A 72,089-nucleotide genomic window follows, 5' to 3' on the forward strand; every position below is an offset into this window, starting at 1 on the left:
ATTAGTGGAATTTTAAAGACCAGAGAGTCACTGATCTTGGCCAGTCAGGATGGCCAGAGCCAGGGTTCTGGTTACAATATAATAAAATGTGTTTGTAAGGTGGCTCAGTGTGCTGGCAGTGGTGGCACACACCTTTAATCACAGAGGCAGGCAGATCTCTGAGTTTAAGACCTGCCTGGTCTATAGTGTGAGTTTTGGACCAGCCTAAGCCATACATTAAGACCCTGTCTCTCTGTGTCTCTGTCTCTTTTTCCCTTGGCTTAGTAGGTAGAGATGCCCACCATCAAGACTGACAACCACACACACACACACACACACACACACACACACACACACACACTCAATAAACAAAACAAAAGTTCTTAGGCTGGAGATGTGGATCAGCAATATCATGGACAACAGGAACTCAGTGTTGTCAGCACCGCAACCCCATGCTCCCCATAGGAAGGAATTTCTGGGTAAGTCAGAGAAAAGCCAGGTTAGTGAGTTTATTAATTAGATGGGAAGACAAGACACACTTGAGAGGCAGGTGCAGGCGTTAGGGAGGATGCACCTAGGAGCTTTGGCAGTCAGAAATGGGAAGGCACTTAATGTGCATCTCAGTTCAGATATATGAGGGAAATATGTTTCAGTATATAGTTATCCACAGAATTATCCTTTAAGACAGAATTTTCTTTCGTATGTACACTGTATAGGCTTGCTAGAGCTAGTGGGGATAAAATATTAAAAATAAGTGATCCTCACTGTCCTGCCGGGAATGACAGTGACAAACTGAAGGGACAATGGTGAATACATTTACTAGACTAAAATAATATAACAATTATTTAATCAAAAATTTTAAATGTTTATTTATTTCGAGTTTCTGAGGCAGGGTCTCCCTACATAGCTTTGGCTGTTCCTGGAATTCTCTATGTAGAACAGGGTGGCTTCAAATTCACAGAGATCCCCCGACTCTGCCTCCTTAGTGCTATGATTAAGCATATGTTTAATGGAGTTTTTGATTTTATTATTTTAAATGTGGAGGGGTGTTTTGCCTGCATGAGTGTCTGTGCACCACTTTTGTGTCTGGTACTCACAGAGGTCAGAAGATGGTGCCATATCCCTTGGAAAGGGAATTATGAGCAGTTGTGAGAAGCCATGTGGATGCTGGGAATTGAACCTAGGTCCTCTGGAAGAGCAGTCAGTGCTCTTAAATGCTGAGCCATCACTAGAAAATAGTAAATAAGAAAAAAATAAAAGAAAATATGTTAGCAGAGACGGATGCAGCAGGCAGATTCTCTCAAAGAACTGCTTACCCAGACTCCAGTTAAAGTTACCTTACATGCAAGTGTCAGATGCAGATAGATGAGCAGGCTCCTCTCTGTCCTGTAGGGTATTAACCTTTAGAGTACCAGTTGCCTTTCCTGGGACTGGCTCTTTGGGATTAAAGGCTGCCATGTGTCATTAGGAGTTAAGCTCTAACTGTATAAGACGTCACCGGAGTCAGGCTTTAAGCATTCAGCATAGTTCACAAGGAGACTGGATTCAGGACATTGTCCGTTAGCCATTTGGTCATCTTGAGCTATCTTGCTTGTAATACTTCCCAGAAATGGGAATATGATTCCTTTGGGATGCGGTTCCTGATTCTCAAAACCTCAAAGAGAACCACAGATTTCTTTCCTTCCCCTCCCCTCCTCCTTTGAGGATAGAGTTCCATGTGTCCCTAATGTCTAATTTATGTCTGCTGGGGACTGCAGCTGGGAGATCATGAATGTAGGTAAGTGCTCTGCACTCGAGCCATGTTTCCAGCCTTGACATGGAGATGTTTGTAATAAATGATACACATAGATGATTTCGCAGTCCTATTGAGAAGTGAACACAGGATCAATAATCCCACAAATTTTTAAAAAGTCATTAAACACAAACCCAGAAAATTATTCGGCAGTTTAGTAAAATAAAGATCATAAAATTATAGTTGAAAGAACCAGTAACATAAGTGATCATTCAAATAAAGGTAGCAGGTGCAAATAGAAAATTAAATAAAGAGAAACATAAAATGACACAAATTCCTAAAATCAATGCAAGAATGAGAAAATTGTGTAATGTGAAAGAAAATGAAGTTGCACTAACTAGATATGAGATGTCAGTTTAATTTAAGATTATATTTAAATTGAGCCACCTGTGGTAATGCACACCTATATTCAGGCAGCCTTGACTATAGAAAAAAATTGAAGCCAGCATGAGTTATATGAGATTTGGTCTCAAACAATATCAATAGCAAATCTGAAAACACACAAACAAACCCAACCACCAACAACAGAAAAACACGTCTCTGCAAATGTCAGAACAATTACAGATCATTACATAGTATGTGCCTAGAACAATCTTGTACCAAAATCAAATAGGCCCAGTAAAGCTAAATAAAGACAAACTAAAGAAAACTGAGCCCAGGACAGAGATTTGCATGGTTAATATGGAAATCTGTTACTTGAAGTTTACTTGCTCTGAAATCATGCTTGCCTGTTGTACGCACATGTGAGAGCGCACACACACACACACATGCACATGCGCTCACACACACGCTTACACTTAATGCCTGCAAATGTGTGCTCAGTACACAGTTCTGCCATGTTCAAATACGATAAGAAAATTGTAAGTATATCTTTATCAGTGGCCCATAATGCTAGCCCTTCAGAAATAGAAATGTTTTTTCCAATCCCTTTTCCCTAAAAGTGATTACAACACCACAACCAAGTGTGAGGCCAACGACAACAGAAGATGAGCCAGACTTCTGCCCCTGTTGTTCCAACACAATAAACCAGCTCTGAGCTGTGCACTTGGAGGCAGCTGAAAAATCCATCTTCAAGTCGATTAGTAGCTGTGTAGGTAATTTCTGAAATACAGAAAACACCTGACTTTAGAGGCTGTAAAACCTTTCAGGCTGAACTCAGTCTCTCAGTGTGTTTGATGCCCCCTCTTTCTGCCAGGCTCTGCGTGAGACCCACTCTGTGGTCATATGTGCCACCTGGGAACTCTAGATGCTGCCCTGCATGGAAAGGTCTCTCCCAGTAGGCTGTTCTTGGCAAGTGTCCAGGGGAAAAGGGCTAAGCAGTACCTCTGGTTCTAGGACTGGAAAGAGAGACTGGGAGACTCCTGATAACCAAATCTCAGACTCAGGTTTGGGCTCCTCCAGTGAACCAGTGAACAGTTCCCCACAATGAGGCAGCACCTAATTCCTTTCCATCCTTTTAAGAAACAACCTTAATTTTTAGCCAGGTGGTAGCCAGAGGATACCAGGATATCGGGAGGTGGAGACAGGCAGATCTGAGGCCAGCCTGGTCTACGAGAGCTAGTTCCAGGACAGGCTCCAAAACCCTGTCTCAAAATTCTAAAAAAAAAAAAAAAAAAAGCAAGTTTTGCCAACACAAGTCCTAACTCCTGACTGCTAAGGGGATATCATTTCCAATTCCTTTGTGTTTTGGGCAGTTTTGTTTAGTTGTTGTTGTTTGGGTGGGACTCTTTCAGTGTTTCTCAAGGAATTCCCTTATTCTGGCCAAGGGAGCTATGCTGAGCTGCCCCCACTCCCCTACCCTCCACCTCCCATGACTTCAAGCAATACATGGAGCTGTTGCTTTGTGAAACAGACTGCTTCCATCTCTTTTCCTGCGTCAGAATTCTACATAGAGCAAATCATGTTTGTAACCTACTTTAATCCCGACTAGGCACTCTCATTCCCCATCAGCAAGGATCCAGAAGGTGTCTGTGTGCTTCAGTTTGCTACGGAATGCTGTGCCCTCTTTCCTCTGCGCTCACCCTCTCCACTCCAGCCTGTCCTCCCCGCACACCATTTTCCTCATTACAGCAAAGCTCCGTTAAAGGATGCACTATGTTAATTGACCTACTTTCCCCCTCCTGTTCTCAAGGGAACCTAATCCAGTGTTTCTCCCTAGCCTTCACTTAACTGCCTTTAAAGTATCCAGGTAACCAAACTCAATGACCAATTCTTAGCTGACTCACAGTTAATAATGTAGTTAATCCCTACTTCCTATTCTAAACTCACCCCTCCCCTCAGTCTCAGTGCATGCTAGGTTCTAATACTGAACACTACTGGCTATATGTGTGTGTGTGTGTGTGTGTGTGTGTGTGTGTGTGTGTGTATATATATATATATATATATATATATATATATATATATATATATATATATTTCCTAATGATATTCTGTCTTCTGCTAGTCTCATAGATGGGTATGTAGCCCGCTAGTCATCAGAGAGGCTTCATCCAGCAACTGATAAAAACAGATGCAGACCTACAACCAAACATTAGGTAGAGCTCAGGGAAGCCTGAAGAAGAAGGGGAGAAAGGATTGTGGGAGCCAGAGGGTCAAGGACATGACAAGAAAACTCACAAAAATAAGCAGCCTGGGCTCATAAGAACTCACAGAAACTGAACCGACAACCAGAAAGCCTGCATGGGACTGACCTAGGCTTGGTCTTCTTCTGGAACTCCAAACAGTGGAAACGGGGGCTGTTTTAACTCTTTCACTGGCTTTTGGGATGCTACTCATCACCCTGGGTCAACTTTCCAAGTCTTAATAGGTGGGAGGTGTTTAGTCTTACTGCAACGTGATAGGCCATGTTTTGTTGATACCCATGGGAGATCTGCCCTTTCATAAGCAGAAATGGAGGAGTGGATTAGGGGTGGGAACAGAGAGGGGCTGAGTAGGGAGGGACTCGGAGAAGAGGAAGGAGAAACTGTTGCCAGGATGTAAAATTTAATTAATTAATTAATTGGAGTTTTAATTTAATTCTTCTGTTAACTGTAAATCTTACATTTGTGTTCATGAAGTTTTTATTTAAGAAGGTTTAGTTTTATTTGGGAAAAAAACTAAGTTCCTGTTTTCATTCCTATTTAATCAATGACAATTCAATTTTCCTACTTTTTCCAGGAGAAAATACCTTGGAGTCATCCTTTAACGTCACAATCACATCCAGCCAATCGGTAAATCCGTGATGGCTTTACCTCTTTAGGACTGGTCTAACCCATCAAGTCTTCTCACCTCCTTGTGACTGGAGCTTTCTCTCCCACCAGTTTCTAAATGAACACTCAGGGGCTTAATATTAATATTAATTACAAACAGTTTGGCCTCTTAGTTCAGGCTTCTTACTGGCAAGCTCTACAGATAAACTAACCCATTTCTAGTAATCTGTGTCTCGCCACGAACCCAGTGGATTGCTCTGGCATCTTACTCCTCCGGTGGCTGCTTGTATCTCCCAGACTCTGCGTCCTTTCCCCCTTTATCTTTATCTTGGATTTCCAGCCTGATTCTATTCTATTGGCCAAATCAGCTTCTTTATTAACTGGTAATAAAATACATTCACAGCTTCACAGCGCACAGAAGGGCAATCCCACAGCATCTGTAACTGGAAGTTTCTCTCCCATCTGACAGTTCCCAAATAACCACTCAGAGGCTTAATATTAATTACAAACTATTTTGCCTGTCAGCTCAGACTGATTATTACCTAGCTTTTAAAACTTAAATAAACTCATTTCTATTAATCTATGCATTGCCACGTGGCCATAGCATTACCTCACAACTTGCTTCTCTGGTGCCTGCTGATATCTCTCTGATTCTGCCTTTCTTTTCCCTTATCTCTCCTTGGATTTCCTGCCTGGCTCTATTCTGCCTGGTTATTGCCCAAATCAGCTTCATCATTAACCAATGGTAATAAAACACATTCACAGCATACAGACACACCCACATCACCTCATTGCCAAAAAAAAAATCTTGTTTTCTTCTCATTTTGACTCTGGCATTTTAGATTATGTTAATATACATCTCAGATCATGTCATTCATTGGATCAAACACCCCAACGCCTTCCCAGCCTAGAGCAAAAATTAAAGCCCTTCCTTTGATCTCCCGATGCCACATGATTTAGGCTATGCATTAGCCTCTCTGATCTACCAGCCTCCAGTTTCCTAAGTTCCTCGTGCCTCTCTGGCTTTCTCTAGCTCATCAAAGTGTTCCTGCCACAGAGCCTTTGCTCTTGCAGTCCTGTCCAAGGTGGTTTTACATTATGCATTAAAACGACTCACTTTTTACTTAAATTGATCACATATTGTAAGGACATGGAAAATTTTAAGGAACTTTGTGCTTGCAAAGGAGTTGGTTAGGGCACTGGGATCAAATGCAAGGCATCTAGGACTAGTTGAAAACAGGATGTCTACCTAGGACACTGAGCTCAAAGCGCAGACCACAAAGTGTTCCTGGCAGTGGGCCACCTGTTAACACCTAGCTCTGGACTATCAGGGAGCAGGAAAATCTACCGCTTTGGGGAGGGCTTTGGGGAGGGGGTCCTGCTAGACATAACTACTTTGGGGAGGGAGCCTGCTAGACATAACCACTTTGGGGAGGAGGCATGTTAGAGATAAGGCACACCTGTTGTTATGCAAGACCAACTCCCTTGACCCAGAATGAACCTGGCTTGCGGTTTTTGCCTATATAATGTCAACCCCAAATGATGAGGGGGCTCTCTTCCCCACTGTGCTGCATCGTGAGTAGTGAATGAGTCCCCAGCCTGGCTGAATAGCGCATGTGCACTGAATAAACCCTGCTTTTGCATTCTAGACTTGACTGGATCCTAGTGGTCTCTCTGGGGGTCGCGACTTGGGTACAGTAATATCATCACCCTTGTGAGAGACCCTACTTGACACCCCCTGCCTAAAACACTGTCTGATTTTGACATCATTCCTCTCTTCTCTTCACCCCTCCACTCTTCCCACACTTTCTGCTCTGTCTTTCCCTAACGTACCCATTACCTGGTAACACAGTATAAATATTAATGTTGTTCCTCTCTGTTGTGTTTTGCTGTGCTAGAAGGTAAAAACAGAAGCACAGATTTTTGTTGGCTTTCCCCCACGCTGTTGCATTACCAACATTCTTAACAGAGCTTAAAATAGTAGGCTCATCTTAAACTTTGCTAAGAGCACCAGGCGTTATTTTGATGATACATGAATGGACATTCAAAACATTTGAAACTGTCTGGCAAGCGCTAGACTCTTATTATGTAGTTGATCCAGCATACAAAGAGCAATGGAATAAAATAATCCAGAAACAAATAGAGTTGGTAATTTAGAATACAAGTGTATAATAAATACTATTTTTTCAAAATTAGGAAAGAATCCAGTGTTAGAGTAATCTGCTCATAATTTGAAGCTAAAAAAGTCAAATTCACCCACTTTGATAACTTATATTTAAATTCACTCTTTAAAGATCAAAGATTCAAATGAAAAGTTATAGAAGTATTAGAAGAAAATGGGCTATAGTTGTAAATGAAGAAGGTGACAGAAAAGGTAAAGTCCATGAGCTGACTGGATTTCCCAAGGAGAGTCTGTGCTGACACACTCCAGGGAAAGCACAGGGGAAAGAAGGTGGTCTTCAAAGCACGACTAGAGAAGAGATTTCTTTTTTGTTTGTTTGTTTGTTTTTCTAAGTGCAAGTCTTCAGTAAAGGAAATAAATTTGCGGGGGAAAAATCATTAATCTCAGTTCTTCATCCAGCATCAGACCGCCAACTGTTTAGTGGAAAAAAACCAAAGGAAAGTGTAACACGAGCCACAGTTAGGGTGCAAGACGACCTGGAAATACAGTCTGACCCAGAAGAAGTCAGTAATGGGAGCAATGGCCAACTCTGGGGGAAGTTAGCCTGCTGGTGGTTTGAGCCCACATGGTATCCTGTTCTCTTGCACGTAAAGAGGCATTTTCACCTTCTTTGGAGCTGGAAGAAGGATAAATTGTGCTGACAGAGTATGAAACAGTGCGTCCCTTTGCCCACGAGGTCCTACACCCACAGGCTGAGAGAAGGGCAGTGACCACAAGTGTCTGGGCACCTGGGCTCAGCCTGCCTCACTTGGGGACAGGAAGCTTCAGACCGCAGGGCTCAGGAGAGGCTCGCGGTGCAGTGCTGTGGCTGCTGGCTGACAGTGACTGGCTCCGAGAAGAGACCAGTCCAGTAAGGTACCGGCATCTCCTAGAGGCCCTTGATGCACGGCTGGTGTCCAAGGGAGGGCGTGTGTGGCAAGCATTTGGCATGTGCCGGTCAGGACACCCGGTACTGGCTTGTGGTCACCGGTGCGGGCAGAGCCACCATGGCAGAATAGGGCCCGACCTGGACAAGGCTATGCGATAGTGCCAAGCTCTGGGAACAAAACTTGGTGCCAGTGGCTTCTGGAACAGATAAGGGCAAAGCCTGGTTTGGCCTGAGGAACTTCCAAGTGGTCCCCAGATGCGTATTCTCTGGGCTGTCCTCTGAGACTCAGCAGAGTCCAGGCCTCTCTGCACCGTGGACTCTGGCAATACCCTGCTTCAAAGGCTGCCCGGCCTCTGCTGGGGGTTTCCACAGAGACTGGCTGAGGACTCCCCTTGGGGCTCTCCTTCAGGTTCCCTTGAAGTTTTGCTTCATGCCTGCTCTTCTCCCTGGAAAGCTTGCCAGAGTGCCCTCTAAGCTTTCCTGGCTCCCAAAGCTGCCCTGTGACCCGGCAGCACTTCCTCACTGTTTTTGCTTTGTTTAATGCTTGGTTGTTTTTAGATTTTCCTGTGACTTCCCAAACGTTTACCCATTCCCAGCTCTGCCTTGATGTAGGTGTTTTTACTAATGCTAGCAATTTAGCATTTGTGCAGAAAGGCTGCTGGTGGTGATGGTGGTGGTGGTGGTGGTGGTGGTGGTGGTGGTGGTGGTGGTGGTGATTTCAATACGGAGGAGTGATTGTGTGTGTGTGTGTGTGTGTGTGTGTGTGTGTGTGTGTGTGTGTAGGGAGAGAGAGAGAGAGAGAGAGAGAGAGAGAGAGAGAGAGAGAGAGAGAGGGAGAATAAAAGGATGATGCATTTGAAACATCATTTTTCATTGATTTAATAATAGGCATATAATGTTTATGTTAATTAAATTATTTTTAAACTAAACAAAATGGAACATCAACCATTTTAATTAGAAAACTTTGTAGAGTCAGGCACCACTGTGGGCTCAGATTTTACCCACACCCTGGAAATAGCGGCATGCAGAATCTGCTGAATGAGTTCTGTCCAGCCTGAACTCATGAGGTTTTGATGCATTTGCCCAGAATGAGCACCATTAAGACATCAACAGGCCCTAAAAACAATAAGATTTGTATTCTGGCAACCCAACAGTTCTGGCAATCTGGGTTGATCTCCAACAGTAGCAAACAAATGAAAGATGGAGTTGGAGACAAGGAATTGATCCCCTCTGTGAAGAAATTCCTCCTCTGCTACGCAGGACAGCACTGGGGTCATTTCTCAGTAGCTGGGCGGTTGTGGAAGGTCTCGGGTTATGGTCCACTGTAGTAAAAACAGTATTTGACTGGACCTTGACCAGATCAAATGTATATGGTTCCTGAGAACCCAGCTATGTAGGCAGCAATTGCTATTGAGTTCTTCTTGCAGCCAGCAGCCTTGGCTTCAAGACGCTGTCTGGATTCCAGCTAATGCAAAGCCCAGGAACAAATTTTGCCTTTGCATTAGGGCATCCTCTCCCTTCTTCAAGGAAGGCCTCTTTTAGCTGCTTCTCTCCTCTACCCCTATTTATCACCTCCTTATTCTGTCCTGTTTAGCATGTGGACCTTCCTGGGGAGACCTGAATGTATTCTGTGTCTGCTTTCTGCCTTAACCGTGATGGCTCCGTCCAGCCATAAGCAGTTACCCAGGTACGTATATTTCAGACCACTGCAGAGGTCCCATGTAAGGTATACCTATGGTCCACAAGGGAAAAGCTTTTAAAAACTCTTTGTGTACGGATGTGCACACAAGCATATGATAGATATGTGCATGTTTGTGTGCATGTGACATGGTGCATGTGTGGAGGTCAGAGGACATCTTTAGATGTCAGTCTTTGATTTCCACCTCATTTGAGACAGGGGCTCCCTTGTTCTCTACCGCTTCCATGGATTCTCCTGTCTCTGCCTCCCATTCCCATATAAGGGTGCTGGGATTAGATACATACACTATTACGTTTGACATGCGTGGCCTTTACCTGGATGCTGGGAATCTGTAAGCACTTTCCACATTGAACCACACCCGTAGCTCCTTTCTCTTCCTTTTCCTCCCTCCCTCTCCTTGTTTTCCTCTCCTCTCTGCTCTTTCTTTGGAAACAGAACAGGCTTTATATCCCAGACTGACTTTGAACTTCAGTTTTCCTGGGCCTTTTGGCTCAGCAACCTGTGATCTAGATTTGAACACCTTCTTGTCCTTGCAGGCTTAATCAAACTCACCTGACCCCCTTGTTGCTGCGGATTCGAAGGGTAGGTCTGAAAGTTGAGGGATCACAATTCACACTGGAAGGTTCTCCATTCCGGATCCTATCTGGCACTATGGACTACTTCCGGATACCTAGGCAGAACTGGAGACTCAGCTTGAAGAAGATGAAAATTTGTGGCTTCAATACCCTTACCACGTGAGTTGCTGCTCCTGGATTCTTGTTTAAGAATTTGCTCAAATGAATTCTAAGACTTCACTTGATCAGTCATTTTAAAATTAGTATTAAGAAGGATAATTATTAGTTAGGGTTTCCTAAAGGGACACATACATACATATGAGCTAAATAGAGTGCGTTACTGTAATCTGAGTAGGATGTGTCCTGTTGGAAAGGCCGAGGATCTGATAATTGTTCAGTCTATGAAGCTCGATGCCTTAGCAGCCCCAATCTGGTGCTCGAGTCCCACGGAAGTTCTCAAGAGTTGCTGCTCTTCAGTCTGCATTGGAATCCCATAGAAGCTGGTTCTAATACCAGCAAAGATAAACTTGCCAGCAATAGGGCAAGAAGGCAAAAATCAAATGCTTCCTTCTTCCATGTCATCTTTTGTGGGCTGTCCTGATTTTAGGGTGGGTCTTTTGTCCTCAGATGACCTACATTTGAGGCATCTCTTCCCACCCCAAATGATCCAATTAAGAGAATCCCCCACAAGCATGACCAGATGCTTGAGGAGGTGTGGTCTTGTTGGATGAAGCATGTCACTGTAGAGGCTGGTTTTAAGGTCTCATATACATTTAAGCCACACCCAGTGTCTAAGACCACTTCCTATTACCTATGCAAGATATATAACTCTCAGCTACTACCTCTCCAGCACCATGTCTACCTGCTTGCGTGCTTCCCACGATGATGATAAGGGACTAAACCTCTGAAATGTAAGCCAGACCCTTTATGTTTTCCTTTATAAGAGGTGCTGTATCATGGTGTATCTTCACAGCAATAGAAACTCTAACCTGAAACAAACAAAATTTGTCATCATGATCTGGAGAGATGACTCAAAGGTTAAGAGCACTGGCTGCTCTTCCAGAGGACCTTATTTCGATTCCCAGCAACCACATGATGGCTCACAATCATCTATAATGAGATCTGGTATTCTCTTCTGGCATACAGTCATATATTCAGGCAGAACACTCCATACATAATAAATAAATCTTTAAAAAAAGATTAGTCATCATATCAAGCTTGTGGAATAGGCCTAGAATCTCTATATTTAGGAGAAAAAGCCAGGAGAATTATTTAAGACTAGTTCCAGTTACATAGAAAATTGAAACTAGCCTAGGCTGCATAAGATTTGTCAAGAAAACAAAACAACAAACACAACCAATCAATCAACAATCAAAAACCACCACCAAAATAGCAACTAACCAGAAAGGTGTGCAGTATGTTTTAGATATCTTGGGTACCTATTTGCTACCATGACACAGATTTGAAAGACTTATCTCCATGTCAAGTAGAGAGCAGGCTGGAAGCAGACTTCTTTCACGCTGGCTACGATTCAGGGAAATGGTCTCCTTAGGGCCTTTGCTGAGAAAATCCTCTGGGTGCCTGTCAAATGGTCACTGTCTCCCTCCCCAGAAGGAGCAGAAAAGAACACTCCTCAGCTCTCTACAGTGAGAATTTATGTTCCAGGAGGTAAACTTCATGAAAATGTGGGAACCGCACCCCACAAGCCTTTCCCGATTGCAGTGCTTTTAAACTGCCAAGATTACCTGCACTGAATCTCAGTTCATGAGCTGCAGTTTGAGCTTCCTTAAGCAATGTGGGCTCCAGCAAAGGCTTCTCTTTGTGAGGACCAGCTCCTGGTAGGCTGTGGTTCTCAGAATCCTCTGTGGTAGTCAAGTTTCTCCTGGAAAGCACAATCAGCAGGTGTCTTAGGTTTCTATTGCTGTGATGAAACACCAGGACCAAAAAGGAAGTTGGGAACAAGAGGGTTTATTAGGCTTACACTTCAGCATTGCTGTTCATTACTCAAGGAAGTCAGGATAGGAAGTCAAAGAGGGCAGGATTCTGGAAGCAGGAGCTGATGCAGAGGCCATGGAGGGGAGCTGCTTACTGGCTTGTTACTGTTTGAGGGATTCAGTCCATTAACATCATGCCAGGGAGCATGGCGGTGTGCAGGCTGACATGGTGCTAGAGCTGAGAGTGGTACATCTTGCAGGCAACAGGAAGTCAACTGACTGTCTCACTGAGGGAAACCTGAGAAAAAGACCTCACAGCCCAGCCCCACGGTGACAAACTTCCTCCAACAAGACCACGCCTTCCAATAGTGATATTCCCTCTGGGGGCCATTTTCTTTCAAATCACCATAGCAGGTAAAGGGTGGTTATAAGGAATTGCTCGCACAGTTGTGGGGGATGGGAATTCTTCATGGCTGCTGTTAGGAGGATGGAAACTCTAGACAGGAGAGAATAAACTTGCTTTGGGGTCTTGAGGCTTAAGGAATAAACTCGCTTTGAAGTCTTGAGGCTTACGAGCAAGATGTCTGATGATGAAAGTTCCAGTTCAAAAGCAGACAGAGTCTAAACCCAAAACCATGGGCTATGAGCAGCAACACACACCTGTGAGCCTAACACATAGGAGGTCGATCAGGAGGATGACAAGCATGACATCAGTCTGGGATACATAGTGAGATCCTGCCACAGAACAAAACTCAAGAACAAAGCTGAAAGATTGCTTTCGAGACTCACCCACATGGCTACATATACTGCTTTTTTTTCATTAACAAAACCACATGGAATTATAAGGATAATCACACTACAATGTTTTTATCATATATATTTATATATAATATGTTTTTATCATATATATAAAATCTTGTGTATACATCTTATTTATATTTTATCTTGTGTATATATACATATATAAAATATATATTCAGTATATAATATTATATATGCATTTATATGAAATGTGTGTGTATATATGAAATATTGTAGATAAAAAGAAATAGAACGCATATGACAAAAAGATGTTAAAGTAACCCACAGAACAGCATGAAAAATTGCCTACCAGACTTGGGATCTGCAGTAAACAGACCTGCAGAGGTCAGAAGAGGACTCCAGGAACCGAGGTTATGGATGGTTGAGGATACTGGAAGTCAAACCTGGGTCCTCTGCAAGAGCACAAGTACTTAACCGCTGAGCCATCTCCTCTATTGAGATTCTTGAGGTAGACTCTATATATAGCTGTTTTGATTTTTTTATCAAATTTGGAGAAGTTTGTTTGGTTTGGTTTGGTTTGGTTTGGTTTAGTTTGGTTTGGTTTTTGAGAGGGTTTCTCTGTAGCTTTGGGGCCTGTCCCAGAACTAGCTCTTGTAGACCAGGCTAGCCTCAAACTCAAAAGATTAGCCTCCCTCTGCTTCCCATGTGCTTGAATTAAAGGCATGCACCACCACCGCCTTGCAGAGAAGTATGACTTTTTTCCACATATTTTTCTACTACATTCCTTGCTGTAGGGCTCCAGTGACCTGTATGTTAGATTCTTGACCAGAACTCACATTCCATTAAAGCACTGTTTATTCAATCTTCTTTTTTATCCTATTATACTTTTCAATAGTATATTTCAATATTCAATATACAATATTCAATAGTATATTTCATTTATTATAACTTTCTTTCTTTTTTAGGGGGTTGGAGGGAGTTTTTTGAGATAGGATATTTCATTTCTTTTTCTTTATTGTACTCAGAACATCTTCCATTACTCCCTCTCTCTCTCTCTCTCTCTCTCTCTCTCTCACACACACACACACACACACACACACACACACTCCACTGAACTAGGTGCACAGCCCTTTTTACTTTTCACTTTGAGACAGGGTCTTGCTAAATTGCTGAAGTTACCCTTGAACTCTCTACCAGAACTAGTCATTGAACTTTGCATCCCAGTGCCGTATCACCCGTATCTGGAATTAAGGACATGACATGTGTCACCAGAACTGGTATTTTTTGTTTTTTTGTTTTTGTCTTGTTTTGTTTTGTTTTTGGCAGATTCTCACTATGTAGCCTAGGCTACCCTCAAACTTGTGAGCCTCTCCATTCAGCCCCCAAAGTGATGGTATTATAGGCATGTACCACAACACCCAACAGTTTTTGTTTGTTTTTAAGGTTGCTTTTCAACACAGCGCTTGCTATATAGACAACCGGTTTTTAACTTGTGATCCTCCTGCTTCAGGATCCTCAGTGCTTGGAATGCAGGTGCCACACTGGAGGCATCAGTGTGGAAACATTCAGCTTTCTCCAAGTGAAAGATGCTTGCTTCTAGGTTAAAAGTAGAGCAGTCGGTACTGAAGAAGTTCATGATGGGAGAGCTTCTTATGTTCCTCTTTTTCCACATGACAGGCATGTTCCTTGGAACCTCCACGAGCCAACAGTGGGCCAGTTTCACTTCACTGAAAACTTGGACCTCATGTATGTGTTCATATTTTAATTACTTGATTCTGAGATTCAGATAGGGATGTGCCTGGGGAACTGGGAGAAGGGATGGCTGTATAGCTCTGCTTCTTAGTTGTTTTTGTTGTTGTTGTTGTTGTTTTGAGGCAGGGTCTGTCAGACCATGTAACTCCACCTAGCCTGGAATTCTCTATGTAGATCAGGCTGGTTGCACATTCACAGAGGACTCCTTGCCTCTGCTTCCTTACTGCTAGAATTAAAGGTGTGTGTCATCAACCCTTGGCCTATAGTTCTGTTTTAATAACAGCCAAAAGCTCTAATAACTTTTTGCCTGCCTTGAAGCCTCCTTGAGTCATTGGTCTATGGCTTGTATAGGCCATAGCCTACTGTTACAGTATGGTGTGCATCTTGGTTTAGCCAGCTTTCTACAGAATGCATCACGAAGAACCTGCTTTCTTAGTTATAGTTTCAGATTTCTGAGCTACAGTTTATAGTGTAGAGAGAAAGGCAAATACAACACATTGAGGCTATACAACCTATTCCAGACCCAGCTAGGGTCAAGTCAGGAAAGACAGTGGTGATGACAAAGTTGAGTCAAGTTTTGAAGTTGCTCAGAAGTAAATGGGAAGGGGCTGTGTGCAGCAGAGGCAATGTCAGAGATGTGGAAAAGCAGTGCATGTCACTCAAGGTGATGTAAGAAGCTGTAACGTGTAAGCCTCATGTCCCTGTAAAAGTAGAAGTCTGTTTTCATTTAAATAGGATTTTCCTGACTGGAATATATTTCTCTTCTAATAAACAATACTGAAAGGAATTCAGGGTACTTTTGTCTTAAATCTTCAACACTGTTGTCTAAGTCATGGTCCATTTAGGTACTGAGCCCACAAGAAGAAAGAGCAGAAAAGAAGGAGGGAAGGAAAGAAGGGAGGGAGGGAGGGAGAGAGGGAGGGAGGGAGGGAGGCAGGCAGGCAGGCAGGGAGGGAGGGAGGGAGGGAGGGAGGGAGGGAGGGAGGGAGGGAAGGAGGGAGGAAGGAAGGAAACAAGGAAAGAAGGAAAGAAACAAGGAAAGAAGGAAGGAAGAAAGAAAAGAAAGAACAGAGGAAGGAAGGAGGGAAGGAAGGGAGGGAGGGAGGGAGGGAGGGAGGGAGGGAGGGAGGGATGGAGGGGGGAGGGAGGGAAGAAGGAAAGAAAGAAGGAAGGAAGGAAGGAAGGAAGGAAGGAAGGAAGGAAGGAAAGAAGAGAGCTGCTGTGCCAAGCCATTACTTTGAGAGAAATGTCACTGAGACTGCTTTCTTTCCAGAGCTTTTGTCACCATGGCTTCAGATGAGGGGCTCTGGGTCATTCTGTGTCCAGGTCCCTACATTGGCAGTGACCTGGACCTTGGAGGCTTGCCCGGGTGAGTTGTGGTCTGAAGGTCCCTGGGTGGGAAACATTCACAGGGATTTATTTCTGGATGTATTTAGAAAACCTACACCATTTTGTTTCCTGATGTCAGGTACGATTTTTAGTCTGGCTGTTTTCTCTTAGTTAACATTTTCAAAGTTTCTGCATGTGGTAGCAGGACCGTTTATCTGTGCTCTTTTCTTTTTCTAGCTGAGTATTTTCCGGGATGGTCAGGTTCTCCATCCCTCACACACACAGAGCAAGAACCTCCAAACAGCCTTATGACTGTCTCATTCTAGAATACAAGCTGATAATTTTTTTCCTGAAAAAGGACAGATAGTAATCCCAGTTGAGATGCAAGGATTGTCACAAATTTGGGGCCATGCTGGGCTGCATAATGATGTAGGCTGCTAGGAGAGTCAGTGCTATGCAGTATGATTTTGATACAAAATCCTAATAGCAAATATTATACGTTTTCCAAGGCATATGCAGTCTCTGTAATTAGCCTGAAAACTGAAGTAAAATATGTGAACAACTGGGTACAATTGTACTGACAAATCTACTTAATAAACAGAGAGCAGGTTAGACTTGGCTTTTAGACTGTACTTTAGTAAACTCTGTCTTGAATCACAGTTACAAATTTCCCCTACCCTACTCCCATCTTTGAGGAAAGGCGATGTTTCTCTGAGACTGCTCTTTCTTGAAGCTGGACCACATCCCCACATCTCACCATCTCTATGGCCTTGCAAATAGGGGCCCTGTGTTAGATCTCCTTTGCTGTAGCTTTCCTATCACCGATTCCCATCCTGAGTCTGAATCTCACCTTTTCATTCACAGCTGGTTACTCAAGGATCCCAAAATGAAGCTGCGGACAACTTACAAGGGATTCACCAGAGCAATGAATGAGTATTTCAATCATCTGGTTCCCAAGATATCAATGTTCCAGGTAAAATCCAGTCCTCATCTCTGCCAGTAATAGAAGTGATTGCCAGCTTGATTTCCTGGCTAGTTGCTGCTTGCTGCTTTCTGTGCTCTGAGAAGCAGGGAGCATATGCTAGCAACTGTGTGTGTTTGCAGCCAGGATTTCCAGGTTCTATCTAAGAAAGCTTCTGCCTTTAGACTCTTATTGGGCCTGATGGCGCATGCTATAATCCCAGTCCTTGACAGCTAAAGTGACAGGATCCAGCCTGAGCTATCTATTGAGACCTTCCCTCAAAGCAGGGATAGGATCTGGATTTAATTATTCTCCTTTTGCCTTCCCACACCAGCTGCTCAACTCTGATATATCTATCTATCTATCATCTATCTATCTATCATATATCTAATGATCTACTGTGTGAGATGGAACTCAGGTCATCAGGTTTTGTGGTAAGTTCTTTTGCCTTAAGAACCATCTTACCTTCCCAGTTTGACTTTTCAATATTTATTTTTACCTTACCTATAATTGTGGGGGGGTGGGGGTTGTATGTATGTACTGTGTCATGCTTGGTGCATAAGGAACCAGAAAAGAGTGTTGGATCCCCTAGAACTAGAATTACAAAGATTCATGAGCTACCATGGGTTTCTGGGAATTGAACCCCAGTCCTCCAGAAGAGCATTAAGTGTTCTTAGTTACTGAGCCATCTCTCCTGTCTCTTCTTGCCACTCTGAGTTTGACTTTTGAATTTGAGTCTTAGATATTTTCCTGATCTAACACTTAGTGTTGTGATGTTTTCTTGCATTATTAGGCAGTGATAATGGGCCCACAACTCCTGGTCAGCCATGCTCTCCCAAGGTAAATAATGTGTTCTCCAGTGATTTGGGGTTCTTAGCTGTGGTCCTCAGTGTTTATTGCCTTTTTACCAAACAATATTTTCTTGTATTTTTTATAAAAAGGTTTTATTTGTTCACATGTGTGAGCCTGGATGTATGTCTGTGCACCACATGTGTGCATTGACCAAGGAGGCCCTTGGGACTGAGCTGCAGATAGTTGTGAGCCACAGTGTAGGTGTTGGGAGTTGAACCCAGGTCCCCATGAACAGTAGCCAGTAATCTTAATCTCTGGCCCATCTCTACAGCCCCAAAACAATATTTTCAATTTAGGTTGGCTTCAGTTGAGACAGAACTGCACATTAGGCTGAAGAATGTCTATACTATGTAGAAAATGAGTAGAGAGCAATAAATTTTAGTTACTTTGGTCTTAGTTAGGATTTCTATGGCTGTGAAGAGATAGCATGAGCACAGCAACCCTTAGAAAGGAAAAGTGTAATTACGACTGGCTTACAGTTGAGAGGTTTAGTTCATTATCATCATGGCAAGAAGTCTGGTGGCATGAAGGCAGATATGGTACTGGAGAGGTAGCTGAGAGTTGTGCATCTTGATCTGCAGGCATCAGGAAGTAACAGTGACACACTGGCTAGGCTTGAGCTTCTGAGACCTCAAAGCCCACTCTCCTAGTGACACATCTCTTGCAAAAAAGCCACACCTACTCCATCAAGGCCATACCTCCTAATAGTGCCACTCCCTATGAACCTATGGGGGCCATTTTTATTCAAACCACCACAACATCTATTAGATATCAACTTTTCACTAGGAAATCAGTACTTACCAAACTTACTTTATCCTCACAGTAATTATTTTAGGTTAGTATATATTAAATGGAGGCAATGCCAAAACATGCATTTGTCTAGATGAATGCTTCACATGGTTGAACTTTTTGGGAATAGACTAACTATCATTGCTCCAAAAAAATATTAAAACTCATAAGTGACCAACTACACAAGCCAGTGCACATTTGAGAGATAAGCAATATGATCCTTTTCAGAGACATGGTGTCCATAGACACAGGTAGCTACCTAAATTAATGTAAACAAAGTACAATTAGAACTTAAGTTTCCAGGGCACACACTTCTCCTTCACTGTATCAATAACTACAAGCAGCTGGTTGCTATTATATGGACAGTATACGAATAGATCTTCAGGTTACGGTAGTAACTCAACTGGTAGAGTGTCTGCCTTCCACAAACGCCCTGAGTTCAATCCTCAGCATCTCATAAACCAGTGTGGTTTTCCAAGTTTGCAATCCCAGAAGTTAGGGGGTAGAGGCAATGGGGCCAGAAATTCAAGATTGTCTTCCTGGTCATAAGGCGTTTGAGACCAATTTTTGATACGAGACCCTGCCTCAAAAATTAAAAAACAAGCTGGGTATGGTGGTGTACATGTTTAATCTCAACACTTAGGCAATAGAGTCAGGCAGATCTCTGTGAGCTCAAGGAGAATCCAGGCCAGTCAGGGCTCCATAGTGAGAACCTGTTTTCAGAACAAACTGAACAGAGGACTTTTTCATCACTGCAGCCGATTGTGCTCTCTCTTCCTAATTTAGGATATTACAGCCTTGAAACTTCAACCTGGAATCACTAAGTGAGTTTTACCTCATCCAGGGATGAGTTTTCTCCAGGTGATGTTGGGAGGTCTTAGAAACACCCCTTGTAGCCTCATGGGTCAGTACTCCCATACTACTGAGCATTCCTCTCTAGAACGTTTCAATCAAATTTATCACATTCCAGCTCTTCTGCCTCAGGTCATTCTGAGTCTTGAAAGCTTCTGGATCTTTCTTCTTTTCTGCTCTATTCTTTTTTTTTTGGTTTTTCGAGACAGGGTTTCCCTGTAGTTTCTAGAGCCTGTCCTGGAACTAGCACTTGTAGACCAGGCTGGCCTCAAACTCAGAGATCTGCCTGCCTCTGCCTCCCGAGTGCTGGGATTAAAGGCGTGTGCCACCACCGCCTGGCTCCTTTTCTGCTCTATTCTTCATCAAAGAGATAAAGAGCCTAAGACCAAAGAGAAGAATCTGCTTTTGAAAGTCTTTCCATGTTTGTCTGCTAAGAGTATGCACTTCAGAAAAATAAGCACACCTTCAGTCTTGCTGTCCTTTTTACTTCCCTGCTAAATAACTTAGGGATGATGCTTGCTTGCTTAGGATAGATGCTTGCTCACTGTCTTCCCGTTTAAACTCCGACTGTCTCGAGTATCTCCTCTGTCATTATGGTCAGGTTTGGGTGTGCAAACACTTCAGTCAAAGGAGTACAGAATCCTGGATGTGCCCACGTTGCTAACATTGGCATGGAGTTGAATTCCTTAGAGTGTCTTTCTCCCCACATGTGAGATACCTTCTGGTTAGCCTACGAGTTCCTGAAGGAAGTTTGAGGAAATAGTTTTTATGTTTGGCTATGAAAGTGAAAAGGACAAGAAGGAGTTACTAGAGGCGCTGGTGATCAGTGCAAGTTAATCTTCACATTGGACCTTACAGCCTCTTAAAGGAAGATGACGGTGCCAAAGGACGTGCCCCCTAAATGCGAAGCTTTAAGGCGATAGGGAGGGTGACTCTGGAAGTTTGAGCCCTCACAATGAACACATTAAAGTATGAGGAAATGGTAGTTATTCGGGGAATACCTTTAAAGGAACTATTTTGGAAGCATTTGACTTCTCCCATAGGGGCCCTGATGGTGAGTGAGAGAAATGACCAGCACTGAGGTTCAGTCTGGAGTTGGGTGTGATGTTTTTATGTGTGTGCCTAGGATTCAGAAAATCAAGTCTTATTTAATCCCATCAGTATCTCACTCTTCTATTCTTACCTCCTCTACCCTCAGTATACAAAAGGAGGCCCTATCATTGCTGTGCAAATTGAGAATGAATATGGCTCCTACAATATGGACAAGAAGTATATGGCCTATGTCAAAACGGTAAGTGTTCTGCTTCTGTGGTTTGTTATATTGCGGCGCAAACACATCCGGGATGCCTGTAGCTTGCCTGGAACTGTGAACTGTGCGGATGGATAGATCCAGTTTTATGTTTGATTTTTGGTTATGATCTAGTCAGTGGCCTGGCAATCACACGGATGGCTCTGACAGAAGGCAGAGACCCGCACAAGACAGCTTTACCTTCTAGGACTCTCAGCTTCCTTCTGAGTGACATTTACCATGTGCTTTTCCATTCTTTTACTTTCAGATGTAACCATTTCTTAGTATACTAATAAACAGCACATAATATACACAGCCAGATTTGTTGTTGCGCTGGGAGTGGTGAAGGTCAGAGGGTCGACAGTTCAAGATCACCCTCAGCTACATAGTGAGTTGGAGGTCAGCCTGTGTGACATGAGACCCTGTCTCAAAACACCACTGTCTGAGTTTCCTTTTCTGTGGCTGTGGTAAAATATTCTGATGAATTTAAACTCAGGGTTCAACAGCCAGTCCATCCAGCTGGGGAAAAGTGAAATCAGCTGAGCTTGGAACAGCCACTTGCATTACATCTATTGCCAGGAAGAAGAGAGAGAGACATGGTTGCTTGCTAGTGCTTAGCTTGCTTTCTGCGTTTTACGGAGCCCAGGATCCCCAGAGAAAGAATGATCCTGCTCACAATTCAGATGGATCTTCCTACTTCAGTTAATGTAATTGAGACAATCCTCCATAGGCTTAGCCCATCCCTCTAGTGATTCCAGATCCTGTCAGGTTGAGCATGAACAATAACCATTCCAATCACCAGCACCCTGGCCTTTTGTGAATGGGAGTTAGCCTGTTTACACTCATTGCTAATAATGCACCTGGCCTAGCTCTGGAGCAGTGTTGTCTTGCATTTGTTCCACTTCTGTTTTTGTGGTCCCATGTCCTCCTGCTGGCAGAAATTTTTGATCCCTCTGCCTCCACCTCCCAAGTGCTCAGATAGGAGGTGGTTATCATCACATCTAGTCTATGTGTTGCTGAAGCTGCAACCCAAGGCTTTTTGCATAATGCACAAGCACTCCACCAACAAAGTTATTTACACAGTTATTAAAAAATAAATTATAAAAGGTTTTAAATTGTAAACGTTAATGTTTTTTTATATGTGTGGGTTTGTGTGTCAGGATATTTCTCTGGTCATGTACTTGTGGTGGTCAGAGGGACAGCTTGAGGGAGCCAAGTAGGCTCTTCTTCTACCTCGTAGGTCACAGGATTTGAATTCAAGTCATCCGGTTTGTCAGCAGGTGCTGCTATACACCCAGTTTTCTCCAGACACTAGCGTTTCATTTACTGAATATTTTCACCATCCCATTTTCTAGAATCAGCTACTGCCTCTTTTCCTTAAAGGGACCTCAGGCCCTTACATTCTATCTCTGTCTAGGTTCTCCAACTAAATCTTTAGGAAATACTTTGTTCCGCTGGTGCAGTTATGATAGAAGTTCAGTGGGAGCTGAGACAGTGACCTCCTCAGGAGCAGACCTGAGGCAATGACATCCACAGGAGAAGGTACAAGGGAGTCACTTCTGAGGGAAGAGGCCAGAGCCAGAGACCTCTGCTGGTCCCACAGGTCCCACATGAGTCAAGAACCTCTGAGGGAGCATGTCCAACCCAGAGACCTTGGACCAGGCCCAAGCCAGAGACTTCAGCAGGAGCAGGCCCAAGCCAGGGATATCTACAGAAACAGGCCTGAGCCAGTGACCACTGGCAGAGCAGGCCCAAGACAGTGACCTCAGCAGAAGCTGCCCCAAGCATGAAACCTCCCTGGGAGCAGGCCTGAATGACCCCCAGTATTGCAGAGCAACCTCCAGAAATGCTGAGTGAACTCTGCTGGAACCATGGCTCTGAATGCACCACAAGGAGCAACCATCTGAGCCTTGGATCTACTGACACCTGGAAGATTGATCACCAGAGACACAGCCCCACCTACACCAATCAGAGGAAAACATGGGTAGACAAGGTAAGAACACACTCACCACCACAAAGAGCAACATGACACCAATAAAAGCTAGTGGCCCTACAACAGCAAAATGTGACACTCAAATATAGGTGAAGCAGAAGAAAATTACCTAAAAAATAACTTTAGGAGAATGTCTGAGGCCCTTAAAGAGGAAATAAAAAATTTCCTCAAAGAAATGGAGGAAGAAGCCAGGTGATGGTGGCGCACGCCTTTAATCCCAGCACTCGGGAGGCAGAGGCAGGCGGATCTCTGAGTTTGAGGCCAGCCTGGTCTACAAGAGCTAGTTCCAAGACAGGATCTAGAAACTACAGGGAAACCCTGTCTAGAAAAACAAAAAAAAAAGAAATAGAGAAAGAGACAAACAAAAAAATTAGAAGAAATCAACAAATCACTTCAAGAAAACCAAGAAGAAGCAATCAAACAGTTAAAAGAAACTATTCAAGACATGAAAATCAAAATGGGGAAAATAAAGAAAACATAAACCCAGGGGATTATAGGAATGTAAATTATGAGAAAATAATCAGGAACCACAAATGCAAGCATAAACAGCAGAATACAAGAGATGGAAGAGAGAATCTCAAGTGCTGAAGATACAATAGAGAAAATAGATTTATTGAACAAAGAAAACATTAAAACTAACAAAATCTAAGCCCAAAATATCCAGGATATATGGGACACCATTAATAGACCAAACCTAAGAATGAAAGGTATAGAAGAAGGAGAAAGCACAGAAAATATACTCAACAAAATCATAGAAGAAAACTTTCCTAACCTAAAGAAAGGTATGTATTTGAAGATTCAAGAAGCTTATAGAATATCAAATAGACTGGATCAAAATAGAATTTCTCTTGCCACATAAAAATCAAAACATTAAACACACAGAATAAAGAAAGATTATTAAGAGCTGCAAAAGAAAAAGGCCAGTTAACATATGAAGGCAGACCTATCAGAATTACACTTGACCTCTCAATGAAAACAATGAAAGCCAGAAGGTCCTGGTCAAACGTTATGCAGTCATTGAGAGACCACAAATGCCAGCTCAGACTACTATACCCAGTAAAACTTTCAATTACCATAGAAGGACAAAACAAGATATGCCACGACAGAATCAGATTTAACCAATACTTAGCCACAAACCCAGCCCTACACAAAGTACTAAAGTAAAACTCTAACCCAAGGAAGTTGGCTACATCCACAAAAACACAGACAATAGATGATTTCACAGCAACAAATTCCAAAACAGGGAAACACACACACACACACAATAACATCACCAACAACAAAAACTAAAGTAACAGGAGCTAACAGTAACTGGTCATTCATTAATATCCCTTAATATGAATGAACTCAACTCACCTATAAAAAGACACAGGCTAACAGATTGGATACTAAAAAAGAATTCAGTCTTCTGCTGCATACAAGAAACACACCTCAACCTCAAAGACAGACATCACCATAGAGTAAAAGGTTGGGGAAAAAAATTCCAACCAAATGAACCTAAGAAACAAGCTAGTGTAGCTATTCTAATATTTAACAAAATAGACTTTAAATTAAAATCAATCAAAAGAGACAATGAAGGACATTTCTTATTAGTCACAGAAAAAATCCATCAAGAGGAAATCTCAATACTAAACATGTATGCTCCAAATAAAAGGCACCCTCATATGTTTAAAAAAAATAAACTTCTAAACCTTAAATCACACATTAAACCCCACATACTAATAGTGGGAGACTTCAACACCCCACAATCACCACTGGATAGGATTGTCAGACAGAAAATTAACAGAGAAATAAGGGAACTAACAGATGTTATGACTCAAATGAACTTAATAGACATCTATAGAACATTTAATCCAAACATAAAAGAATATACCTTCTGCTCAGCAGCTCATGGAACCTTCTAAAAATTAACCAACATACTAGGTAACAAAGCAAACCTTAACAGATACCAAAAAATTGGAATAACCTCATATTTCTTATCAGGTCACCATGGTTTAAAATTAGAATTTAACAGCAACACTAATTCCAGAAAGCTCACAAACACATGGAAATTAAACAATGCTCACCTGAATCATGGGTTCAGTGAGAAATTAAAGATTTACTAAAATTCAATGAAAATGACCAACACATACCCAAATTTATGGGACACAATGAAAGCAGTGTTCAGAGGAAAGTTCATAGCCCTAATGCCTACATAAAGAAGCTGGAAAAAATCCCACAGGAGTGAGTAAACAGAACATTTGAAAACTCTAGAACAAAAAGAAACAAACTCACTGAGGAGGACTAGACAACAGGAATTAATCAAATTAAGAGATGAAATCAACAAACTAGAAACAAAGAAAACAATACAAAGAATCAATGAGATAAAGAGTTGGTTCTTAAAGAAAATCAGCAAAATAGACAAACCTTTACTCAAACTAACCAAAGGCACAGATAGAATATCCAAATTAACAAAATCAAAAATGAAAAGGGGGACATAATAACAGACATGGAGGAAATCCAGAGAATCATCAGGTCATATTTCAAAAACCTGTGCTCCACCAAAATGGAAAACTTAAAGAAATTGACAATTTTCTGGATAAATAACACAAAAATTAAATCAAGACCAGATAAGCAAATTGAATAAACCTATAACTACTAAAGAAATAGAAATAGTCATCAAAAGTCTCCCAACAAAAAAAATACCCAGGACCAGATGGTTTCAGCTCAGAATTCTACAAGATTTCAAAGAAGAACTAATACAAATACTCTTCAAATTTCCCCACACAAGAGAAACAGAAGGAACATTGCCAAACTCTTTTTATGAGGCTGATACATAGCCCACACAACATTACTAAGAAAGAGAATTACAGACCAATCTCACTCATAAACATTGATGCAAAAAATACTCAAATAGTGGCAAATCGAATCCAAGAACACATCAGAAAAATCATTCACCATGATCATGTTTGCTTCACCCCAGAGATGTAGGGCTGGTTCAACATACAAAAATCTGTCAATGTAATCCATCATAAAAACAAACTGAAAAAAAAAACATATGATCATCTCATTAGATGCTGGAAAAACCTTTGACAAAATACAACATAGCTTCATGATAAAGGTCTTGGAGAGAGCAGAGATACAAGAAACATACCTAAAATAAAAAAGTCAATATACAGCAAGCTAACAGCCAGCATCAAACTACATGGAGAGAAACTCACAGCCATCCTTCTGAAATCAAGAACAAGACAATGTTGTCCACTCTCTCCATATCTACTCATATAGTTCTTGAGGTCCTAGCTAGAGCAATAAGGCAACAAAAGGAGATCACGGGGATAAAATCGGAAAAGAAGTCAAACTCTCACTATTTGCTGATGATATGATAGTTTACATAAGCAAACCCAAAAATCTACCAAGGAACTTCTACAACTCATAAACACCTTTAGTAATGCAGTAGGATACAAGATTAACTTAAAAAAAATTCAGTAGCCCTCCTGTACTCAGATGATAAAATGGGCTGTGAAAGAAATCAGAGAAATTCACTCTTCACAATAGCCACAAATAGCATAAAATATCTTGAAGTAACTATAACCAAACAAGTGGAAGATCTGTATGACAAGAACTTTAAATCTTTGAAGAAAGAAATTAAAGAAGACACCAGAAAATGAAAAGATCTCCCATGCTCTTGGGTAGGTAGAATTCACATAGTAAAAATGGCAATCTTATAAAAGCAATCTACAGATTTAATGCAATGCCCATCAAAATCGCAGCAAAATTCTTCTCAGACCTTGAAAGAACGGTACTCAACTTCATATGGAAAAGCAAAAAAAAACAAAAAACAAAAAAACCCAGGCTAGCCAAAACAATCTTGTACAATAAAGGAACTTCTGGAGGCATCACAATCCCTGACTTCAAACTCTACTACAGAGCTACAGTACTGAAAACAGTCTGGTATTGGCATAAAAACAGACAGAAGAACCAACAGAACTGAAGCAAGACCCAGATATCAATCCACACATCTACAAACACCTGATTTTCAACAAAAAAGCAAAAAGTATATGTATGAAGAGGCTGCTTGTTCATCCCAGCCGCCCAGAACCAAAATAACCACACAGAAACTATATTAATTAAAACACTGCTTGGCCCATTAGCTCTAACTTCTTATTGGATAACTCTTACATCTTAATGTAATCCATTTTTAGTAATCTGTGCATTACCATAAGGTCATGGCCTACCAGCTACATTTCAATACTCTATCTCTGGTGTGAGATACATGGCTTCTCCCTGACTCTGCTTCTTTCTCCCAGCATTCCCTTTAGTTTTTCCCACCTAGCTCTTTCTGCCCTGTTCTGCTATGGGCTCAAAGCAGTTCTTTATTAGTAAATGGTATTTATAGCATACAGAGGGGAATCCCACATCACCTCCCCTTTTCTGTTTAAATAAAAAGGAAGGTTTTAACTTTAACATACTAAAATTACATATAACAAGACATGTATCAAGTAAGAATTATAGTTACAATATGTATATCTACTTTATATTTTATCATAACTGAGGAAAACTATAACTATAAATTCTTCAACTCCATCAAAGACTCCAGAGGGATATAATATTACCTAAGTAAACAAGAAGTGCATTGTAAGCAACTTCCAAAACTCTAGAAATGATAGAGACATCTTACTACCTGGACAGTCACCCAAAGTTCTTCTATATCATTGGGGCATGTATCTTCGGCCTACAGGCCCATTGTATCCAGCAGACTTTTCCATGACGCAGAAAATTTCAAAGACAGTTATGCCTATATTGGCAGTTGGTCAGTCACTTTTTCTGTGTGCTGAAGAATGTCTGGCAGACTCTTTCATGAAGCAGGAGCCCCCAAAGGATCATCTCACCTTTAGGCACATTTAGCAGGCATTTCTCTATCAGTTCTGCATGTCCAGTTCTTCAAACAGTCCAGGCAAGACCAGTTTATTGCACAAATGGCTAACCAAATCCATAAGGAGCCTCTTCGATGCTCATCTTTCTCTTGAGTAATTTGGTGCTTCCAGGAGCACATGTGTCTCACTGTCATGAAAACTTCTAAATTCTTAAAACACTTTAAATGTCATATTCTGTAGTGTTTGAAAGATTTGAAGAATCCCTATCCATCTGAAATACGTCTCTGTACATCTAGAAAATCTACCATGACTACAAGCTTAACTATTACAGATGACTCTCTATTTACCTATATTTCTTAATTATACATTACACTTTTAAATGAGCTGCACAATCACAATACCTTAATCAAGAGCAGAAATATATATATACACATATAACAAAATTGACCTTAAATTTGTATCAACAAACTAAGATACATACCAATGCAAATCTCTATAGCATATCCCCCTTTAAATAGAAAGAACTTTAAATATAGGAATATTTAAGGTTCACGCAGGTGAAGAGCCACCATGGGTGGAGTAATCACAATTTATGTGCTCTCACCACTGACTGAAGAAACTACTGACAGAATTTGATCCTGTGGATTTGGCTCATGAGGTATGGTGATCTGGTGACAGCATGGACAGAAACATTCATTTTTCTGCTCTGTGGCTTGGAGCAACCCCTGGGGGTCCTTTGGGGAAAGCACTACATTGGGAGACACAGTTGCCCCTCTGCCTCTTCTCTAAGGTTTGGAATTTGACTGCTGTTGAGGAGTGTGACAGAGGCAGGACTCACGATTTTGTTTTAACTTTTTAACTTAAAAGAGGTTGCCTTGGGAACGAAGCCTTCCTCTCCATGTCTCAACTGAACGGGGGTATTTCCATGGCCATAGTTCTTTTGTTTTTTATCCACCCCCAGGAAGAAGCAATCTCACAGGGCTAGGGCAACCCATTTATTTCTCTTACTGACTTTCTCCCCAGGCTTTGGTGTCAAGAGGGATCAGTGAGTTGCTCATGACTGCAGACGATGGCCTGCATCTGAGAAAGGGCCACGTGAAAAACGGTATGGTATTGGTTGCATTTATTTCTACACTGGTCAAGTTAAAAAGCACAGGCCTTTCTATGATTCATCATTCCATTTCCCGGTGGTAAGAACTTGTGGTCAAAACTGAGTTAGGACGTAGGACCCACCCTTGGTGCATAACAGCTGCTATGACCAGAGCGTTACTCCTCCCTTTCAAATGCTGAGAGGCCTAGCACAGGGAACAGCTGAGGCACAAGTAAGTTGTCTCCAGCTGTGACAAGTGTCCCTGACTGAACCACAAAGAATGGAGGGGTTTCAGAGCAGTGGTACTGCCATGGACCCAGCCCTGGCCGTTCTTGGAACAAATGAGTCCAGAGAATAAAAGCAGGGCTGGGAGTCGGGTGGGAGGGAGTAACTGTCAGGAGTCAAGCACTTGCTTAGCATGTGTACATGGGATCAACATGCAAAGAGGAAAGAATGGATGCATAGGGACCAAGATTATGAAAAGCAATAAAGCAGTTCTTGAATTCTTCCCTCTAAGTGATTTTGTCAACTCCATTCTCTTCCAATGCTCTCGTCCCTAGATTTTTTTAGTGTGTGTGTGTGTGTGTGTGTGTCCTTCTCTGTTGTAATTTAAAGGTCACAATAGTGATCTGATCTAGAGCACAAGCATAAAATAGATCCTGGATTTGACCACCAAACCAAAAACATCAAATTTTAGAATATCAATTGCTTCATTTGCTTTTCATGTATTAATTTGCATCATGTGGCATATTTTAATCACTTTTTAACATTCAAGACCATCACTGTAAGTTCTAAGAGAAGGGCAATGTGTAAATCCATTCATATGCGCTTCTATGGCTGTAAGTGTGATATCTTATCTTTATCGCTAGTTCTGGATGCAACAGTATTGAAGTGAGAGTTTGGGAGGCAGATGTCCAAGAGTTGTGGTCTGGATTCTGCAGCACGGCTCTGGGAGAGTCTGCACTGTGTGCTCACGGCAGGATCTCACGTGTGTTCTTTCCACCCACAGTGCTGGCCACTGTCCACATGAAGAATATAAAGAAAGAAACATATGAAGAACTCGAATCCATTCAAGTAAAGGCCTTACAGAGTTGACAGCCACTTTGCTTCTTTCCCTACCCAGGACTTCTTGGCTCACTTATTGAGGGAAACCTTAGTAGTAATTAGTTGAGTTAAAATCTGAGTCTGCGGTGTCCTTAACTATCTATTTCAGGTGGTTTTAGGTTCAAGCTGTATACATCCAGAACACTTGGTCCACAGGCCATAGTGTTTGAGTGCTGTAGTCCTAACTCTTGTTCACTCTGGTTTTGAGGGCATAGCCTTCTGCCATAGTTGAAAGCCCAGCACTTGTCATGATCCCTTCACCTAAGCAGCCCCTGTAATTGAACATCATTGAGATCCTTCCTCTGTATCTGCTGTTTCTTACCCGACCTTTACTCGGGTCACCCAGGAGAATAAAAAGATACTATTTTTAGAAATTTCCAAATTCTACTTTTAGGATGTCTTGAAAGCATAATATTAAAATAGCAGTTGACACCTGCCCACCCCTAAAGCTTGGAAAAAAATGAAGTCAGTGAAGTCACACGAGGAGGCGATGTGGCTGGGAAGATCATGTGGGAACGGGAGAGTAGGACTCAGAGCTGCTGGGGGTGGCAGGCTGCTTTCAGTTAAAGTGCTGAAGCCCTGGGCGTCACAGCTCCTTTGCAGGTTGTTCAGGGCTGCAGAATTGGGGAAGAGCTTCCTAAACTGATGCAGTTTTTTTTTCCTTCAGGGCAGAAGCCCCATACTGATGATGGTGTATACGACAGACTCTTCCGACACATGGGGAACTCCCCGCCAGTTTGGAGATCCACAGAGTGAGCCCTCCTTATGACTTTACAGTGGCATTGGTCTGGTTCTTTGTTTTTGGTTGCTTGTTTTTGATTGTTTGTTTGGTCTTTCTCTTGCTCGTTAGTGTACTTCAGGTTTAGGGTCAAGACTCTCAGATGTTGTATAATACAAACATCAACTTACCTAAGTAGATACCATCTAGACATCTGCAGACATCTGCTCAGATGGAGTGGCCATAGGCTGAGCACCTATGGGGTCATTGGAAAAGGAAGTTATGTTTCTGTAGTTTTCATTTTATATACATTTCACTATGCTATAAAAGTAATGAGAATGAGTTAGTTCTTCTGGAAGGGGGAAATACAATGAAGGTGTGCTGGGAATAGATGCAGGAAGTGGTATAATCTCTACTTGGCTGATTTTGACTCATCACTCTCGTACTCTCTCTGGAGAATGGATGAAGGCCATTCAAGTGGAGTTGGAGGTAAATGTGACTGGTGACATCATTTCAGACTTGTCACTAAGAAGTTGAGAAGTGCTTTAGAAATACACCAGACATAGGTATGGCACTAAAAAGTCATGAGCAATACTTGATATACTAGAAAGTTTATGTTTGTATGCTAGAAAGAAAGATTCCCTCAAATTTGAAACCTAGAGAAAAGAGTAATAAGTGATTTTGGATCGTGTAAACAAACACTGTCATCTACTCTAACCAGGCCTGGCTCATCGAATGTGATTTTCTGCGCACAGGCTCTAGCAGATCTTGAGGATTTCAGGTCTGTAGTTTGAACATCCACTATAAACTGAATTCTTCCATCCTAATCCCACCCCTGCTTCCCCCTTTCTTCCCACCTTTCTGCAGTGCTAATGAAGGATGTGCGGGAGATGTTCATCCTCGGGTTCTCCTTCAACTTCTACATGTTCCATGGTGGCACCAACTTCGGTTTCATAGGTGGAGCTAGTAGCTCTTCCAATGGTTATCTACCTGTAGTAACCAGCTATGGCAAGTACTTGGCTCCCAGAATTATCTCTAATCTAGGCTGCTTCCTTGTTGAATCTGGAACATGCCCAGTTAGGCCCTTCCTCTTCCTCTGTCTTGAGTTTCTGTGTGCTGGAGACTGAACATTCAGTATTTGTTTGTGACCACACTAGATGTTGGGGTGTTCGCTTTTTGTAACTTTGTGAGCAGTCAGGAGAGTAGCTTAGTCCCGCCTATCTGTTGGATAGAACCTTGCTTCACCTGTTGTTTTGGATCCCCTAAAAGTACCAGAATATCCGCAAATGTATCTTTCTTAGCCTCAACCTTAATTAGGGTTTCTGTTGTTGTGAAGAGACACCATGAGCAGCAACTCATATAAAGATAAACACTTAATGGGGTGGTGGCTCACAGGCCCACAGATTGGTGCAGTTTGCCTCTGGGGTAACACCTCCATACCCATCAAAGCTTAGCAGATGCCTTTTAGTTTGGACTAACATATACGGAATTCACTTACCATATACCCAGAGCTCTCCTCTGGGGGTTGATGAATCATGGATCTTTTTGCTCAGAGCTAAGGTATTCTTGGGGGGAAATGACGCATTTCTCTTTGTTCTTTAGAGTACTGTGCGCTGCTGTCAGAGTCTGGCGAATACACGCCCGAGTATCGGGTGTTTCAAATGTTTTTTTCACTATGTTACAGGTACCCACCCGGCAGCAACTTCTGTATGAATGGTGACTTCGATTCCTCCAGTGGGATCTGCTCTGGGAGGAGGGGTGGGAGAGGTGTGGAGACCTTTTGGGGAGAAACCCAGTTTGATCCAGTTTATCATCAGCACTGGAAATGTACAAGAGACAGAGTCTGCTCTCATGTGCTCAGCATGAGAGCACTTTGCTTTATCTTAGCTGTGCCCACCATCCTCTAAAACTTCTGAAAGCTAGAGGTTCCAGGGCCCATTCTTCTGAGCTAGTCAGCAAGCATGTCTGGGTTGAGGTGGGGAAGAAACAGTAGAACCTGAGAGCAAGCACATTTGTAGCTAGATTTTAGGAGAATCTAATGAACTACCAGCTTGGTCAACATGCTCCTCTGTTCTAAGACAATAAGGGTCCTTTTTTGGATGTTTAAGGACCCTTACTCAATAGCACGTGCCTTACCTCCTCCTGGAGTTAAGATATAAGAGCACGTGACTGTCCTTCATTTGTGGAGGCTGCTGCTCAGCAGGGTGCCTGATGTCTCTGAATGGGGTTGGAGTAGGTCCTACGATGGCCAGCCATGTTCTTTTCATTGCAGATGTTTCCACAGTCACTCGACCAAAAATTACAAACCCGGTTGCCTATAAGCCATTGATACTCTTACATTTCCTCACCCTGTGGGAAGTCCTGCCCCATCTGGACCAGGTGACTTTTTTTTGGATATTGACACATGATATCATTTCTGTGATATTTTCTTCCTGCATGGTATTTTCTTCCTTCATCTCGGTTTTTTTAAAGATTCATTTGATGTGTGAGTGTTTTGCCTGCATGTTTGTACGTGGACCACACATGTGTCTGTAGAGGCCAGAAAGGGCCTCGGATCCCCTGGACCTGTAGTTAGAGACTATTGGGAGTGACTACATGAGGGCTGGGAACTGAATCCAAGTCGTCTGCAAGAGCAGTGCCCGCTCTCACCACTCAGCCCTCTCTCCAGCCCTATCCCCTGCCTTATTAAGGTGTTAGAATGGACCCAACCTAGGGCAATGACTTTTAATCTTTTGTTTTCTTAGAGGGAGGCTTTCTCTAAACTTATCGCTAAGTTTAACGTATAAAACACAAACTAGGTTAGTCAGGGAGTTAGTTCTGGGTGCTGAACTTTTATCCCTTCTCTATGACGCTGTAACTTCTAACTAGGGTTCCTGGGAGCACAGACTGAAAACTGGTCTGAGGAAACACTGCATGCTCATCCCTATAAAACTCACCAAATGTCAATATCTTGGAGCGGTATTATCAGGATGTTAGTCTAGACAGTATCCAGTCTAATGAGTAAGAAGAATGAATGAAGAACCGACAGGAGGGACATTGGCTATAGGTGGAGGAACTGAGCTTCATCATCAGGGCTATGGAGATACAGGCACTGTGCTGGGCAGTCCCAGGATTCCACAGACATCCAGTCAGTGCAGCATTGTGGCTGAAGACTGAACGGGAGTAAATGACATGTCAGCACGGTGATGTGGGAGGCAGAGAAACTGAGGCACTCTGGGATCCACTTTCAAAGACAGGGAGGGCTGTACGTTTGGAGAACTGCGGTTAGGATTACACAACAATACACAACAATGTTCCATGTGTACAAGGTCACAACAGAAGCCAAGTGTCCCAGAGGGGCTGAGTACAGACTTGTGACAGCAGGTTGGGTTTACGTGGTGGTAGGAGCCAGGTGCCATACTCTATCAACTAAGCCCCATATTTTCAATTTTTGTTTTTACTTATTTATGTTTTTGGGGATATTTACAGTACATAAATAGAAAGTCAGTTGTCAAAAATTTCTTGAAACGTCTCTTGTTTTAGGAAATTATAATGATCGCTGTTTTATTGTGATTATGTTACCATAGTGATGACTTCTTTTAACCCTCACCTACCCTTTTATTAAGATGAATGTTGAATTTTGGTGGGATCTGAGATAAGCTGAAAATAATCCTATAGACCATATGTTCCTGCATGTGTCTGTTTGCACATTGTGGAAATGCATGTGGGGGTCCAAAGTTCATGTCATGTACTTTTCCTGATCATTCTGCACTTTTTCATTTTTATTATTCATATTTTGTTGTTTGTTTTTTTGAGACAGAGTTTTTTTTTTTTTTTTTTTGGTTTTTCGAGACAGGGTTTCTCTGTGGCTTTAGAGCCTGTCCTGGAACTAGCTCTTGTAGACCAGGCTGGTCTCGAACTCACAGAGATCCGCCTGCCTCTGCCTCCAGAGTGCTGGGATTAAAGGCGTGCGCCACCATCGCCCGGCTGAGACAGAGTTTTATGTGTAGCTCTGGCTCTCCTTGAACTAGCTCTGTAGACCAGGCTGGCTTAAATTTATTTATTTGTTTACATATATAAGTATGTATACATGTATGTATGTATGCGTGTATATCTTTATTTATATTGAGGCAAAATCTCTTCACCAGACTTACAACTCTTCAATTCTGGTTAGTCCTTCTGGTGACTTGCCACAGAAATCCCCTGTTTCTCTTCACCAACTACTGGGATTACAGGCATATGCCTCAATGCCTGTGCTTTTCTTGATTTCAACTTTTTATCTAAATTATAAGATTAGTTCATTGGCTGACATATACAGTGGAATTTGAGGTTGGTTGAGAAACCAAAAAAGATAATATCTATGCTATGCATAAGATTGATTATCATTGTGTATTCCTTCTCGGTACTCCCATTGACAAGGCTGTTGGAGTCACCCCTCTGGAGAAGTGGGCTATGGGTGGCAACTTGTGAGATTCTTGTCTCTAGCCTGACCCTTTGTTTGTCGCTTCTGTCCCTGCCTTAGCCAGCCAAGTCTGTCAAGCCACTCTCCATGGAACAGCTGCCTGTGAACCAAGGGGACGGCCAGTCCTTTGGGTACACGCTTTATGAGACCACCATCTTCAATGGAGGCCTCCTCACCACAAGAGGTCATATTCAAGACCGAGGGCAGGTAGGGAATCTGTGGTTCCTAATGGCACTTTCCTGTTAATATCACCCTGTGGTACTGAGGTGAATGTCTAATTGGTGGTCAACTCATTCGTCCTTCAGAAAATTATCTCTGTTGCTTGTCATCTGTCCTTCAGTGAAGTCTTCTAGACATAGACATGCTTAGGTATATACTTTTATAGGAGACAATAGTGTTCTTAAGTCCAGGGGGTACTTTGTAGTCCCTATTCTTACCATGTATTAACTCCTAATATTTATATAGCATATGAGAAGTTGGCTCTTGTCATTTAAGTCTTAAAGCACCAAGCTGTGATGTGTTCCAAGTAGAAAATCCTCAGGAATCATGAAAGCCTTTCAAAGCACGTGCAGCTGGGAAGTAACAGTGCAGCCGCTGAAGGTTCCATCCCACTCCAAGTTAAGAGCTGGTCTTATATTCTGACAGTTCCCTGCTCTTTGTCTTTTCCACATCACTTTTTCCCAAGGTTTCAGGTTGGATATTCCTAGTCCACAGTCAGAAATGCTCAGTGAAAGTGTGATGTGCAAACAATTCCAGATGGGACTGGGGAGATGATTCAGAGGGAATAGTGTTCACAGCAAAATATGAAGACCTGGACTCAGACTCCCAGCACCTCTTTAGAAAGTCAGGCGTGGTTCCATATGTCTATGAGATCAGCTCAGGGGAGTGGAGACAGGAAGATCCTAGGAGTTCGATGGTCAATCAGTCAATCTAGCTGAAACACGAGCTCGAAGTTCAATAAGGAGACCCTCCCTGCCTTAAAATAAGGTAGGAGTGATTGGTGATCAAATCCAAGTGTTAACCGCTTTCCTCCAAAGGCACATGCATGGGCCCACCATACATATGAATACACACACATGCACACACACATAAACACACACACACACATTACAGAGAGTTATTTTACTTTTTAAAACATAGAATATTTTATCAATTCTTTGAAAATTTCATACAATGTATTTGATAGTTTTACTTCCACTCCTCCCACTAACTCCTCCAGGTCCACCCCTTCCTGCTTCCAACTTTGTGTCTTCTTCGTCTTCCCCCTCCTCTTCATCTCCTCCCCCTTGTCCTGTCCTTGCCCTCCTCCTCCTCTTTCTTCATTTTTTAATAACCCACAGAGTCTAATTGGGCTGACTGTGAGTATGGAAATATGGTCCACCTAGTGGGATCACATCCTTAAAGGAAAGAGACACTCCCTTCCCAAAAGGTGTCAACTGTCAATAGCCCCTCACTTACCATTGGGGGTTACTGAGCTTCTCCCTTCCCCATGTTAGAATATGGACAGGCTGGGTCTTCTTTAGGTCTTATGTAGGCAGCCACAACTACTGTGAGTTCATGGGCAGCAGTCCTGGCATGTGCAGAAGACAATGTGTTGGTCTGGTCCCCTGACATCTGGCCCTTACAATATTATCCTCCCTTTTCTCAAGGAGACCTCTGAGATTTGGGTGGGGAGTGATGGAGATCCCACCTGTGGCTGTGCAATCCTCAAGTACTTGTTCTCTGCACTTTGGTCAGGAAGTTTCTGCTTAACCACTGCCCATGATTAAACTGCATGAAGAAACTTCTCTGATGAGGACCCTAAGCTACTGTAGTCTATGAGTAGTGCGATGGGTTTAGAATTTGTGTCCATTTAGGAGAATAATAGTTCTCTTCTGGGACCTGTGAACACCTCAACCATAGCTTATTCATATGTACAAAACCACATATATGTTTTCTCCTAGAGCAGGACCTAAATCCCATCAGAAGGCAATTGTTTATCCCCATAACATTGACACCATTATTGTACCTTGTGCGTATGTTGACACATGATCATTATTGTAGCTCACAGCCATCGAAGATGGGTCAGTCTGTTGATAATTCTTTCCCCCAGGAGCCTACATAATAATTTCTGGTACAAGGAAGATCCCTCTCTTTCTAATGGCCTATTTATATATCATATCTATAATTTATCCCAGAATATATGCATGTAATATATACATATACATATTTTTCAAGACAGGGTTTCTCTGTGTAATGGTGCTAGCTGTCCCAGAATTAGCTCTGTAGACCAGACTAGATTGAACTCACAGAGGGCCACCTGCCTTGCCTCCTGTTGTAAGGATTAAATAACTTCTAACGTCTGAGAAAATCCAAACCCTGAAAACCTCCCAAATCTGAAATGTTTAGCCTCAAGCATTTTAAATAAACAGTACTCACCCTATACTTCTGGTTTTCGTTTGTTTGTATTTCATATTGCGCCTAAACTATGTAGCCCAGGCTGGCCGCAAATGGACAGAGATCTATCTGCCTCTGATTCTGAGGGTCGAGATTAGATTTGACCATATACTGCCTCAGTTTAGGAATCATAAAGATATACAGATAGATGTATAAGGACAAAACTTGTTTATATATCTTTATGATTCCAATCTTCTCCCTCTCCCCTTCACATTCTTTCTTTCCTTTCTTTTTCTTCCTTTCTTCCTTTCTTTCCTTTTTGCTCTTTCATTCTCTCTCTCCCTTCGTTCCTTTAATTCCTTCCTTTCCTTCCTTAATTCCTTTGTTTCTTTTTCTTTTTTCTCTCTTTCTCTCTCTTCCTTCTTTCCTTCCTCCCTTCCATTCCTTCTTTTTCTTCCTCCCTTTCTTTTTACTGCAGAGACATCTTTCTTACAATTGGCAGACTTTTATCGGTACTTATTATATGTTCCATTGGCTTTTCCCAGGGTGCATGCACTGCTTTCTTAAGTCAGCCCTGTGTTTGTTTGTGGAGTCGCAGCTTCCCACATATAATCTCTGTCCAGAAATTCGGTTGTCACCTTGTCTTTGTTCCATATTTTCTCGTGGCTCCTGTGTGGTGCAGCAGGTCTTGGCCATTGCTTTCTTATGTAGGCCTCTGCTGCTTTAGTTGGTGTCTTCTCTGAAAATACAAAGCGGGTCTTCCTGTTTCAGACCCTTCCATCACTTTCTACCTTCCTCTCCTACTTGCAATCCCTCAGAGTGCCATGAGTCTTCTGCATAGGATAAGTATTCTATCTTACACATCTCTGCTTGCTGCCCCCCTCCAGCTGACTCCTGAGCCAGCCTTCTCCATGTCTGCAAAGCAGCTCGACTGTGGCCTGTTCTTCCTCTCATGTCCTGTACTCAAGTCTGCTCATAGCACCGTGACTGCTCTTGGAGGGTGTTGTGATCATTTCTTTGTGCTCTTCAACCTAGGCACCCTGTGTTCAAGGAAGACATTTCAACAACAGGCTATGATAAATAATTATCAAATAAGTAACTTCTGTGATTAGACTCTGGTAACCTGACATTCGGAATACCTGTGTTTTCTGACTTAAGGATTTTTATTGTTGTTACAGTTTACTAGCTAAATTGCATTTGAAAAATTGATTTCAATTAATTATTCTAGGAAGTAAATTATTCTTACGTTGTCTTGCCTGACTAGGGTTCTCTGAGTGATTTTTCTTGTGTTTAATCAATATAGTAGTTCTATTAGTTTGTCTTTCTGCTATTGCCATAAACATCATGACCCAAAATGGCAATGGGGAAAGGCTTATTTGTCTTGGAGGTTACAGTCCATCATCATGGAAGCCTTTCCAGGACCTCAAGGCAAGACCCAGGAGACTACCGCTTGCTTGCTCACCCAGCCTGCTTTCTTACACAACCCAGAACCACTGGCTCTAGGTGGCACCACCCACACTGGCTGAGCTCTCCCACAGAAATCATTCATTAACAAGATTGCTCACAGGCTAGCTGACAGGCCAGTCAATCTGAGACTTTTCTCAATTGATGATCTCTCTTCTCAGGAGACAGTAGTTGGTCAAGTTGACAAAAATCTCCCAGCAGAATAGGTAATAGGGAAAATGGGTCCATGCAGGGTACCCCTAAAATCAGTTAGAATGTGACAGCAAGCACTCCAGACTGAAATTGGGTGTGTCCAGCATAGTTGAGCCCCTGGAAGGGTAGAAACCATGGGGGTAAGGAAGACAAACACAGAACAGTTTCTGTCCCTCAGTTCCATCTCCTCCCTTGCTAACATTTCCTTAATAATGCTTACCCATTCCTACCTCCCTTCTCCTCTAGTTTCCTACAGGTCTTTTAGACTTCTCCCCCTCCTTGCCCACACTTGATCCAGGTTCCAGTTTTCACTGAGAGCTCTGGCCCAGGCTGCACTTCCTGCGTCTTCTCATGGCACTACTTAAACCATCACCTGTTCTTAGTGACCCTGTGAGGCTATGCAGCTCTGGGAGACATGGAATTCATTCTGCCTCTTGCTTGGTTTATTGCATTTTCAGGACTGCATTCCTTCCTTTTTTTATGAGGCACTAACAGTCGTCTCTTTTTTCTTTTCCAGGTGTTTTTGGATAACAAATACATAGGAGTCCTAGATCGTTTCAAGAACGAGCTGCTTCTTGTGAAAAATGTATTTAACACAGTTCATGGATGAGACATTCCAGTTCCAGCTAGGCCTGGGCCCAAGAGTTAGTGAGGGCTTATTATAGATTATTTTCACTCCTCTGCCGTGGTCTGCTCCATGAAGATGAACCCAGCAATCCCAGGGAGGGTTGTATACATCTTAGGGGTCTTGGTGAATGTTCTTTGAGAGAACACCACCTCCCTCCCCCTTGAATATTCACTGCCCAGAGAAGGCTGGCTTGGTCACCATCCAAGAGAGTCCTTGTTTAAATGTTCAGATGACTTTTTCAGGGAAGGAAGAGGAAAAGCAGGAGTACAAGGGCTTGCCTGTCCCATAGCTGGACACCTACAGGGTCCTGTGACCTATGATCTGTCAGTCACCTGCTCATGGCCTGTCCCAGCTCCAGGGAGGCGTAGACAGTCTAAGGGAGGTGCCAAGTGAGGTTTACTCTGGTCTCTCTTGAATAGCCATCCATGAAAACCCAGATCCTGAGGATCCTGGTGGAGAACCTAGGCCGACTCTCTTCTGGGTTGGATATCAACAAAGAGAGAAAAGGTGGGTCCTGGAAGAAGACAGCTAAGGTAGTGGAGCATCAGAAGCTATTGCTCCTCCGCAGGATGGTGGCAGTTAGGAACAGGTTTGTGTGTGGAAAAGAGCATATGTTTTTGGTAACGAGACACCTGTGTACAGAAACTGTGAGATTTTTGTGTTCTTTAGTTGCCCAGCCAGAGATATAACCCTGCCACTCACTTAGTGAGTGTTTTGAATGTGGTGCCAGCAGAAGAAAGCTATGGTGATGTGCCAGGTTAGGGCTCCTCTCTAGGGATACCAAGTCTTCACTGTCAGGAATCCAGGTCTTGTGTTTATCCTTCTGCTTGGGTCCAGTCCTCCTGAGCAGAGTCACACCACACACGATTTTTCCCATCAGTGCTTTGACAAACCTGAGTATCAAGCTAGCCAGAATCCTGTGCTGATCAGAACTGCAGTGCTTGCCGTGATTTTGTGCCGTTAATGTGGACTGTGAGGCCCTTTCTAGGAGTGTACACTCCAGAGGATAATGTCTGAGTCGGGCTTGAGTTTAGGTAACATAATGATAAGAGTATTTGCCTAGCATGCCTGAAGCCTATTGAGTCCAGGTGGTTTAATCCTCAGCACCACCCAGAGAAAGGGGGAAATCTATGGGGTCTATAGAAACCTTCCAGCCAGATGAAGCCAAAAGAGCAACTTCCTTCAGGGAGAACCCTGACTGCAGCCCGTGCATATCTCTGCCCTGCTCAACTCCTTCACTTCCACTTACATTCCTGTTCCACAGGTCTAACTGGAGACATCTATCTGGACAAGACTCCTCTGAGACAATTTAGAATCTACAGCCTGGAAATGAAAAACGCCTTCATACAAACGTAGGTGCTTTAACTTTAGCTGATGCAAAGTGGCCAGGGTGGAGTTATAGATCAGGGATAGAGCATTTTACCCAGCAATGTGTAGCCCTGAGTTCAGTCACTGAACTGGAGATGAACAAAATAAAATGAAACATACCACAGATGGGTGGATGTGGAGAGCTGGAGGGATGCTCAGAGGTCTGCAGATGAAGCCTTTGATTTCCAGAGAGAAAAATAAAACCTGATGCAGAGTTCTAAAAGAAATAATGCCAAGTTTCATAGATGCCTGGGAGAAGAGAAGGGATTGTCCCTTTGTCCGCTGGTTAATTCCTGCTGTATCATGAATGCCAAGGACATAGCTGTTACCACAAGGGAGTTGGATGCCAGGCTTCATAGAAGAGGTCACGGGTGGCACATCAGAGCAAACCTATAACATCTCACTGTCTCTTGATCCCCATAGAAAACTTCCGAAGTTTCCTGTGTCCTGGAAAGTAGTTACAAGCCGTGTTCAGGGCCCTGCGTTTTTCCTCAGTCACTTGAGAGCCGGAGATCCTCCCCACGACACCTTCATAAAAGTAAAGGTTGGTGCCACTTCTCTGCTGCTATTGTGCCCCAGCCCCCGGCTCAAAAGAACCTTCAGAAAAGCTCCCCAGTACATGAACCTTGTTGTGTGACAGAGAACCAAGCTCCCCTTAGTCACAGCAAGTCGTAGCCATTCAAAAGGTGAATGTCTTTGAGGACCCTTTGGCTAGGACAAGAACAGTGAAGAGATTCAGCAGAAGCATGCACAGCAAGTGCCAGTGAGACTGGCTGGTGCAAGCTCTGTGGCACGGATTGAGTGAGTGTGACCCAGTAGTTCTTACACGTAACCCCAGATGTAGAGACCTCTACCACTGGCTTGAGCTCACCATCCAAGACATGCCATCCAGGTCATGGTGGCTACCATTCCTGCTATTATACAGTTTGATCTATGTTTTTAAAGCCTGATGTGCTTTGGTGATAATTAGATTGTAAGTAGACATCCCTTCTGATGGCTTGGGCCAAGCCTGGGGGATGAGATGGAAATTAGAATCTTCCTAGAGACTGATGCTGAGCAATCTCCATGACAGGGCAGTGGCACAAGCTCATATGTTGCACACCCTCCCACGTACGACTCCACTTGTCTATCTTGGCCCATGCTAAGGTTTAGTGTGCCATTGTGATAGAGGTCTGTTTGTTTTCTATCTTTACATCTAGAAGTTAGAATCTGAAACCTCCCTATCTTGTTCAGGGCTGGAGAAAGGGTGTCATATTCATCAATGGACAAACCCTAGGACGATACTGGAATATCGGTCCCCAGGAAACCCTCTATGTCCCTGCTGCCTGGCTCCATCCTGGAATTAATGAGGTGATTTCTCTCAGTGTTACCTGCTTCCTTGTTCCATTTCTTTGAATGCTGTTCTGCTTCAGGAGGAGAGCTGGAATCTTCTGGCTGATTTGCTTCTTTATTTGTACAGATTGTGATATTTGAGGAGTTGAAAGGTGGCCTAAAAATCTACTTCTCAAGAGAGGCTCAACTCGGTATGACACTCCAAGGGTCATTTCAGCACCTGCCCCTCTTTAGCCCTTGTGCGATAGATGGATTTTCTACTATGCTGTCACCGTTCCATTTACCCCTCCCGTTTTACGATGACTTAACCTGCCTGTTCCTCCATCAGCCTCATCCTGACTCTGTCGGTCTCCCTTTCCCACAGTTCCTCTATGTTTTCAGGACTCTAGTTTCATACAGTCTTAGCACCTTTCACTTCTGTCCCTATGGCTCTTTCTCAGGCTGCCATGTTAGATATCTCCAGGTACCCTTGCTCGTGCGCTTTAGCCTCATGGGAAGGAACGCATGGAGCAATCACACTGGACACAACAGTGTCCCTATAAGGCAGTATCTATTTGGGTACCCAGGCTTCCTTGAACCTTTTTTTTCCTAGCAAGGGACAGATATCCATGTGTTCTCTGACACCCAGCTAGCAATCAAGCTTGAGTTTTTGTGTATGCCATGTGAATGTTTTTCTAAGGACTCACGGTCCAGTCTGAGACAGCTTTGTATAGAATCACTTGTCTTGCTTTAGTGGACTCTTTACTCCTCCTGAGCAAGCTCTCTTATCCCCACAGGTTAAAGTTCTATCTTCTCATGATGGGCATGTGGCACACAGTAGGCTAATGAGATTTTCTTTTCAGGACATTGAGTCTCAACTATTGTGAAATAATCCAGAGGACAGACAGCTGAACCCCATCTACCACGGTGGTGGGAGTATCCCATGAGTCCTGACACATAGGTGGGTCTCTGCATCTACCCTGGCTTCTCTTTCTACCCCATGCCAGGCTTCAGTTCTACCATCCGTCTCCTCCTTTGACAGCAAGCCTAACTTTTGACTTTGTTAGTCCATTTGTTTCCAGTGTTTACACAAAATGGGCTTTCCTGTTTCTTCTGTAAAAAGCTCCTCAACCAGCAAATAAAATTTTGGGAAAAAACAAAGCAAGATGTTCAGACTACTTGATATTGCTAGTGTAACTCTGAGAGTATTTCCAGGAAATCAAATAAAATAGAAACTGCAGGCAATGACAGAGAGGTATCATGTATGGTTTCTGCTTTGAGAGTATAAATCCAGCAATGATATTTTTTTATTTTTCTAGTGGTCTTGTCATGCTATTGATTTTTTTGTATCCACATAAAACTCTTGCTTCTTGGAGGCTGTGTCAGTCCTTTAGCCTTTCTGTCCCACCTTTAGCATCTGATTTAATGTCCCCGTTGAATACCTGATCTACACTTGGTCCTCCTGGGATGTTTTCAACTCCACTGAGCTGAATCAAAGGGCACAGAGAGTTGCCCAAGTTCCTGGGGTAAAAAAAAAAGTTAGGGGTGCTGAGCCTTTGCTGTAAAGGGAAGATCCATTTTTAAAAAACTACTACAAATTCTAGTGTAGTGTGAACAGACCCTATATTGGGTTACAGACTGGGGGGAGGGGACTTGAGAGAGGGTGCCCTGAGAAATGAATTGGCATGAGGCCAAGTAATATTAAGGGGGCTTATAGAGAAATGCTGGTTCGACCTCAGAGGCTCTATGAACTGTAGCTGAGTTAGGCTGGCTGCCCAGGGAACAGCAGGTTGTGTCAGCCCAGGAGTTAACATCATGTGGTAGCTCATGCGTAAAATACCAGGCCAGCCAAGGTTTATAGTAAGACTGTGCCTCAAAGTCCTTTTTTGTTGCTCTGACAAATGCAACTTAATAAAGAAAGGGTTTGTTTTGGTGTTTCTTATGGTGGAGATGTCCAAGTGTCAGGAACTAGAAGTTGCTGCCACAATGTAGCCACAGTCAAGAATCAGAGTGTAATGAGTGCATGCTAGTGCTCACACTCATTTCTCCAAGAATGTAGTTCAGAACCCCATGCCCAGAGAATGCTGGGCTCCACAGTTAAGATGGGTCTTCCCACACCAAGTAGCAGCAGCAGCAAGAAAATCCTCCTAAGGCATGCTTAGAGAATCATCGCCCAAGTGACTGTAGAATCTCTTAAGTTGATAATTAACACTACTATATCTTGTTTCAAAAATACCCTATGCATTACCTGGTCTGCCAGAGAGACTGCAGGACTAGGAATCCACATCTGGCTCCTTGTCCAGAACTTTTCTTAGGTTTCTCAGGCCCTGTGTTTGGATATTCAAGCCTTTCCATTGGACGCCAGATGTAATGAGTCTTTTTTCTGTCTCACCAGCCAGCTCTGAAATGATGACATGGAGATTTCTTATTAATTATGAAAGCTCAGCCTATAGCTTGGGCTTATTCCTAACTAGTTCTTAAATGTTAAATTAATTCATTTTTATTAATCTACGTTCTATCACATGACATTACTTCTCTTCCATCTTTCACCTCCTGTGTTTTCTCCATGTCCCTGGCTGCTCCTGTGCCCCTAGATTTTTCTCCTCTTTTTCCTTTCTCCCCCTGGAAAACCCACCTATATCTCCCACCTAGCTATTGGCTCTTCAGATTTTTATTACACCAATCACAGGAAATACATTTCACACAATGTACAAAAGTCCCACAACAGAGTCAGTGCTAGTATCAAACCCCCCCCCCACACACACACACACACCCGCTTTTCACAAATTCAAACCACTAAGAGATGTAGAGAAATGACTGCGGCTAATCAAACTTCAAAAACATCACACAGTTTACAAATTTAGGGAACACTTCTGCTGATCCAATACAGACTTTAACAATAACAAAATGCTTATAGCATGATAAATAGATACAGACAAGGTTTTACATAGGATGATTGCCCAAATAGCAAACTTAAAAAGTATGAATTCGGGGATGGGAGAGACAACAGGAGCCTGCCCAGTGCCATTGAGCCTGGGGCCCCCCCACCCTGGGCTGGGAGGAGACAACATGGGTGGTCATGCTGTATTACTGTGAGCAAATACAGGGTGGGGGTATCGAGGAGTGAGAGACAGAACGGTTCATGTCCTGTGGAAGGAAGCAGATCTAAAGAGGTGACGGCAGCGAGGAGTGTGCTGATGTGGGTGACCTGCTTGCCAACGGGAGCCATGGGGATATCCAAGCTTGGGCTTCTGCCAGGGGCCATTGCCTGTGGCCCAGCTGCATTCATGGTCTGTGCTGGTGTGTGTGTCCTGTTAGTACTGAAGCACGAGAGGATAGGGCTACACAGAATTGGCCTGTCCCTCGCTGGCTGCGGCACTAGAGAGAACTGGCCTTGCCCCTCACTGGGGAACTCAGGAGAACAGGCCCTGCACCTCACCTGGGCAGAACGACATAGCTGACTCTGCTGGCCATTTTGTGAGAGTGTGAAAACTGGTTCTGCCCCTTTCGTCTGCCATGTTGTGGCATGAATGAAGGAAAGATGCCCTCCTCTTCTTGCCTCCTACCACCTATGGCAGCTGAGAGAACTGACCCAGTCCCTCACCAGTTGTAGAACTAGGGAGAGCAGGCTCTGCTCCTCACCCAGGCAGCGTAGTTGATCTGACCCTGTTGACAAGGGCACAGGTGAGCTGGTCCAGAGAATGTGAACATGGGAGATCGGGCCCCACCCCTCATCTGCCATATGGTAGTGAGGGAGCAATGCCTTCCACCCTCACACCCCACCCCTGTCCCTCACCACCCATGGCAGCAGGAGAGCAACCCCTGGGTCATAAGCATGGAAGAGACTGTCCTGCGATTCAATGGCTGCAGCACTTGGAAGAACAGGCCCAGCACCCCTTGCCTGAACAGCACTGTAGAGCTGATCCTATGGGTAGGGATGAGTGAGATAGCTGGCCCCGCCCCCTCATCTGCTGTGTGGTCCAAACGGAAAAATGCCCTCCCCTGTCCCTTGCTCCTAGCCACCGATGGCAGGCCAGAGAACTGACCCTACCCTTGACCAACTGCAGTACTCAAGAGAGTGGGCCCTTCACCCTACCTGGGCAGCACAGCAGAGCTGACCCTGTCACTAGGGACACTGGTGAGCTGGAAGCCAGCATGAGAGATCTAGCTTCATCCCTCAACTGTCACATGTTGGTGTGAGTGAGGGGGAGATGCCTCCTCACTGCCCCTCACGGCCTGTGGTGGGTGGGAGAGCTGGTCCCGAGGATGCGAGAGCTGGAGAGGTGGCTCTGCTTCTCACCAGCTGCAGCACTCAGGAGAGTGGCCTTGTGCCTTGACAACATGGTGGGGCTGGCCCTTAGTGCTTGAGAGTTGGAGAGCCGACCCCACCCTGTTGGAACACATCCCTGGCGGGTTACAGCTCACAGTCTGCTGTGGGCGGGCAGCTTATCTCAATAGCTGGGTAGCGAGGAGCTCCCTCCCCCAGTAAAGCTTCCTGCTCTCTGCCTGTCCTTATCTGGAGGCTGTCCCCAGGCCTGGAGGACTGACCTTATCTAAAAGCCATCTCTAAACCAGACGCCTCATTCATCTTTACGTTGACCTTTGGCGCAGATCTCTGCTAAGAAGACTTGTGCTAGGAGCTCTGCTTTAGGACCCTACTGCCTCCTACTAAGTCTCATGATAGGAGCAGGCCACTTAATGTGAATTAGTGTTGTCCCCAGGCTGTCCAATCCTACATATTCCTTATACTCTGGAACAGGGCTGAGCTGATGACCAAAGTCTGTCTCTGGGAACCTCCCTCTGTGCTCATGGACCATGTGTGAAGCTTTCTGTCTCCCCTTCTTTCTCTTTCCCTTCTCAATCTGGTGACCAACAGGTGGGGAGGGAAAGAGGACCCCCACAGCACCCTTTTCTGTTTACTGAATAGGGTAAGCTAGCCTGGGTGGTGTTGGAGAGCCCACCCAGGTGTTGAGGATGAGGGAGAGTCTGCTGTGGGATGACCAACCCAGCAGCAATCCAGAGCCAGAACCAGGGCTATGAGTTGACCCATCTTAACATCCACCCCATCTATGATCTTCTGGAGAACAGTCCCAATGTCACAGGATCTCCATGGCACAGGATGACAGGATAGCCAAGAGGACCCTGTGAGGGCCCAATGTCAATAGTGTAGCAGAAACCAGAGGCCTTGAACCAAACCAGTGTTACTCATTGCAATGAACACTCGCTCATAAAGAAGTATGGACTAAAGGGTGTACTGTGGGACTCACTGTCACACCGCAGCTTCCACGATGAGATTTGACTTTTCTTTCTTATTTTTATTTTGTTTTATATTTTGGGATGTCTTTTACAAATCCTGAAACCTCTAAGATTAATCCCCTATTTAAAGACTCTTGAGCTTATCTGCCTTTGCCCTAAGAAATGGCCTAAATATCCCTTACATAACAACCTAAAGTGACTGCCTAATGGCTCCTTAGACCCCAGTATTTTATGGGAACTTTCTAACTTCTGCCAGGTAACATGCAAATGGAAAGAGTTTCCATATTTCCAAGCCTTTCTTCTATCTCAGGTCTAAGCCCCCTGTCCTTGCCTCCTGTTCTCCCACTCCCGTGTTCCTAGCTATGCCATCTAAACCGGAGGAACACCCCACTTCTGCTCTGGACCGGGCCCTTCCTCTCTCTCCAGCAACTGTTCCTTCAGCCTCTCTCGTTCCTTCCTCCTCTAGGGTGCCGTGCCACTGCAAGCACCTGACTCTGGCACCCACTTTCACCCCTCCTCTCATGCTGCTAAGGAACCCCACCAATACGGCCACATTTTTTCCTTTGCAAGAGGTAGCCAGAGTGGACAGACTAGTCAAGGTACATGTCCCTTTCTCACTATCAGAACTCTCTTAGGTAGAATAAAAATTAGGCTCCTACCTGACTATTCTCTTTCATAAAATAATTGCAATATATTACCCAATCTTATAGCTTCACCTTTCATAATAAACATATAATCCTAATTTATAATCTACTTCCTGAGGCACGTAGGCAAGTCTGAGAGCAGGCTAGAATACATGCAGACAAAATTCACCAAACTAAAGCAGCCCATCCCCCCAGGGCAGAGGTGGTCCCCGATCAAGACCCATGCTGGGATTACAACACAGGTGTTGTAACTATTTCCATATTTCCGCAGGTGACATTCTAGCTAGAGATTAGTTTACAACTTGTCTCCTGGCAGGTCTCCATTAGGTTGTCCTAAAGCCAGTGAATTATGATAAACCCCTGGGTATCATTCAGGACAAATAGGAAAATCCATCTCAGTTCCTAACACACCTCACAAAGACTCTTACAGTTCACTAACCTAGATCCTGAGAGCCCAGAGAGCAAACAGCTCCTTATGACCCATTTATTTTCCCAGAGCTTCCCTAACCTCAGGGCTAAGCTTAAGCATCTGGAGAGCCCTCAGGGACCCGACAGGCAGAAGTCTGAGCGCTGACTTCTAAGAGATGATAAAGCCCATAAACAAACATACCAAATTCTGGCCAAGGCCATCCAACTAACTCAGTGACTGCCCGTGCTACCTTGCCCCCTAACCCCCCGGGGCTCAAAGACCACCAGGCCACTGTTTTAAATGTGGAGACAATGGGCATTGGGCCCTGGTGTGTCCTAATCCTCACCTCAGTCCCCCTAAAATGTGTCCAAAGTGTCATCGGGAGCGAGGCAATGGGCGATCAATTGTCCCCATGCACCTCATGGCATAGAGACATCAGACGCATACCACCCTCCGACCAACCTTCCAGGCCTGGCCATGGGAAATTAGGGATGCCCGAGCTCCTCTGACATGAAAGCCACCTCTACCAGGGAGCCACAGGTAAACATCTCAGTCAGTCCATTCCTTTCTCTTGGACACCGGAGCCACATACTCAGTACTGATGGGGTTTTGGGGACACATTTCTCCTTGTTAGAGGGACAGCCTTACCACTCAATTGCAGTTTAAGGGGTATTCCTCTCATTCATTTTTGGTCACACCAGCCTGCCCTGTACCTCTTATGGGAAGAGACTTTTTAAGCTCAAGTGGAGCTCCTATTTTGTTTGCTCCCCCAATTTGCTTGACCTCAGGCTCACCAGCATCTTCCCTCCTCCTCCTCCTAGCCTCCCATCCTGCCAGCCATTTCCTTTGCCAATCTCTCAGGTGGACTCCCAAGTCCAGGATACTCAAAACCCTTCTGCTGCTAGACACCTTTCCCCCACTGTCATTCAATGGAAGGATCCTACCAGGTACATTATCCAAGCTCGGTACCCAGATCACTCCAGAGCCTTAGGAGACTTAAGCCTATCATCTCCTACCTCCTAAGGAAAGAGCTACTTCATCCCACCTCTTCTCCTTTCAACACCCCAATACTTGCAGTTAAGAAATCGAATGAAACCTACAGCCTTGTTCAAGACCTCCTGCTCATTAATTCTGCAGTAGTCCCTCTCTATCCTGTAGTGCCTAGCCCCTACACATTTCTTTCCACTACCCCTCCAGGAACTTCCCACTTCTCTGTTCTGGATCTCAAAGATGCCTTTTCTCTATCCCTCTCAGCTCTCAGTCTCAAAATATCTTTGCTTTCACCTGGACTGACCCTGATATTCACTTCTCTACACAGCTCACCTGGACTGTCCTGGGACAGCCCACATCTATTTGGTCAAACTCTTGATTCTGATCTACTCTCCCCGTCTCTCCCCAAATCTAAACTCATATAGTATGTACATGATATTTTACTTTGCAGTTCATCCTTAAAAATTAGCCAAACTAACACCTCCGCTCTTTTAATTTCCTGTCCAAAAAGGGCTATAGAGTCTCACCTTCCAAGATCCAACTGTCTACCTCTCAGGTCATTTACTTGGGATTAACTATTACCCCAACCCAAAAAGCTATTACCTTAGACAGATAAAAACTAACTGAGTCTCTTGCAGTCCCTTCTACTAAAGAGGAGATTTTATCATTCCTAATAATATCTGGCTTCCTGCGTTCCAGGATACCCCTTTTCTCTCCTTGCTCACCCCATATGAGGCAGCTCTCAGCTCTCTGCAGGAGCTCCTTCCCCGTCCCATTACTCAGCCCTTTCCGAGGTTCCAACAGGCTCTTCTCCAGGCTCCAGCTTTTCATCTCCCAGATCTAGCTCGCCCTTTCTCCCTTTATGTAACATAGAAGGAGGGATATGCCCTCGGGGTCTGAGGACATCAGCTGGGCCCTTACTTTGCACCTATAACACACCTGTCAAAGAAACTAGATCTGACCACCCAAGGATGGGCATCCTGCATACATGCTTCAGCAGCTTATTCACGGATCAAAGAAACTAATCTTTGGGTCACCCGTCACTATCTTCTCACATCACAACCTGTTGCATTTCCTAACTTATAAGGGCTTACAAACTCTACCACCTTCCAAGATTTTTCTCTCCAAGTGGCACTAGTGGAAGATGCCACACTTATCTTCCAATCTTGCCCACCCCTCAATATCTCAAATCTTCTCCCTCAACTTAATACTGACTATACTCCATCTCATTCCTGCATGGAAACTTTAGAGGAACTACTGCCCCACCCCTCACACATACAGGAGGGTGCATCACCTCAGGACACCTATACCTGGTACACAGATGGCAACTCCTTTTTACAGGAGGGGACTCGTAAAGCAGGCTATGCCATAGTGTCAAATACTAGGGTGGTGGAGGCACAGGCACTCCCAACCCACACTATTAACAAATAGACTGAATTAATAGCTCTTATCTGTGCCTTCCAGTTGGCAAAGGGACAATCCCTAATTGTTTACACAGACTCCAAATATGCCTTTCATATCCTTCTGTCCCACACTGCTATCTGGAAAGAGCGTGGGCTTCTTACAACAAAACGAGGATCCCTAACTCACTAAGGCCACATTATAGCCATGTTAAAGGCCTTCCATCTACCCAAAGCTATAGGAATTATTCACTGCTGGTCTCATCAGACAGCTCTGTCATCTCTAAGGGAAAAAATCCAAGCTGACCAGGTAGCCTGGACAGCAGCCCTCCAAAGCCCAGACTCACCTCATCCACCTCAGAGAGTCCATACAGAACAACCCACATCCTCAGTCACCCCCTGACACTCATCAAATTCTGTCCTACCTACATCAGCTCCTTCATCCTAATAGTCAGGCTCTGTCTCACTTTGTCAAGGCTTACCTCCAGCCCACCCCTGAGGACTTACAGTTCTTAAAAACTATCACTGCCTCTTGTAAAATCTGTCAAAGGTCAAAACCCAATTCTGTAGCTTTCCTTTTCCTACCCACCAGGCCAGGAGCTCCCTTCCAGGAACTGACTGGCCGCTTGATTTTACTCACACGCCACAGTCAGTTGGGCTAAATATCTCCTGGTCTTAGTAGTTTGGATGGGTAGAAGCATTTCCACCTACTAAAAAGAGGGCCCAGACAGTTTCTGAAGTCCTTCTCTGGAAAATTATTCCCCAGTTTGGAATTCCAACCTCTCTTCAGTCAGACAATGGTCTTGAGTTCACCTCTCAGATCTCTCAAACTCTATCTAAGGCTCTCAACATTCCCTAGAATTTTCATATCCCATACCATCCTCAGCCTTCAAGGAAGGTAGAACAACCTAATCACTCCTGAAAAAAAATATTCTTGTTAAAATATCATAGGAACTTCAACTTGACTGGGTAAAGCTTTTGCCTCTGGCTCTTTTCAGGCTCCAGGCCCTTCCCAAATGACCCATTTCCATCTCTCCCTTTGAACTCATAGATGGATGGCTGGTTCTGACTCCCAGTCTCTCATCTGAACCCTCACCCCTCCCTGATCACCTGCTTACCCCATTATTGTATCACCTCTGGTCCCTCCAATGGAATTTTACTGACCACTCCCTACCTCAACCATGTGCCAACCCCTGACCATCTCCAATCAGTATCAGGGATCAGGTCCGTCTCTCTCCTCCAGACTAACTCCCCTCACCCCTCACCCCTCACCCCCTAAATGGCAGGGCCCCTTTAAGTTAATTCTTGTAACTCCCACAGTTGCTAAGCTGGAGGGCCTACCTCATTGTATACCTATCTCCCCCACCTCAGGATAATCTCTCCTCATACACAGTGACTCAAACAGGGCCCTGTTCCCTTAGGTTCCAGAAAACACTGAGATCAATTCCAATTCCTAAAAGATGAAGTCTCACTCCAAAACCGTACTCAACTCTCCTGCATCAGGAATGCTATATGTTTTCCTTCCTGATCCCCCTGCCTCTTCTCCTGTCTGTTTTGCCAGTTTCTCTCTCCAATATGTCTCTGATGACATATCCAAATTTCTAATTGACTACTCACCTGTTGTTACAGGGGTCACATTAGCCACAGAGCTAGAGGTGCAAACACTATCAGATGCCCAGGTGGTAAAAAACTCCAGGGACATTCACACTCCCAGACTCAAAAGAGATAGTCGCAAAACAAATGTTAATATAACAAGCTTATTATTGACTACCCTCAGCAATCAGTCACCAGTATCTCCTGGATGTTAAGGTGAAACCATGGTGTTTAAAAAAAAAAAAAAAAAAAAAAAAAAAAAAAAAAAAAAAAAAGATAGGTGCCTTAAGGTTTGTTTCAGGTGAAAATTAAAAGGTTTAAGTAATAATATTCTCTCTCTCTCCCTCCCTCCCTCTCCCTCTCCCTCTCCCTCTCTCCCTTTCTCTTTCACTCTTTCTTGCTATGTGACTGTCCAGGACCTTAACACTAACCAAGAAAATTCTGATAAGCTAATCTACCAAAAATACTAAACACTAACTACAAGCTCAGGATTTTAAATTCCCTTTGGTTGTTTCTTAATATGTCTATATCTGTTTTAAAACTTAAAAATTCTTATAAGCTCTAGGAATCCAAATTGGACCCTCCTGAGATCAGATTCACCCAAGATAAGTATTATTCAACTTTTCTTTGGTCTTGGGGCTCCTTTCACACATCTTGTGACCTGGGAAACACCTCCACCTGTACCGGCTGCCGGCGGTCGGAGGGGTTAGGAAATAACCAAGATAGTCCTTTTATAATAAATCAGTTTTAATAAAAGGGGAAATAAGGGAACTTACAGAACCTAGGGTCCAGCGGAGCAGAAGGTACGCAGGGGAGAGCAAAACGGGGCTCCTTCCGGCGCCCCGATCCTATTTAAGGGGTATCCTACTCCGCTGGGGCAGCCACGCCCCTGAACGCAGGGATTGGGCCAGCTGCCCCAACATCTCCCCCTTTTGTCTAAATAAGACAGATTCAGAAACCAAATACAACTATATACAATGGGAACAGATCATATAAAATTACAAGAAGTAAACAATATCAGGCGAGGAGTATATAACAAAAAATTTTTCTAATCACTCTACTTTGGGAAGTCTAAATAATCTAGAAGGTAGCTACCATTATCTAATCTTCAACCCCATCAAAGATCTGAGAAGGAGAGTAAAATTACCAAAGCAACCAGGAAGCACAAACGAGAAACTTCCAAAATGTGCAACAGAAGACAGAGACAATTGACTACCTGGGCAACCACACGAAGTCTTGATAGCAATGTTGAGGCAACCAACTTTGGCTGAGGCCTGAAAAAACCTGACATACCATTATACAATGGCAAGGAACCTTTAGTAGAACAATCCTATCCTGTCTTGGCAAGATAAGACAATTCTGTTTTATCCACTTATGGATATTTTGTAGTTTAGTCAGTAATGGAGGTATGGGCTTTTCTTTGCCCCAAGGCCAGTTTTGCCAAGTAGAAGACAAACTCCCAGTGGAGTGTCTTTGGTGCTCAACGTTCTCTCGGGAGTAAAGCATTGTTGCCAGGAGTGATTGTGTCTCATAAATACAAAACTCTAGGTTAGATTAAAGGCCATGTTCTACAGCTCTTCAAAGAGGTTGAAGATTATGCTATCTATACTAAATACAACCTCTATGTGTCTAAAAAACCTGATTGTCCTAAATATAAATATGACCAACATATAATTCTCAACACTTATGTAACTGTATGACTAATAGAATAGACAACTGTGCAATAAATGAAGACAATGATTTCCAAATGTAAACAGGGTCCTTACATAAATAATATCTGAGGTAGAAATGTACAGTGCAATATGGTAAACAATGTCATTACATAAATAATATCAGAGGTAGAGATGTACATTGCAATATAGTAAACAATGTCATTACATAAATAGTATCAGAGGTAGAGATGTACATTGCAATATAGTAAGCAATGTCAATATAACAATTGTTTCAAACAGAGGTAGTATCATACTCTCATACAATGTTCAATATATCAATATACAAGAATCAACACTCATATAGTTCTTTTTTTTTAAAAACAATAACTCACAAAAATCAATTATTCCTTCAGATCACCAGTTAATCCCTCCCTCCCCCTTTTTTTAATATATATATATATATATATACATATAGATATACACATAATTTATACCCCTGAGTCCATATAAAGCCTTCCACAACCCGACCATCCTATACCAGCCACCAATTAGTGTCCCTAAATCTGAGGGTAAACTTTGTTGGGAGGGGGGGCGTCGTCATCCAAGATTGCTTCCAGCTGACATAGGGGCGACTTTTCTTCCCAGGGGTTCCTGTGAAAGCAAATGATGGTAGAATACCCAGGGTAACATTTCATCTAGGAAAAATGTGTCCAGCCTCTGAATTTTTTTAGAAAATGAGGCCAGAATGTTGTCAAAAATGTGCACCATTCAAAAGTGTTCTGTGCAATTGGTACCAAAAAACAGGCCAAATATTAGCGCTACAAAAACATGACGTCATAATAACCAGTTGGAGTTGATGTCGCGGGGCCCCGTCTTTATCCTGGAAACTGCAAAGATTACTGAAGAAAAATTTTTGTCGTTTGTTGCGAGAGAGATAAGCATTATCTACAAAGACACATACAGACGTATACGTGCATATCTTCAATGAAAGGTGCATTAAAGACAACCATAGATGTGAATGAAGGCAAAGAAGGCAAATATATTGGTACCATTATCAACATTATTGTTATTAATATTCTGTCTCATAATTTGACTCCTAACCTGAGACAGAAACTCTGAGAAATCTCTTATAAACAAGCTTGGAATTGGAGAGGGACTGGGCCAGAGTCCAACTCCAAGAAACCAGCTCTAAATATCTATGAAGAAATGCATATTGACACATATTTAAAAATTGTTTTTTATACTCACAGAGCTTACCCAATGTTAATGCTGATCCTTGTTGGGTTGTAATTGGTTCCAATTCATCAATATTCAAGGTATCCAGGGTCCCTCAGGTCCTTTGAAGGTGAGCGTCTTACTGTGGGGATAAGAAAAGAACCCTGCCCCCGAACTATAGGTCTCTTACCATCAGTATGTTCACCATCCTTGTGCATGAATTGTTATTTTTCTTTTTAAGGGGCTTCTCCTCTTCAAACCGAACCTTTGGGGTTGGGACTTCCTTTTGTACTATTTGCTCCTGTTCATGAGAGTCCATAATTTCCTCGATCTTTTTAAATCTATTTACCATTGCCTTTTGCAATGCCTCAATCTCTTGCCCAGTATTATGTTCCAAGGCTTTCATAGAGGATTCAAGGGTATGAAGTTTGTCCAACACCGATAACGTCTCATCCTTGGACAGAATTTTTATGGCATGAATGGTGCCATCTTGTATTGAAATTCTGTCCAGCAATCTTTCATAGCTCTTTGATAAAGTCTTGTTAATACATTTAACGGTTCGAATCTTCTCAGATAATGTTTCAGTTTCTACCGACAGGGATTGTAACTTATGATTCAGATCCGTTGTTCCTGCCTCCATACCTTGCATTTTCCTCTCAAGTGATAAAGCCATCTCAGAGAGAGATCTGTTATTCCTTTCCTCATGAAATTCAAACTTCTCCTCGAAAGTTCCAAATTTCTCAAGTAACAAAGCCATCTCAGAGGAAAGTCTATTATTCCTTTCCTCGAGAGCTGCAACCGTCTTTTTAAGCTGTTTATTAGTGTTTTTCAAACCACTTATGTCCTTGTTTAGTTTTTTAGCTCCTGCCTGTAAGGACTCTATCTCTTTTTTATCTTCCAACCATGTTGTAATGAAACAAACAAAAATAAAGAAGATACCAAGCCCTGTAAATATCCAGCCAAAGGAAACCACATCTGTATCGCTCAAAAATTCAGTCATCGTGTAATTAAACAAATTATAGAATCCTTTAATAGTGATATTATCAGACATTTTCAATCTAAATGCTTGATTTTAATCAAATGAAAAATTACCTGTAATTACCGTTGTCTGCCACTAGATGGCGCAGTGCACCGAGTTTCACGTGTCTTGGGAAACCAAAGATGGCGTCCCGCGCAGAGCACAGTAGCTGGGGAAGCGGCGGCGATGTTCCGGTAGCTTAAAATCAACGGTGGACCTCTGCAAAAGCTGCACAAAAAGCTGGAGGGCGAGCGGTTAGCGATCCGCTAGCTTAATATCAATGTTGAGTATCTACAAGAGCTTCACAAACAATTTGGCCGGCGACCCGGGGCCCTGAGGTGGGGGGAGGGGGAAGGCGGATCGGGCGTGTGCGCTGCTCTCAACCGCTGGTGGCTGGACCTGGCTACGGGGACACACGTGGAGCACAGGAGCCGCGGTTTTGTCTGGTCCCATGGCGCAGAGCGGCCCGTGAGGCCGGGCAAACAGCTCCTGGGCGGAGCAAAGCAGCAGGCCTGGCACAGTAAAGGATACTGCCTTGCTCCGAATGGAGGCGTGGGAATAATAATAATAAAAAAAAAATGCGTGCTCCGGCTCAATCAGCTGAGCCGGCTCCACCCGCCTGTGAATTTTGAGCAGGAATCTGCCGACCGCAGCAGACTGTGGGGTACGGGTGGTTTCAGGTGGCTTGGCTGCCCGGGGTTTTGCCCCACGTGGGAGCGCCAGATGTACCGGCTGCCGGCGGTCAGAGGGGTTAGGAAATAACCAAGATAGTCCTTTTATAATAAATCAGTTTTAATAAAAGGGGAAATAAGGGAACTTACAGAACCTAGGGTCCAGCGGAGCAGAAGGTACGCAGGGGAGAGCAAAACAGGGCTCCTTCCGGTGCCCCGATCCTATTTAAGGGGTATCCTACTCTGCTGGGGCAGCCACGCCCCTGAACGCAGGGATTGGGCCAGCTGCCCCAACATCCACCCATCTTGAGACTCTCCTCCCTCAATTGCCAGGATCTAAAGAAAGTTTTCTAAACTTCATCTTCTGCCTTGCCAACATCTTCTCAGGTCCAGGCTGTCAGACATTTCCACAGAGCTCAAACAATGGGAAGGAAACAGCTATCTCAGGACAAGCCCCCAGACATGACCAACACCTACCAAGTCATCTTTTTTTCTTTTATATATATATATATTTTTTAATTTATTAGATTTTTTAAAAAATAAAGCTACCAATCTAAATTCCCACTCCTTCCCTCCCTTCCATTCTCTCCTCATACCCTCCCACCCCACCCCCATCTAATCCTAAGAGAGGGTAAGGCACATTGCTTTGTGGAAGGTCCAAGGCCCTCCCTACTATATCTAAGCTGAGCAAGATACACATCCAAAGAGAATAGGATCCTAAAAAGCCAGTACATGCAGTAGAGATAAATTCTGGTGCCACTGCCAGTGGCCCTTCAGTCTGCTCCAGCCATATAACTGTTAACCACATTCAGAGGGACTAGTTTGTCCTATGCTTGTTCCTTCCCAGTCCAGCTGGAGTGGGTGTGCTCTCATTAACTCAGGTAAACTGTTTCAGTGGATGAACCCATAAGGGTCTTGACCTCTTTGCTCATATTCTCATTCCTTCCACTCTTCAACTGGACCTTGGGAGCTAAGTTCAATGCTCTGATGTGGGACTCTGCCTCTGTTTCCATCTGTTGTTGAATGAAGGCTTTATGGTGATATTTAGGATAATCATCAGTCTAACTACAGGGCAAGTCAAGATCGAGCCCCTTCTCCTCTATTTCTTAGGGTCATCTTGTGGATTCCTGGGAATTTCTCTAGAGCAAGGTTTCTTGATAACCCTATAATGGTGCCCTCAATCAAGATATTTCTTTCCTTGCTCTCATCTATGTCCTTCCTCCATCTCGACTATCCCATTCCCTCAAGTTCTCCTCAACTCTCCCCTTCTCCCCTCCTCTTCCCCTTCTCCTCTCCCTTCTCCCCCTGCCCTCAATGCTCCCAATTTTGTCAGGCGATCTTTTCTGTTTCCAATTTCCCAGTGGGTCAGTATATGTTTTTCTTTGAGTTCACCTTTTTACTTAGCTTCTGTAGGATCATGAGCTATAGGCTCAACGTTCTTTGTTCATATCATCCACTTATGATTGAGTACATACCATATTCATTTTGGGGGGTCTGGGTTACCTCACTCAGGATAGTGTTTTCTAATTCCACCCATTTGCAATCAAAATTCAAGATGTCATTAATTTTTTTCCACCGAGTAGTACTCTAACGTGTAAATGTGCCACATTTTCTTTATCTATTCTTCGGTTGAGGGGCATCTAGGTTGTTTCCAGGTTCTGGCTATTATGAATAATGCTGCTATGAACATAGTTAAACAAATGCTTTTGTAGTATGATTGAGCTTCTTTTGGGTATATGCCCAAGAGTGGTATTGTTGGATCCTGAGGTACGTTGATTCCCAGTTTTCTGAGAAACTGGCAATTATTTTCAAAGTAGTTACATGAGTTTCCATTCACACCAGCAACAGAGGAGTGTTCCCATTATTCCATTCCACATCCTCTCCAGCATAAGCTATCATTAGTGTTTTTGATCTTAGCATTCTGACAGGTTAACCACCTGTTAAATTTTTTTTGTATCTGTGGATGTTTGTTTTGTTAACAAGTATGTGATCAATTTTAGAGAGGTTCCATGAGGTGCTGAGAAGAAGGCATATTCTTTTGTGTTTGGGTGGAATGTGCTATAGATGTCTGTTAAGTCCACTTGATTCATTACATCTGTTAGTTCTCTTATTTCTCAGTTAAGTTTCTGTCTGGTTGACCTGTCCATTGATGAGAGTGAAGTGTTGAAGTCTCCTACTATTAGTGTGTGGGGTTTGATGTGCAATTTAAATTTTAGTAATGTTTCTTTTACATATGTGGGTGCTCTTGTTTTAGGGGCATAGATATTCAGGATTGAGACTGCATCTTGATTAATTGTTCCTGTTATGAGTATAAAGTGTCCTCCATCTCTTCTGATTGATTTTAGTTTGAAATCAATTTTGTTAGTTATTAGGATAGCTAAACCCACTTCTTCTTAGGTCTTTTTGATTGGAAAACCTTTTCCAAACCTTTTACTCTGAGGTAGTGTCTGTCTTTGAGGTTGAGGTGTGTTTCTTGTATACAGCAGAAGGCTGGATCCTGTTTTCATGTCCATTCTCTTAGCCTATGTCTTTTTATAGGTGAATTGAGTTCATTGATATTAAGTGATATTAATCTCCAATGGTTGTTGATTCTGGATATTTTTTGGTAGTAGCGTTTGTGTGTTTCCCTTCTTTGGGTTATGCTGGTGAGGGGTTATCAGATGCCTGTGTTTTTGTGTGTACAGTTAGCTTCCTTGGGTTGGAGTTTTCCTTCTATTACTTTCTGTAAGGCTGGGTTTGTGGATATGTATTGTTTAAATCTGTTTTTGTCATGGAATATCTTGTTTTCTCCATTGATGGTGAATGAAAGCTTTGCTGGGTATAGTAGTCTGGGCTTGCATCTATGGTCTCTTAGTGTCTGTAGAACATCTATCCAAAACCTTCTGGCTTTCATGGTTTCCATTGAGAAGTCAGGTGTAATTCTGATAGGTTTACCTTTATATGTTACTTGCCTTTTTTCTTTGGCAGCTCTTGATATTCTTTCTGTATTCTGTATGTTTTGTGTTTTGATTATTATATGGCGAGGGTATGTTTGTTTGTTTGTTTTTTGATCTGTAAGCTTTTGTGTTCTGTAAGCTTCTTGTACCTTTATAAAGATATCCTTTTTATGTTGGGAAAGTTTTCTTCTATAATTTTGTTGAATATATTTTCTGTGCCTTTGAGCTGGAGTTCTCCCTCTCTTACCCCTATTAGTCTTAGGTTTAGTCTTTTCATGATATCCCAGATTTCTGAATGTTTTGTGTTAAGAATTTGTTGGATTTGATGTTTTCTTTGACCAATGAGTCTATTTCCTCTACAATATCTTCAGTGCCTGAGATTCTTTCTTATATCTCTTATAGTCTGTTTGTTATAGTTGTCTCTGTAGTTCCTGTTTGTTTATCCAGATTTTCCATATCCAGAATTCCTTCTGTTTGTGTTTTCTTTATTACCTCTATTTTAGTCTTCAGGTCTTGAACTATTTCCTTCACCTGTTTGATTTTTTTTCTTGGTTTTCTTGGGTTTCTTTGAGGGATTTATTAATTTCTTCCAATTTTTTGTTTGTCTTCTCATCGATTTCTTTAAAGGAGTTTGTCAATACCTCTTTAAAGGTCTCCATCATTTTCATAAAGTTACGTTTAAAGTCATTTTCTTCTACTTATTCTGGGTTAGTATGATCAAGTCTTCCTGTTGTATGACCACTAGATTCTGGTATTACCATGTTGCTTTTTAGGATGTTGGAGGAATTCTTGCTTTAGTGCCTACCCATCTCTTCCTTCAAATGAGGCCAGCAGTGTCTTTGTGTCTTGGTCCAATCTTTGCAGTGGCTGTCTGAGTGTTCGGGAGTTTTTCTTGGTCTGCTCTGTACTGTCAATGTCTGTCTCAGAAAGCCTCTGAGGTCTCAATAAGCCTGCTCCCTTGGTCTTCTCTCCTGGTTTGCTCTCTTGGTGCTCTCTCTTAATCCCCTCAGTGTTGTAGCAAGCTCTCAGCTTTTAGGTGGGGTGTGGCTAGTAGCTGGGTGGGGGGTCCAGTGAACAAGTTTGGGTTTTGCAGGAGCCTAGCCACAGGAAACTCCCTGCTGGCTGGCTAGAAAAGCCGAGGGAGCTGAAGGAAAGGCTCGGGGTTTTGTTCCACTGAGGAGGACCTAGTGAGTCCAACATGACTCCGTGTGGCTGTTCACTCACCTCTTAAGTCCCCTTAGTATTGGAGGAAGCTGTGTTTCAGAGTTCCACTGAGGTTGCAGGGAGATGCTATCAAGTCATATTAAAGCAACTTCGAGACCCAATGCCCCCATTCTCACCCACCTACTACCATTAGCCCCCCAATTTTTATGATAAACAAAAGGGTGAAATGTTGTTATTTCCATCACATCCAGAGCTCCATCATCACCACCAGCAGCTATCAACATTCAGGAAGAATGCTTAGTCACCCCAGGCATCAGCAGTTCCTGATCGCACAGCTGCTTGTCCACCATCACCATTCAGGTAAACTGCCTAGGAACACTGGAGGCTTACTCCCTGTGTAATCTACACAGCATGGTCATGTGATCTCTGCATGGTGTAGCTATATGAGCTCCTACGTGCATGCCCTAGATAGTCTTTAGAAATCAGACACACCCAATCCACCCTCTCTCTCAGTACATTGCTTGCAGACAGGCCTGTGCACTACCCTCTTTTCCTCCCCTTGTTTTGTTAATAAAATTCTTCAAGGGAGTTTTGTTGTGTATCTTGTAGTCCCTTCTAGTGCCTGGTAATCAAATTAAACTGAACGCTGGGAGCCTGTGGATGACAAATTGGTTTTAAAATTACCCTTTTTTGATGGAGGAGTGTCTATGTGTTACTTTCATTGATTAATAAAGAAACTGCCTTGGCCCTTTAAGAGGACAGAAAATTAGGTAGGTGGAGTAAACAGAACAGAATGCTGGGTAGAAGGCAGTGAGGCAGATGATTCAGGTAGCCTCCATAGTGAGTCACCATGCTTCTCCTTTCTAACATGGATGCAGGTTAAGATCTCTCCTGGTAAACGACCACCTCATGGTGCTACACGGATTACTAAATATGGGTTAATTAGCCAATAAGAGGCTGAAACTAATGGACCAGCAGTGTTTAAAAGAATACAGTTTCTGTGTAATTATTTTGGGTAAAGCTAGCCAGGTGGTGGGACACAGCCCGCCGTTCCTTCTACACTTTTTCTTCCCTCACTCCCAAATTCTAAAGTAAACTCTTGTGACTCTGTATTGCCTAGACTTGGCTATGATCTTGAATCTTGAAAATCTTTACCTAGAATTTTGAAAAACTGGCTTTCCCGTCCAAATCCATACATTCTCCTAGACAGGTGTTTTAAGTTATGAGTTCCAAGAACAGTGGTTTTAGCAAATATGCAAAAATGAGGTAACCACTGTTGTGCCTGAGTCCTAGGACTCCCAAGAAGACCACCACGGAACCTCACTTCTGAATGCAAAAGCAAGGTTTCATTTATTAAGTATAGGCTAGCACAGTTCCTCTGCCTCACAGTCTGACACAGCATATAGATGGAAAAGAACCCCATCTACTATTGTAAGGGTTTTATAAAGACAAAAACCACAAAACAGTCCCAAGGTTACCATCTCAAAATACAAAATTACGTATCTTATATCACAATTGGCTAAAGATTAGGTAAAGCTCATCTATTAGTTCCTAATAAGCTATTATTATCTAAGGGGGATAGCAACAGCCCCCCCTGGTTACATCCTCCAGACATCTGCTGACCCTTTGCCAACCCAGGGGCTGTTTGGAATATTACCTAGCTGGTAGGGGAAGTTGGGTGGTCAACATTCTCTGTATGACTACGAATGGGGGAATGGGCTATAGTCAGCAACTTTGTGTCTCTATTAACTAATACTTCCTCTAAAGAGGGATCCCACAGCTTTCAGCTTCTCCTGGGGACTGGGGGGTCAGCCTTTAGCTTATCCTGGGCCAAATGGGTCCGGCACAGAAATTGAATCTTTTCTGGCCTTACACCACAGGTTTGTTACTCAGTTGTTTTTTTTTTTTTAGGGATTCTTGGGCCGGATTGTTTTACTCTACGCTATCTTAAGACTCCTTTAGTTACAGGCTTATCTGAGTACAGAAGCAAGAGTCAATGCTACAGGAGTGTTTTGAGTCAGTAAGGAATACTACTCAATGTGACCCCACTCCCCAGTGTTGCAGATGTCGCAGAGCTGGTGTGGGTTTATGTGGATCCACCGATCCAGGGGGGTTCAGTCTCAAAGGACTGAAGCACTTTCCTTTCACAGGGTATTTTTATTTTTCTCCATATTTACAATTAAGACTGTTAATTTCCATATGCTAAAAAAAAACCTGAGTGAAGCTTCTAAAAACACAATGCCAAGTGCAAATTCTCCATTCATCATATACCACAGTTTTCTGGGTCTCCTGAATCCAGTTTTGCATAGGCGTTGTCTCCTTTGGAAAGTCAGACAAGAGTCACATAGGGTGACAAAAGGTATCTGCTAAACAAAAAGTGGATTAGAGCTAGAAGCGAGCACTCTGGAGCTAGGCCAGAAGTAACCCAGTGGGGATGGGTGCTAGGTGCTAACTTCCTGGTACCAGGCCAAGTGTAACCCAACAGGAATTCTGCCACATCCCAAAGAATCACAAATGGGCTGGTATCTCTTATGTGTGTTAGAAAACCCCAACATCATCTGGTACAGAGTATCTCAGTGTGCCAGATGAATATCTCTTATATGCCACATAGTGGATGGATTCTCTGAGTTTCTTTCAAGCCAGGAATGGGGTGTGTTCTTCTGCTTTGACTTTTTAGGACTACTGCACACTGTGGTGTCATATACTCCAGTTGCAGTTAACCTAATCAGTGTGATGGAATTTAGAACCACCTAGGAGATGCATCACCTGGCACACCAATGAGAGCATTTCTAGAAAGTTTTAATCCCAAGTATGAATGTGTTGTTAAAATTTCTTCTCAGGGTGAGACATAAGCAATGTCTACTCCTTCTCCTAAGGTCCCAATGACAAATTGAGGTATGACTTTGCAAAAGTTTACTCTAGGGGAACCAATGAGTTTATTGGGCTTCCTTACAGAGCTTTGGTGAAGGGTTACTTACTGGGTGTGGATGATCCCCTCCAACAGGATGCTCCTGGAAAACCTTTACTCAGCAGGAATGAAGATGCCCATAGATCATAGATAAAACATCCCTCTCCTGTTTTCCTTAGCCTATATACTCTAGCCCCACCCAAAGGCCATGGGAAATTTTGCAGAGTTGCATATAACAGGTGGTACAGAGCCCTTTCCCTCCATGAAGAGGCATAAACAGTCAACAAGCCTATATGGGACCATCATTATGCAAGAATTACAGATCAGCTCTCCAAGATAGCAGTTGCTTAACTTACATAGAGCAGAGCGACACCTGTCTCAGTTTCTTTTCCTGTTGCTATGACAAAATGCCCTGACAAAAGCAGAGAGAAAAGGCTCACAGTTCAGAGGGACATTTTATCGTGGTAGGGAAGTCAAAGTACCAGCAGCTTGAAGCAGCTGGTTACATATTATCTGCAACATTTCATCTGCAGTCAAGATCCAGAGGGCACAGCTGGGCATAGTGGCACACACTTTTAATCCCAGGACTCCGGATGCAGAGGCAAGTGGATCTCTATCAGTTCAAGGTCAACCTGTTCTACGTAGTGAGTTCCAGGAAAGCCAACACTATGTAGAGAGACCCTGTCTCAAAAACAAGCCCCCCTCAAAAAAAACTATGAAAAACAACAAGCAAAAGTAATAAGTAAGAAAATAAAGAAAACCAGAGAGCAATGAAGGCATGCATGACAGTGCTCATTTTGTAAGTCCAGGGAATGGTCCCCTCCCACAATCAGAATGGTGCTTCATATACCAAATAATGTAGTCAAGATAGCTCTCCTCAGGCATGCCCAGAGGTCCACCTCCCAGGTAATTGTGGATTCTGTCAATTTAACAATTAACAGTGACTACCACAGCACTATGCCATGCACTGGAGTCACCAGTTGCAGAGGAAAAAGCAAATGGAGCCAGAGTTCACCTCTCTGTCTGATTCCTGACTCTGTAAACCTGACTTTATGCAGCTGCTGACACAGCTGGAGCCCCTGTCGTGGCCATACCTTCCCTGGAATGATGTACTATATACTCACTCAAATGTGGGTAACATCAGCCTTTACCTTAAGTTGTTTTCATCAGGTATCTTGTGACAACAATGTGAAAAGTAACTGATAAGCTCCTGTCACGTCCACTAGAAGCCTAGTCACTCAAAGTCCCATAGAGTGAGCCAGAGCAAGCATTTGCCTCCTCTCTTTGGTGTCCCAGTGGACCTCATGGTAGAAAAATGTTTAGTAGGAATTTGCCTATGTTATGCCCAAATCTGCAAAGTCCCTGCAAAAGCCAACAAGGAGACTGAGTCCCGTATGTAAAAGCAAAGAGCCTTTATTTTGATCAAGTTTGCAAACTCAGTCTCCACATGTCCAACATATTGGAATAACCGGAGAGCCCCAAGCTCAATTAGAATTGGGTTTTTATAGTAAAAAAGATGGGGGCGAGGGGTTTCTGAGGTTCAGGACCCCTGATTGGCTGATCATCTAGGGGTGTCCTGGTGAATGTGCACTGGCAGGTGATCCTATCTACAGTTGTTGGAACATTAGGCATTTTCTTTGGATGGTTTGTTCTTGGGTGGTGGTCAGGTAATCTCAGCTTGTGGTTCCTCCTACAATCAGGCATTGCCTCAAGGTAAACTACTGAGACTCAGGCCTCTTGTTAAATTTATCGAGGACCTAGTTCTACTCTGGCAGGTAATAATGGTTGGAAATAAAAAACTTCCTTTGGGTGACCTGTCCATACTTAGCTTATCATGGCTGGCCCCACACCTACAGACACGCAGTTTTTCAGCCTCCATGAAACCAATTGTCATAGACATAGACATACAGTCTAATAGATAAATATGTAAAATGGCACATAAAAATTGATTCTGAGTATATTCTTGCATAAACTGACAACATACCATGGACAACCATCCATGGTATGGTTGAAGGGAAAGCTTTTTATTGAAGATATGAGAGAAAGAGTAGCCAGAGGAATCTGGAAAAGTACAGAGCAGAGAGAGAGAGAGAAGGGAGAGAAGTAGACTGGGCCTGGCCATGAGAGAAGCAGGATTAGCATAGGGGAAGCTAGAAGGAAAGAAAGGAACATAGAGAGGGAAAGCAAGGGGAAGACGAGGAGAGGAAGACACAGGGGGTGGGGAGAAGGAGAGAGAGAACTTGTGAAAACACAGCAAGAATAGCAGGGTTATAAAGAGAATGAGTATCTGTGGGGAGGGAAGCTAATGAGCTGGAGAGAGTTTAGGGCAGGGAGGAGGTTAGGAGGCTAGGAGGCCAGCATGCACTTTAAAATATGTAACAGGTACTTGCCATACGAAGGGAGCCTGGAGGCCAGCATGCACTTTGATATTCTGATAGATGCCACGGATAGCCATATATCCCTTCTGCCAGTGATAAAGGGATGGTAGAGCAGAATCCGTTTCACAAGTTCCTGAGGAATGTTGACTTTTATCTAACCTTCAGAAATTCTTTTGTAGTCCACATTGAACTCATTTCTAGACATTTGGAATGCTGTTTGGTGTTCAGGATTTCAAGTTTCCTTTGGACCTGACATGTGCTGCCATTTTTTTTTTTAAATCCAGGCTTGACTAGCTGCAAGTGGCCAACACACAAAGGCAGTGTTTTCTTCTTAATTGGTTTGATTAAGTTGTATGTAGAGTTTTAAAGGTAAAAGCTTCAGTTCCAGAAGCCCCAGAAAGGTAGATTTAGCAGCCTGTTCCCGTGCGCCCATCAGCGAGACAGAAATGCTGACTGACAGGGAAAAGTGATTTATTCAACCTGGACGTGTAGAGAAGAGGAACAGATAAAGAAATCCGGAGACCCCCAAGTCTGTTTTATAGGTGTTACAAGATCTTTATGGTTAGATGAAGGAAGAATAAAGTCAAAGGCCAAGGGGTGAATAATCAAGCAGTCTTGCTGTGAGGTCTCCTTGATCACTGTCTCAGTTGCTTATAAGGACAAACTGGTAGTGTCCCAGGGTACAGCATGGGTTTCATGGGTAATTGCCCTCATCTGGAAGATGATCTGTTCTGTGAGTATCTCTTGGTTCTAGAACTCAAGGTGACTGCAGATTTAGAACAACGACCCTACGCATCTTCTGCAGTATAGCCAAGATATAATTAAGCTGACAACAATGTGCCACTTTTCTTTGTGCCTTCAGCCTTAAAGGGATTGGTCCTTTTTTTCTAGACTAACGCAACTTAAGCAATTACTATATCTATATACAGAACTAATAATGTGAACAATGTAAAGGAAACAAACCCTATATGAAGGCAGAGGTGCCATATTTTCATTCTTGTGGGCCCAAGTGATGTTGGGGGGGATGGTGGGTGAGAATGTGTAACAAAAGCAAGTTCTAAGTGCCTATTCCATTGTGAGTATAGGCCTATAAAGTAATTGAGTCTCTTCTAGTTGGATTGCATCAAGGCCTGAATGTTTCCTATAAAACACCAATCCTTAAGGAGGAAGATTTTACCCCAACATTCTGTGAGAGCAGAATTCATCATGTGTCAAGGACTAACTAAGGGGTGACTAAGAAATATGAGTGCAGACAGGTAAGGTCCCTTTTCTTTAGTGGGAAGAAATAATAAAGCAGAATAATCACAGCAGCAAAAGCATGGGTACGTGACAATGGGTCCTGCGGGTGCAGAGAGGTCAGGTTGGTCAGGACAGGACGTGAAGATAAAGGAGTACTGCCTCTGGGGATGAGGAAGGGAGTAGCAGGACTAATCTCGAGACACCAAGAGGTTAAGCCCTGAGTGTACTGGAAGAGTGGACAGGAAGCTTAGAAGGCCACTGTTAGGTCTGAACCCGGTCAGGCCATGCGCACCTCTGACGCCTTTCTTGCACCTGCTGTGGAGGAAGGAGCAAGACACCTACCAAGACCCTGTCTGTGACCCTCTAACCCCGAACAGCCTCTGCAGGAGAAGGACAAGTGCCACTCTCTGCCATTCTCACTTCCCCAAGGAATTTTATTTACCTCAGGTTGCCAGACTCTGGGACATCAGAGGCTACTGGTGCTGGCTGGCACATCCCTCGCCTGTATAATGGGTTCACCTTAATTAAATGTGCCCCTCCTCCCCGGCATTATCAGAATGTTCCCTTACTTCCAAGGAATTTCCTCGTCTCTCCCTGCTGCTCAGGAATCAGAGACAGCCTGGTCGGAGGCCCTAGTGGACTTCTCCAGCTATGTGGCGCGAAGACCTCCCTGTTCATCTAGGAAGGAATTTGTGCTGTACCTTATTGGCCTGAACTCTCGCTCAGAAGGACAAGCTTCCTGCTCTGACATATTTCCACCCTCAAATGTCTTTTGCCCTTAATAAACAATCTCTTCTTCTGTTACTATCCATGTATCTCTGCTCAAATCTTTGCTCAGGGACACGAGAACCTAAAATTCCAGTGGGTACCCTGCAAGGAAGGTACCCCCCACACACACGTCCTTTAAAACCACAAATGTCCTCATTCTGTTTCACAGCCGGTGCTTGCTGTTTGTAGGCTGTCTGCTGGAATGTTGGTTTTTGTAATATTAATTTCCAATAGCACATTCAGAGATTCTTCCAAGTTTCTATGGGATTTCATGTTATCTATGAGGTCAATTTTAAGTATTTTATTTCAATCATTTGTGTATTTGTGTGTCTATAGACAGAAGGCAAGAGAAAGAGAGAGAGAAAGAGTGGATAAAGAAAAGACAGTATGTGTATTTTGTATGTGTGTATACTTACGTGATGTATACATGTTTGTTTATGCATGTGCCTCTGTGGGGTGGGAGGGTACATACTTGCTCTCAGGGAGCCAGAGGTAATGCTGGGTGTTTCCTTTATTGTTCTCCACCACCACCCCCTTTTTGGGAGATGGAGTCTCTTCACTAAATCTGTAGGTCACTGATTTGCCTAGGCTGGCTGGCCAATGAGCTCCTGTCTCTGTCCCCTCAGGGCTGCAGTTCAAGACATGCACCTTTTTGGTGTATACTGGGAATCTGAACTCAGATCCTCACATTCGAACAGCAAGCACTTTCCCTGCTGAGCTATATTCCCAGCTCCCATTTCAACCACGGTTTTCCATATTAGAAATATTTTATTGTCTATTCTATTGGTTAGAGTTTCCAAACAAAGCACAAGAGAGGTTATCTTGGAAAGTCTAGAGTTGCAACAGATCTCTCTCTCTCTCTCTCTCTCTGTCTCTCTGTCTCTCTCTGTCTCTCTGTCTCTCTCTCTCTCTCTCTCTCTCTCTCTCTCTCTCTCTCTCTCTCTCTCTCTCTCTCTCTCTCCTTTGCACATCAGGCAAATTTTTTTCAACACTAAACTACATCCTTAGCTCCAGTAGGACTATTTCTAATTTTTCACCATTAAGATTTGGTAAATAATCTAGTTAATAAGACAATGATCTGGGACCCATGTTGTCCCCTTTCTGAGAATGTAGCCCATAATTGGTTTGGCAGACCTTTGGTGCCTTGATCAAATAGGCCAAGACCTGTTAAGTCTTGAAGATTCCCTCTCTATAAGAAGCTGCTTCCTGGATCAGTGGCTCCCACTTTCCCACTTTGACACAATTATGTACAAGTTCTTTGTCTCTTTGACCTTATTGATATATCATACACCATGAGGGGGGCTCTCTACAGAAACAGCACCCTGCCAAATACAGACTATATATCTACCTTAAGCTGTGAGAGTTGGAAGGTAGAGAAGGCATGGGTGTTCTGTACCCCCAGCTTGTACAGCTTCATGAAGAAAGCTTGTTAGTCCAAAAGTCCCAAAGTCCCCAGATGCCAAGTGAGATCTAACCCCTGGAGATGTTTCCTTCCTTGGGGAGTTTCTAGAACTCTAAGATTTCAGCCAAGATGTCTTTAATAAGGTTCTCATGTTTTAGTATCTTGTAAGGTTTTAGGCTGAGGTAAGACATTTCCTGGCTTCATTTTTGCATGTGGGTCTTCATGCAAATCGGTTCTCTCACACTGGTAACAGCTAAACAACTGAGCAAACCTCTGCCTGTAGGATCCAGCCATGATAAGCTAAATATGAACAGACTGCCCAAAGGAAGTTCTTTACTTCCAACCATTATCACCTGCCAATGTAGGACTCAGCCATTGATAAGTTTAATAGAGGCCCAGCAGTTTACCCTGAAGCAAATCCTGGTTGCAGGAAGAACCACAAACTGAGATTACCCAAGAACAGACCATCCAAAGGAAATGACTAATGTTCTGAATGCTGTAGATAGGATCACCTACCAGCACACACTCACCAGGACACCCCTAGACAAATGTCAGCCAATCAGGGTCCTGAACCTCAGAAACCCTTTACCCCCACCTTTACTACTATAAAAACCCAACTCTAACTGAGCTCAGGGCCCTCCATTTATTCTAATATGTTTGACATGCGGAGAGACCGAGTTTGCAAACTTGCATAAAATAAAGGCTCTTTGCTTTTACATACAGGACTTGGTCTCCTTGTTGGCTTTTGAGGGACTTCGCGGATTTGGGCATAATACTGCCCACCCTCACCCCAAATTTATGATCTCTCAGCATCATGAATCTGGAGATGAAACACATATTCACTCCCCTCCCCCATTTTTTGAGAGGGTGTTCACATATTGTAGAAACTTAGGTATCTTCTCCCGTACATGAATTCCTTCATGGTGACTTCCATGAGAATTCTGAAACAAGTTTTTCCCACAGTGAAAACAGGAGCCAAGTTTTCTGTCTGGATTCCCGTGTGTTTACTGAGATTTGTTTAGGATTGAGTCTTTTCCCACAGGGGTCGCAGTCAAAAGGTTTCTCACCAGTGTGAGTCCTTGGGTGGGCATTAAGGTAAGAATTTTCATGGCACTGTTTCCTGCACAGCGGACATACAGAGCACCTCTTTGTCTTCTGATCTAAGTATGAACAGTGATTGACAACCTCTTAGTATGAGAGGGCCTCTAGTGAGCCACCATTTTAGTAGCAGCTAAAAGGCTCCTAAGTTTCCTTTGCACTGTAATATGTGAGTTCATACACCCTTCTTGGCAAGCTGGAAGCTGCTCAAAGATCATGCAGCAGTCCATCACAGGAGCCTCTGTGACGTCTTCCTTTACAATCGTCCTTCTGGAACTCTTTGCCCCGCTTCTCTCATAAACCAGCAACATCATTCCCCAACATGACATTATTTTCTGTCCCTGAATTGGGATATTGAGCAGATTTTATGTGCACACATTCCTAAGGACCATTAGTGTCTCCGAGTCAGCTCTAAAGATGGCGATGCTACCTTGTTTCTGCCAGACTCCTCTAGCAGACATTTGACTAAAGGGCGAGTTCACACTCTCCCAAAACACACTGAGACCTAGGCTGGGAAAGGTCCTAAATGCACGCAAGCCCTTGCCTTGTCCTTCCAAGTGTCCTGAAAGAATCCCAGTCAGCAACCACTGGAGGTGGCCACTTTGGAGGATCACATATCACGTGGTGCCTTCTGGGAGAATATTCACCTCCATCTCTGAGAGGTTACAACCAGGGACCTACTTTCATTGAGAAAACCCGGGCTCCCCACTCAGTTAGAACACCTTGTAGGGGGGCAGGCAAGGCTGATAACTGGCTGGCAGAAGCTATTCAATCCCTCTCTTCTAGAGGCAGGAAGCAGGTCCTCCTACTAGGCTCGTGCACACAAGAATAACCCAAGATTTCTTATTTTGTTTTTCAATTTTAAAATTTCTACTTGGGAACAATCTTTAAATTTAGGAAAAACTTCTTATTTAAAGTCCTTTTCAACCATGCATTTCCCTCATTTTCTTTTATCTTTATCCTAGTTTTTTTTTTCCCCAACTTGACATAAAGTTATTTGGGAAGAGGAGCCTCAGTTAAGAAAATGTC

General features: G+C 43.3%; 1 protein-coding gene across 1 annotated transcript; it reads left to right on the forward strand.

Moving 5' to 3' along the window:
- The first annotated feature begins 9,604 nt into the window (after positions 1-9,604).
- LOC119809298 (beta-galactosidase-1-like protein 2) lies at positions 9,605-46,264 on the forward strand. The gene is given in 20 exon segments (XM_042054701.1): positions 9,605-9,696; positions 10,245-10,442; positions 14,636-14,704; positions 15,984-16,079; positions 16,904-17,012; positions 20,692-20,784; positions 28,651-28,732; positions 29,727-29,791; positions 30,489-30,573; positions 31,407-31,547; positions 32,142-32,223; positions 32,792-32,918; positions 35,041-35,187; positions 39,530-39,598; positions 40,060-40,147; positions 40,905-40,996; positions 41,445-41,552; positions 42,242-42,358; positions 42,468-42,531; positions 45,966-46,264. Coding segments are annotated over 20 exon segments (2,223 nt in total).
- The last annotated feature ends 25,825 nt before the right edge of the window (positions 46,265-72,089 follow it).

This window comes from Arvicola amphibius, chromosome 3, assembly GCF_903992535.2.
Source record: "Arvicola amphibius chromosome 3, mArvAmp1.2, whole genome shotgun sequence".
NCBI classification, from domain to species: domain Eukaryota; kingdom Metazoa; phylum Chordata; class Mammalia; order Rodentia; family Cricetidae; genus Arvicola; species Arvicola amphibius.